This window comes from Dasypus novemcinctus, chromosome 9, assembly GCF_030445035.2.
Source record: "Dasypus novemcinctus isolate mDasNov1 chromosome 9, mDasNov1.1.hap2, whole genome shotgun sequence".
NCBI lineage: Eukaryota > Metazoa > Chordata > Mammalia > Cingulata > Dasypodidae > Dasypus > Dasypus novemcinctus.
Window position 1 is genome coordinate 123,968,677 of NC_080681.1, and position 56,804 is coordinate 124,025,480.

Consider the following 56,804-nt stretch of genomic DNA (forward strand, 5'->3'; position numbering starts at 1 on the left):
CACCCTCCAGGCGGTCCCCGGCACCCGGCTTCAGAGCGGATCCCGGCACAGGGGGCCAGGCCAGCCCAAGCCTGTCGTCCATCCACCCCGGAGGCTGCTGCAGGCTCTGCTAGACGTGCGCCAACTTGGTTGCATGAAACTTTACTGGGGATCTGGAGACAACGGGCAGGGCCGGTGTGAGCTCCCCAAGGCTCCTGCTTATTATTTTACCATAATAACTTGAAGTCAATGTTTAAGCATCGCCAAGGCAACAGCCCAGCTCTGCCTGGCCCTCGGCCTCCGTCCAGCCTCACATGGTGGGGCCGAGGGCAGGAGGGGGAGCGAGGAAAATGAGTCAACCGTTTCCCCCACCACCACCTGGGAAAACAGTGACCCAAAGAGCCAAGCCCGGCTGCCCTTGCACGGCGATTGTTCTTTCTCATTGTCCCGAGGATCAGTGCCATTAACACAAGCGGAACTGAGGCACTCGGACTTGGGCTCTGCTATTCGATTTAACTTTTGCTGCTGTGGTTAGGGTCCACCGGTCTTTCCAACGTTCTGTTGATGTTTAACATACGGAAGAAAGCGCACGTCGTAAGTGTGCAACTCGGTGAGTCTTCACGAGCCGGACACGCCCTGGAAAGCAGTGGACGGGTCCAGAAACAGCTCATGATCCGGCCCCTCGAGTTCTCACTGTACCCCTCCCCGCGTCTGCACTTTCCAGACTAACCACCGTCCCAGCTTCTCCAGCCTGCGTGAGTCTTGCCTGCGTTTGTAGTTTTTGTAAATGGAATCCGACACCGTGTCACATAGAGCTGAGAGCTTTTTTAGATACTCAGGGGCTTTCTCACCTCCAGAAGGAAAGAACGAGGAGTAGCAGGGGCCTTCCCTGCACCCCCAGGCCATGTGGGAGTCAGGCAGAGGAATCAGAAGACAGGGCCTCAGTGCATGTAGAGCAGGGGGTCCTGAAAGGGAGAACAATTCTTCCCTGTAGCCTGGAACAGGTGTTGAGGGAAGGAGCAAGGAGGGGAGCAGGGGAGCTGGCAGCTAGCCCACCCACGGGGTCTCTGGAAACCCCCAAATCCCTCGCTTCTCCCGAGGGGTGCCGGAGGGACCCCGCATCGCCCTGGCTGGCCAGTGAAACTCTCCCCTGCAATCCGTCCCGTTGGCACGCCTTGTTGGAGCAGGGACCCCGGGCTGCTTGTGGCGCTGGGCCGGCCCGCGCCCCCAGGGCTGCAGGGCCTGTGCTGCCGCAGTGATCTCACGCCTCCGTCCCAGGCTGGGTGGGCGGGGTGGGCTCCTTGAGGCTTCGCATCCCTTGGGCGAGAGCGTCTCCATCGCAGTGAAGGGCCAGCACCTAAGATTTCCCAACCCTCGCAGGCTGCGCTTTCGTGAATGACAAGGACAAGGAGATGCTTGAGAAAGCGAAATGGCAAAAGGCCACGGCCACATGGAAAACGAGCTCCGGGGTTTAAGTTATTGTTAGACTCAATAGTCACAAAACTACATTTCAAAAAATATGATCAGGACAAACATCCCAGGCGGGAAGGCACGTGGGAAAGTTTCTAAACGCTTACGCTTGGTGTCTGGACGTGGCCTTTGGGCTCCAGTGACACGGGCGGCGTGCGGGGAGCACCGCCTCGGGCCACGCCCCTGCCCCGCGCTGGCAGAGCCCTGCTGTCGGGGTGCGGTCGTTCGGGTCTGCCTCGCAGCCCCCTCCCCGTCCTTGCCTTCCTCAGCTTCTCTCCTCTTTCTGTACACGGGGTGTCAGCTGCACTATTCTGACTTCAGCAACCTCTGCCCCACCCTGGGGTCCTTTTATAAGACCCCAGCACATCAACCTTGCTCCTTAGTTTCCTAGCGACTGTGGCAGTTCAACACTTCCCTTCTTTGTTGCCTCTTAGATTGGGCCTCAGTTTCCCTCTGGAGCCAGGTAGGAAGACGACACGGGACAGGAAGACAGTGCCATGCTCGGGGTCTCTTCCCCCCGCCCCATGTGGAATCCTGGCACCCCCAGTCTCTCCCACCTCAGGGAGAGGCTGAGGGCAAGGCAAGGGGGTACCCCAAGGTGCTGAGGAGGCCTCTTAGCCCCCTGCTTTCTCCGGAGTCTCCGTTCCTTTTGCGTCTAGGAAGCGTGTGCAAACGCGTAGAGACGGGACGTGGCAGGTTGCCGGGGGTAGGGGGTGGACACGGCGAGAGCTAGTGCCTAACGGGTACAGTTCTGTTTGGGGTGATGGAAAGTTTTGCTCGTGGATGGTGGTGATGGTTGTGCAACGTTGCGATGCCACTGAATTGTGCACGTGAAAGTGGTGACAATGGAACTTTAATGTTGCATCCACGTGACTACAATGAACTTAAAAAAAAGATTAAAATCAAAGAGCCTCAGCCCTGGGGCCTGATGCCGAGCCCGCGAGTCCAGGCTGTGATCCTTGCCGGAAGCCTCTCAGGCCCCTCGGGGGCCCCGGCAGCTCTGGTCAGGCCCAGGTCCCCACCAGGGACCTCCAAGGCCCCCAACGCTCTCCCTATCTCTACAGGAAGCTCATGGTCTTAGCTCCTCTGGCTTAGCGAGGCCACCAGGGCTGCTGCCCCTTCTCCTCCTGCCCCTGCAGCCGGGACACCTCCTCCAGGGCCGCACCGTGCCGGCCTCCCCAGGGGACGCCCACATACGACTCCTCGGGCCCCAAAGACCCCAAAGTCCTCTCACCAGAGTGTCTGAGTCCGTGTGGGATAAAACCTCGGGAAGAGGAAGGTATGGGGGTGCTTCCTACAAGAGATGGTTTCTATTTGGGCTTGTGGAGGGCAGATGGGGCTGGGTGGGGACGACCCCACCCCAATCACAGATACGCTCGGGCCCCGCTGCGATTTACGAGCTGTTCTTGCGCTTATTCGAGCCTTCTTGCTTTCCCCTTTCCTCTCCTCATTCTTCTGCTTTCTTTTTTTTCCTCCTTTTTAATAACCCTGGCTGCATATTTTCTCTAAACCAAACCATCTGTTTACTAGCTTTTCTAAGCAGTAATAAAGTCAGTGAAGACCCAAGGCTCGCTGTCTCCAGGCAGCCCGAGGAAGTCCAGGGCTGCAGGCGGGGGGGCTGGGGGCCGGGGGCTGGGGCCGGCATGTCCACCCAGGGCCCTTCCGTCCCCCCGAAGTTGCCCGTCCAAAGCGGCGTCTCTTTGGAGAGTCTCTGCAAGTGGCCGCGGCGAGAGGTCACCTGCCCGTGGCAAGCCGCCTGCTGGACGAGCACCCGGCGCGGAGGAGCCAGGCAGCCAGGTGGCCGCGTGGATGCCGGCGTCGCAGGTGCCAAGAGGCCGTTCCGAGGGAACGGGCTGCGCCCTGAGAACGGCCGAGCCCAAGAAAACAATTCGACAACAATGCCGAGCGCCTAGGTGACAGCGAAAAAAAAGAGGAGCCTGCTTGGGAACAGATTGCCGCCTCCGGCTTCCAAGGCATTAGTAATTCAAGCAGCCGTGAGCGTAATGGTTAGTTGGGAAACTATGAAAAATCCTAGAACAATGTTCTCTTAACGGCTTTCATCATCGACTTCCTTGGTTCCGAGAGCAGTCTGCCACCTAATCATAAACAGAGTCGCGCTGGGCCATCTGGCAGGCGCTGGCATTCATGGCCCCGGCGTGTGCGAGGCGGCCCCGTCCCTGGGTCGGGGTGTCAGACTCTGGGTCGGGGTGTCAGACTCTGGGTCCCAGGAAGCTGCTGCGGAGGAACCAGAGGTGGCAGCGCCCTCAGGCCAGAGACGAGATGGAATCCTGCTTTTATCTTCTTATTTTTTGGTGGGGGAAGGGTGGGAAGGGAGAGCCAGGGTGAACGCCAAATGGGTTTGCCTGGGACACAGAGGGGTCTGGGAACGCTGGACTTTCAGTGGTAGAGCCGGAAAAGTCCGGAGCAACCAGAGAGAGTCGGTCATTCTAGTGAGAGGATGTCAGAGAGTAAGAAAAAGCAGAGAATTCACGGCCAGCGTTGACGGTACCCCAACTCACTGTTTATCTCTAAGAAAATCAAGCGAACTTCCAGGGCTTGTGTGTAAAGGGGGTGGATGGGGCTGTGGGGGGGCATTCAGGTAACCTGACAGCACGGGGGGCCGGTTTAGGGTGCAGGCGTCCTGGGTGGGCGGGAGGGACCCAGGACAAAGAGGCTCTTCTCTTCTGCCCACCTGTCACGGCCAGGCAGGACACAGGCCCTGGGCTGCCAGACGTCTGCTTTTCCAAAGAATTTTTATGGGAAAGCTCCCCAAACCTTGAAAGGTTAGCTCAAATACGGAGGACACCCTGTGTAGGCCACACAGATGCATCTGCTCGCCACGTGGGCCCCTGAGGTCCACAGCCTCCTGAAGACGTGTTGTCCAAGTGTCCTGTCACTTCTCAAGTTCGGTGATTATACTCCGGGCCGCCGTACCCTCGGTTACCTGCACACTTGTCAGGTGGTTTCCTTTGAGGAAGAGCGAGCACATGGATGGATGTGAAAGGCTGACTTTATGGGTTTAATTCTAAGAAGCAGTTCCTGCAACATGCCCCGGGCCTCTGTCTCTCTCTATTTATTTTGCTGCCCTTGGGCCAGAAAAATGAGATTGCCGCGATGCTGCCACATCGGCTGCAGTGAGGGTGGACCTTGAAAATGTGACACAGAGTCAGAGAAACCAGACCCAAAGGCCACATTTTGTGTGGTTTCAATTGTATTAATTAGTGTCTAGACTAGGCAAATTCACCGCAACAGAAAGTGGATTAGCTGTTGTCAGGGCCAGGGGGCCGGAAAAACGGGAGTGACGGTTTAATGGGTCCGGGGTTTCTTTACGGGATGATGAAACTGTTTTAGAATTCGATAGTGGTGGTGGTTACACTATATTATGGAATCTATTATTCTGTAATACATACATTGTGACTGTATTATGGAATTGGACCCTTTAAATGGTGAAGTTTGTGGTACATGAATTATATCTTGATCAAAAACAATATTGTTAACCTGTCTGTGGGGCTTTGGAGCTATGAACCCCAGAAAAACGTGTTCTTCAACGTGTTCGGTTCCTGTGGGGAAGGACCCATTGTGAGGACGACCTTCAAGATGGACTTCAGTTAAGGTGTGGCCCAAACGGATCAAGCTGGGCCTTCATCCCGCTTCCTGGAATCCTTTATAAACCAGACAAAAAGCCACACAGAGCGAGCATCCAGAAGCCAAAGGTCAACGGAACTTGGAAGAGAAGAGAAACGGGCTGCCGTGTGCACTGCCGAGGGCAGGGGCGCCAAGGACCAAGGCTGGCCGGCAGCCAGCCCCAGCTTGCCAGCCTTCCCGGAGACAGCGTCGCCTTGATGTTGCCTTAATTTGCACTTTCTTTTAGCTTCAGAACCATGAGCCAATAGCTTCCCATTGTTTAAGCTGACTCACTGCAGGTATTTTCTTTGACAGCCAGGAAACTAAAACCATGCCAGTTCTCCCCAAATTGATCTATAGATTTAATGCAATCCCAATCCAAATTCCAGCAGGCTTTTTGGGGTAGAAATTGACAATCTGATTATAAAATTTATAAGGAAATGAATAGGACCTTGAATAGCCAGCAGAACTTTGAAAAAGAGCAGATTTGGAGGACTCACACCATCTGACTTCAAGAATTATTATAAAGCTGCAGTAATGAAGACAGTATGGTATTAGCATCAAAAGAGACAAACAGATCAATGGAACAGAATACAGAGTCCAGAAATAGACCCACACGTATCTGGACAATTTATTTTCACTGAAGGTTCAAAGGCAATTCAATGGAAAAAGGAAAGTCATTTCAACAACTGTTTGGAAATTACTGAATATCCATATGCAAAAATATGAACCTTGATCCATAAGTTGCACCATAGAAAAATATTAACTCAAAATAGACTTGAATATAAAACCTAAGACTACAGAACTTCCAGAAGAAAATTTAGGAGAAAATCTTCGTGAACTTGGGTTCAGCAAATGTTTCTTAGACATGACTCTAAGCATGATCCATCAAAAAAAAATTGACAGATTGGATTTTATCAAAATTTACAACTTCTATTCTCGGAGCGCAGAGCAATTTGGTCGACTGTTGGAGCAGGTTCGCTCTGTGGCTGTGACTCTTCCTTGGAGTAGCAGAAACGGCGCGTCGGTCAGAGCAGCAGCGGAAGACTTCGGCTTTGGGTGGAAGAAAATGGCCCAAACCAAGCAGACTGCTTATAAATCCACTGGTGGGAAAACTCCCCACAAACAACTGGCCACTAAGGCTGCCCGGAAAAGCGCCCCCTCTACTGGCGGGGTGAAGAGACCCCGCTGCTACAGGCTCGGAACCGTTGCCCTTCCAGAGATTCGTCACTGCTGGGCTTCTGATCCGGAAGCTGCCTTTCAGAGGTTGGTGAGGGAGATTGCCCGGGACTTCGAAACTGACTTGAGGTTCAGAGCGTGGCCATTGGCACGCTTCAGGAGGCTAGTGAAGCGTACCTGGTGGGTTTATTTGAAGATACTAATCTCTGTCCCATCCACGCTAAGAGTTACCATCATACACAATACAGGGATACAGGGAGAGAGAGCTTAAGAGAAGGCAGTTTTTATGGTGTTTTGTAGTAAATTCTGTAAAATACTTTGGTTTAATTTGTGACTTTTTTTGGTAAGAAATTGTTTATAATATGTTGCTTTTGTACTTAAGTCATTCCATCGTTCACTCAGGATGAATGCGAAGTGACTGTCCACAGACCTCAGTGATGTGAGGACTGTTTCTCAGGAGTGACAAGTCGCTAATACTATGCAGGAGGGATGGGTGGTCTTTCTTGCTTCTCATGATGCATGTTTCTGTATGTTAATGACTTGGTGGGTAGCTATTAAGGTACTAGAATTGATTAATGTATACAGGGTACTTTTGCAATAAAACTGGTTATGACTTGAAAAAAACAAAAAAACACTTCTGTTCTTGGGAGTGGGTGTAGCTCAGTAGTTGAGTACCTGCTGCCCATGTACGTGGTCCCTCCTAAAAATAAATAAATAAATAAAAGCAAAAAACCCCACTTCTGAAAAGTGGCCATGGTGGCTGCTGGGTGTGGGGAATGGGAGGAAGAGATGAGATGTGGAGGCGTTTTCGGGACTTGGAGTTGTCCTGGGTGGTGCTTCACGGACAATTACGGGACATTGTAGATCCCCCCAGGGCCCACTGGATGGAATGTGGGAGAGTATGGGCTATAATGTGGACCATTGACCATGAGGTGCAGCGATGCCCAGAGATATACTTATCAAATGCAATGGATGTGTCATGATGACGGGAGAGAGTGTTGCTGTGGGGGGAGTGGTGGGGTGGGGGCGGTGGGGTTGAATGGGACCTTATATTTTTTGAATGTAATATTTTTAAAAAATGAATAAAAAAAAAACCCACTTCTGTTCTTTCAAAGATTCTGTTAGGAGAAGGAAAAGACAAACCACGGGCTGGCAGAAAATATTTACAAATTATGTATCTGATGAAAGACTTGTATTCAAAATAAGTAAAAGTTAATAATAAGGGGAAGCGGCTGTAGCTCCATCAGTTGGGCTCCCGTCTACCATATGGGAAGCCCTGGGTTTGCATCCCGGGGCCTCCTTGTGAAGGCGGGCTCGCCTGCATGCTGTGGAGAGCCGCTGGCCGGCAAGCACCGCAGAGAGCCAACTCAGCAAGGTGAAGCAATAAAAAATGGGAGACAAGCAAAAATAAGCAAACGCAAAAGAGAGTGCAGTGAACAGGCACAGAAAGCAGACAGCAAACAAGCCGCAAGGGGCAGGGGATAAATAAAAAAAAATGCAGACGCAGAAGAACGCACAGCAAATGGACACAGAGAGCAGACAGCACACAAAAAGCCACCCAGGGGGAGGGGAGACTAAAATAATGTAAAAAAAGAGTTAATAATAAGGAAACTAACCCATTAAATGTGGGCTAAAGACTTCAACAAACACTTCCTCAAAGAAGACATATGGGATGGGAGTGGCTGTAGCTCAAGCAGTTGGGCACCTGCCTCCCATATGGGAGGTCCTGGGTTTGGTTCCCAGTGTCTTCTAAAGAAGATGAGCAGACACAAAGCACAGACACAAGGAGTTAGGAGCAGATGTGGCTCAAGTAGTTGGGCACCAGACTCCCACATGGGAAGTCCCAGGTTTGGTTTCTGGTGCCTCCTGAAGAAGAGGAGCAGGTAACAAGGGGATACAATGAGCAGACAATGAATGGACACAATGAACAGATGAGCAGACAGAAAAGGAAACCATCTGGGAGGAGGATACTTCTGGACAAAAGAAAAAAGAAGACATATGGGGGAGAGGGTGGTGTATATGGGAATCCCCTATGCTTTTTTCCTTCCTTCCTTCTTTTTTTTTTGAGATACTGGGGCCTGGGATTGAGCCTGGGGCATCATATGTGGGAAGCGGACACTCAGCCATGGGGCCACATTGACTCCCCTGTGTCGGGTTTTTTGTTTGTTTCTTTTAGGAGGCATTGGGAACCAAACCTGGGACCTCCCATGTGGGAGGCGGGCTCTCAACTGCTTGAGCCACATCCACTCCCTTTAGCAGCTTTATTTGTGATAGGCAAAAACTGGAAAGAAGTGTGCCTCAACAGGCGAACAGATGAAGAAGTTCTGGTCTAGCTGTACAATGGACTATGACTCAGCCACAGAAAGTCATGCCACCACATGGATGACTCTCAAAGACATTACGTGGGGGAAAGAAGTCAGACCGAAAAAAAAATACATACTATGAGATTCCATTTGTATAAAACTCTGGAAAATACAAACTAATCTCTAATGACCAAGAGCGGATTAGTGGTTGCTGCGGGAGCTGAGCGATAGGGGCCTGGGGGCAGAAGGGGCAGAAGGAAACTTCCGAGGTTGGCAGATGTGCTCGTTATCTTGATTGCGGTGATGGTTTCATGGGTGTATATATGTTTCATTGTCAAGCGGCACCAGGAAACTGCATCACTTTTTTGTTGCGTCATGTTGCTGCATCAGCTCTCCGCGTGTGCAGCGTCATTCCTGCGGGGGCTGCACTTTCTTTCGCGCTGGGCGGCTCTCCTTGCAGGGCGCACTCCTTGTGCGTGGGGCTCCCCTACACGGGGACACTCCTGCAGGCATGGCACTCCTTGCACATGGCAGCACTGTGCATGGGCCAGCTCACCACATGGGTCAGGAGGCCCTGGGGATCGAACCCCGGACCCTCCATATGGTAGACGGACGCTCTATCAGTTGAGCCACGTCCGCTGCCCTGTAAGTTTCAAACCATATCAAATTGTACCTTTCCGACATGTGCAGCTTACTGTGCATCCATTATTCATGACACCACCATAAAGCTTTTTCTTTCTTTTTAAAGGCTGATTTAGGAGTTCAGTTCTGAAAAGGCATTTCCTCAGTGTCCTGGGCTGGTCCATGTCCAGCTGTCCCCGGCCCACGTCATCCACAAGGACCCGGGCGGCTGAAAGGGTCTCCCTGCCCGCTTGCCTGCTCTCCGGCGGCGCCCCTCATCCGCTGTCCTGAGGCTCACAAAGACCTTCGGGCCACTGACAAGGTCCCAGCTTCTCCCACCCGGGGAGCTGCTCCCTCTGTCTGGAGACCCCCAGTCCCTCGGGCTCTGGGTCTCAGTGAAGTGTTGCTTGCTGTGGTTGAGAGAATTCTAAAAAGGCCCCCCACCCCCCAGTTTTGCATCCTAAACCCCAGGGCCTGCGAAGAGGGCGAGGTGCGGTCCCGGGGCCGCGCTGTGCCTTACGATGGGGCGAGAGGCAGACGCCTGGGTGGCCTGAGCCACCCCCGCCCTTACAAGCTGCGCTGCCCCTGCCCGGTGGCCCACCAGGAGGTCAGGAGGTCAGGAGGTTCCCAGCCGATGAGGGCGCGATGCTCCCCTGCCGCTTCGGAGCCGGAAGGGGCTGCATGAGAAGGCCCTATTGGCTGCCAGGAAGGCGACATGGCCCTCAGCCCGACAGCTGCAAGAGCCTGGATTGTGCCTTGTGCTGACGGCCAGAGCGACGTGATACACCCCCCCCCCATCTCCAGAGGAGGCCGGTCTGGCCCTTGCCCTGATGGGGCTCAGGTGCGGCCTCACCCAGCGCCCCTGCGTGGAAATCAGCCCGCGCAGACTTCAGACCTAAATGTGGGTTCTTGTAAACCCCTGAGCCCGTGGTGACATGCTATGGCAGTACCTGCTCAGACGGGGATTCCTCGGTCCCCCTGTCTGAAGCAGCCCCCTCACCCCCTACCCCCAAATGGGTGAACGATCCTTGAAGACGGGGCATCTGAAGGGCCAAGGAAAGTCGAATTATCTTTGCTTCTTTCTAAGGGATGAAGCAATGTTGTGCTCATTTGAGGTAGAAGACGTCTCAACAAAAGTTAAGACAATCTCCATGTGACGGCCAGGCCCTGCGCCTCAGCAGACTTGCAACTCTTACCCTCTGGTTTATTGGACTTACCCTGGCCAGCTGACAGGGAGGTGAAGAAGGTCACTTACAGGTGCAAGCAGGAGAATTGCATCCATCATCCATGTGGAATCTGAGCCCCCTCTTGATATAGAGGGGGAGTGGACATCACCATCCTAGGGTCCACAGGATGGAGGAATAGAGTGTGGATTAGAGTGAACTTACTGATATTCTACTATGGAACTATTGTGATTAGTAATGGAAGAAATTGTACCATTGATGTGGAGAAAGTAGCCACCATAGCTGCTGAGGGCAGGGAGAGGGAAGAAGAGGTAAGATGTGGGGACATTTTCAGGACTTGGAGTTGTCCTGGGTGGTACTGCAGGGACAGTTACTGGACATTGTATATCCTGCCATGGCCCACAGGGTGGACTGGGGGAGAGTGTAAACTATAGTGTAAACCATTATCCATGTGGCGCAGCAGTGCGCCAAAATGTATTCACCAAATGCCATGAATGTGCCACGATGATGAAGGAGGTTGTTGATGTGGGAGGATTGGGGTGAGAGGGTGTGGGGGGGTATATGGGGACCTCATATTTTTTGCATGTAACATTTTTTTAAAAATAGAGAAAAAAAACCCTGAGGGTTTAAAAAATTATTACCTTTGTCTAACCAAAGCAGCTGGTTAACCAACTCTCCCAGCTAAAATTGAGGTTTTACTCTCAGAATTGTTGAGGCTTTTTCTGGAAAGATCCAGGGATATGCTATTGTTTTGTCAAACTTGACTGACCGATTCTTAGAACTCTTGAGCAATGAGTGGGGGTAGAGCTGTGTGCATTTCAAAGAGGAAGAACTGAGGCTCTGGTGGAAGGAGGGGAGCTGCGTCAGAAATGTCACCCCCTACACCAGTGCCCCGACTTGGACAGCAGACAGCCCCCCCCCAATACTACCACCGAGACTGGAGCTGAGAAAGCTCTTATTTTCTTGTTTCGCGGAACGAAAAATGACGTGTTCAAGCTGGATCACAGGTGTTGTAGTATTTCAAAAACAACCTAAAATTTGGGGTGTCGAGGCTGGAGAGTAAATGCAACCTTCCAATCTTCTCTAATGTGCTCCTGGACTCCTCTGCCACACGGCACGGCACGTGGCGGCGCCGGTGGGTCTCTCCCTTCTCTTCCTGGTTTCGTTGCTTTCCGCTTCTTGCTTCCGTGGTTTCCCTCCCCCCTCCCCCGCCTCCCTCTGTATTCAGCCCGTTTATAAGGGACTCCAGTAAGAGGACCTCCTTCAGGATGGGGGACCCCTTAACTGACAAAGCCCCATCAGAAGACCCTACCTAGAATGGGTTTGCACCCACAGGCCTGGATTAGACGTCAGAATGTGTTTTTCTGGGGGTATAGCTTCAAACCACCACCGAGCCTGTTACCTGAATAAACACGCGTGGTGGGAAGAGAAAATCCCCCTGGAGTGCGGCCACTCTTGCTTACCCAGCTCTGTTTGTGCCCAGAGCGCCCCTTAGCAAAGCCGTCCTGCCACAGGTGTTATCTGCAGGCATCAGACCACCTGGTCCTGCATGGGGTGCTCTGCCTGTGACCTGGAAATGTTAGGCTTAGGTAGCTGAGCTGGAAAAATCCAGAGCTTCCTATAACTTCCTCTGGGTGTCAAGCTGGGGCCCGGGAAGGACAGAATTGATCTCTAGCCTGTCACACACATATTTGCACCTGGCCCAGAAGGCCAGTTGGGGTGTTGGGTGCTTTCCTCTGGCCTGCGCGTCTCCTGCTCCTGGAATAAATGTGTCCCCAGCTGGCCAAACCCTGAACGAGGTCTTCCAAGATTGAACCACGTCCGCTCCCCATGCCTGAGGGGCCACGTGCAGAGTTTCGAAGCTTGGGTTTTGCACCAAGATGGGGAAGATGTCCCAGGACTGGAAAGAGAGGGCCCAGCCCCCTCAGGGATAGACACCCACGCTGGGTGCCCGGGGGTCTTTGCTTGGCTCTCGCCAGAGGGCGCCACACCCCTCGCTTAGCGCTCCCCTGGTTTCCCACATTGTCAGAGCTCAGGAGGGGGGGCGGGCGCTGCAGCGCCACAGAATGCACCGCGGTTTCCTCTCTGGCAGCCTGATGACTTTATCCTTTCTACGAGGGAAAACACAGTTGGCCTGACAATGGTTCTCTGAGACAACGATTTTTGTCTTTAGTGACAACCACAACAGACGACACACCGGAATGCTTTCCTCCTCGGTTTCCATTCTGGTCCCCGCTGTTTTGGCATTTTATGATTCCAAAGTAACTCTCTCCTTTGCCGCGGATGGGTCGATCCCCTGGGGACTGGGTCATGGGATCCAGGAGGAAGAGGATCTGACAAACAGACCGTGGTCTAGTTTTCTTTAAAAAAACCCCAAGTCATTCTAGCTAAACAGCCGCCCTCGTCCTGGTGTGGCTTCTATTTCGAGAGCCTGCACCAGGACGTTTCTCTTTCTTGGTAACTGTTAGTCATTGTGAAGACGGTGACCGAAGTTCTCAGCCAGACGTGTACGGGGCTGCACCCCCTCCCACCCCGTGTGGCAGGGTGGGGGGGCGGCTGAGGTTTCCGGTCATCGCTGCTCTCCCTGTGCACGGGCCTCCTGGGTGAAAGCCACCGGGAAGATGGGTTGGGGTGCACAGCCCGGGAGCCCAGGGGTGGGGAGTGGGGAGAGGTGAAGCCAGGGAAGGCATGGCAGGAGACAGGGCTCCAGCCTCCCCGCTGGCAGGCTGTGCCGCCAGATGGTGTGAGCGTGAGCATGTGTGCATGAGGGCTTGTGGGCATGTGCGCACACCTGTGTGAGTGTAAGTGTGCAATGCGTGAGTATACACGTGTGTGTGCACAAGTATGAGTAATGTGTGAGTGTGAGAGAGTGGGCACATGGCTGCGAGGCAGAGTGCAAACGGGCAGGCCTGTGTGTTTGAGTGTGTCCATGCATGTGGGTGGTGTGTGGGGTTGAGCGTGTGTCAGCATGTGCACAGGTGTGCACAGGTGTATGAGTGCGTGTGTGGTGTGTGTGAGATGTGTAAGTGTGTATGCCTGAGTGTGAGTTTAAAAGTCACAGGGGTGCACAATGAAATTGGTAAAGAACCAAGCAAGAGCCATCTAATGAAATAGCAAGTTATGGTAGACAGAGAGTACGAGACTCGGGTCAGAAGATCTGGTTCAGCTTAGACATCTGCCCCTTAGTTGCTGAGTGTCCTTGGGTAAGGCACTCAACCTCTCTGGGCCTTGGCTTCCTCATCAGCAAAGTGGGGCTGTGGCAGAGGTTGCTGATGCTCACCCACATCCTGGCCTCCCATCCGTAGTGCAGACTGGGAAGGGGCCGCCCGGCCGCCTGCAGCTGAGGAGGCCAGGGAACTTGCTCCCAGCAATGCTTCTGCCCCCTTCCTCTCCTGCCTCCTCCCCTCCATCTCCAAGTCCAGGCGGGTGCCCAGCTGACTTGCCCCTGCCGTGTCTGGAGAGCATCTTGCTGGTCTGGTGGCTCTAGCCCACACTGACTCGTTTGCTCTCTGCCCTTCTCTCTTTACAGAAGTGTAGCCACCTGTCATGGGCTGAAAATGTGGCCTCCCCAATGGCCGTGTCCACGCCCGGGCCCCAGTCCCTGTGAACGTGGCCTTGCAGAGGGACAGAGGTGAGATGAGGGTGAGCCTTAGTCCCCATGCCAGGGGTTTTTATAACAGGAAGGGGTGGGTGACTGAGACACGGAGCAGACGCGCAGGGGGAGGGCCGCAGACTGGAGTCGAGCTGCCACAAGCCAAGGAGCGCTGGCCAGGCAGCGGCCGGAAGCGGCCGGAGGGCCCCTCTCCTGGAGCCTCCGAAAACAGAGCACGGGCCTGCTCACAACTTGGTTTTGGACTTCCGGCCCCTGGAACAGTGAGAGAATGAATTCATGTTGTTCTAAGACCCTCGCTTTGTGGCACTGTGTTAGGGCCGCCCTGGACACCCCCTGACTTAGCAGTCGATGAAATACTGCGATCGTTGCTCTAGGCTGAGTCGCTGCTGCCAACAGGGGCCCTCGTCCTGGCTCGTCCTGGCTCGTCCTCATCCCCCGTCGCGCTTAGGGCAGCCCTGGTACCGACAAAGCCACCAGCTGCTCAGTGATGCTGTGTGTGGAGAAAGTGACTTTCTTCCCTGATGGAACCAGCATTCCTCTTAGAGAACAAAGCATCTTCGTTCAGGAAAATACCCAGCGGAGGGGGAAAAAGGGAGGCCCTCAGGGTTAGGTCAAAAGAGACCAGAAAAGAAAACCCAAACCCAAACCCCATTTAAACTGTGCTGAAAAATAGAAGAACAGGCATTTGAGGGGAGAGAGGAGAACAAGGGAGGGAAAGAAGGCCGAGCCAATCTGGCAGCAATGGCTCATGGATGTGGAAGGACAAGGAAAAGGATAAAATGCACTTTTATATTATTTGCGTCTAACTCACTCCAGCTCTTAAACCTTCAGCAAAGTCTGCTGTAGTCACGCGTGTCTTTTGTGAATAAGGACTTGGATGTCACTCAAAGAGAAAGAAGCAACGTGCGCATCTGGGTTGACGCTGAGGTGGAGATAAAATGACAGCCGCATAATCAGGTCAGAGGTGAGAGCTGAGGCCAGGGGGACTGTGTCCCCCCAAGACGCGTGTTGAAATCCTAATTTCTAGGCCCTCAGAATGTGACTTTATTTGGAAATAGGATCTTTGAAGGTGTGATGAGTTAAGAGGAGGCCAAACTGGACTGGGGGAGGCAGCGTGGCTGCAGACACTGCGCGAGGCCCCTGCAGGCCAAGGAGCACTCGGCACTGCTGGCAATCACCCGAAGCCGGAAGAGGCAGGGGGTTCAGGTTCCCTCCCCCTTGATGGCTGACCCCTGACCTCCAGAACTGTGGGCCAGCGGACCCTGTGCTTTCAGGTCCCCCATTTAGTAAGACAAGCAGGGACCAAGAGAAGCGGGATGTGAAGAAGCCTTGTGGAGGGCTTGGATCTGCCCAAGGGTCCGGGTGGACCTGAGCCCCTCTAAGTCGGTGCCTGCAGTTGCTCCTAGGGTCCGACGAGATTTGTCCTGGATCAGGCGCCTGGGGAAGCCTCTTGAGCTGAGTGCTGCTCTCACCCCTGGACAGGTTGTAGGCCGCCTTGAGACAGAATGGCACGCGGCGAGTATGCTCCTTTGACAAGCATTTATGGAGCGCCGACTGTGTGCCAGGCATGGCACCACAGCCCACAGGGTATGTGAGGAGGGCTCTACCTGCAGACCGATGACTCCTGACGCCCCTTCCCTCCTTAGGAACTTTGCCGGCTGTTCTGGTCTGACGGCCAAGTCCACGGACGTCCACATTCCCGAGCACGGACCACGAGCCTTCATGACCGGGCCCCAGGGTTTCCTCCTCCTCAATCCCTCAGAGCCCCCTTCCTTCCTCTGACCTCATGTCTGATTCCTGGATGTCCCCAGAATGCATGAGCAGGCTGGAAAATCTCTGCACCTCATGCTCTGTGCCCTCGGCCTTGATGCCCTTCTCCCCTGGAATTCTGGTCCATCTGCAAAGCCCGGGGAGCAGGCACTGGTCTCTGACCCCTCCTTCCCCTCTTCCCATGCCCCGCTCCCCCTGCCCAGCAGCCTCGACCCTCTCAGCTGGCAGAGGTGGATGGTATCAGAATTGCTTGTTTCCATGCCGTCTTCCCTTGCAGCAAGGAGAGGGCCGTGCCACCCACCTCAGCACCGCCAGCACCCACCCAGCACCTGGCACTCCACCAGCGCCGGCGGAACGGAACCGTCGGGGCCGTGAGGACGAGAGATATTTTCACCTAAGGATTTGGAGTCCTTTCCCAAGCGTGGGGAGGACAGGACCAGCTCCGGTTGCAGCCTCCCCGCTGGCTAATCTTCATCCAACTCCCAGTATAAATAGCTCCCTTTCCCCATATCAGAAAACATCTGCTCCCGCGGGCTGCCCTGTTGTGTACCAGCGCTATAAATACCCCGACTGTGTCTAGCCTGCCCCGGCACAGCGGCCAAGAGGACTTGGAAGGCGCGGGCGCGCGGGCGGAGGGCGGTGGGAGTCAGGAGCCGCACGGCCCAGCCTCCCGCTCCTGGCGGCTCCGGGCACGGGCCCTCAGCACTTCCCACGCGGGCTCGGAAACCCCCGCAGCGTTCCTGGGAATTCTGCAGAGACAGACAAACGTCCGCTCCCCCGAGTCTGGCGATTCTCAGCACGTGGTCTGGTGCAAAGACCCGGCTCATCTGCCACTGCCCGCGCTGCAGCGCGGAGCTCCGTGGGAGGCAGGCGCCCCCCGGGGCCCTCGGAGGTGGGGGCGTGAGGGAAAGGAGCTGCTTTTTGTGCCATTAAAAAAAGGAACCGTGTTTCCTGCTTTTCATTCTTTAATGAGCCCAAGGCCTACATTCCACTCCTCACTGGGTCCAGACTCTGAGCACATTTGCTAGCAGGGAAAGGGGTTCCGAGTTCAGGAGGGGTTTGGGATAGAGACCTCTGTCAAGGCTGCGGCAGTTTCCGTGCAGCTGGGATTCAGGGAGGCCCAGCTTCTCCCACCCTGCTCGGGCTGCTCGCAGCCAGGGCCTTTGGGACTAGGGGAAGGTGCCTTCTCAAAGCCTCCCCTCTGGCCTCCCCTTTCCCTTCTAACCTCCTCTCCCTCTCGCCGGGGTTGCCTCGGCTCCTTCCTGGCGGGGGCCCCCTGTCCTGGGGCCTTGCTTCCTTTGGTCATGGCCAGCGTTTCAAGTTGGCCTTTCCTCCAGGTCTTTGGTGGGGACTCTGGGGTTCTTCGGAGACGCCTGCAGCTTCCTCGAGTGGGGTGAGGACGGCTTCGTCAGCTGGTGCCTCAGCACCTTTGCGCAGCCCCCGCAGCCCCTTTCTCAGGGTGGCCCTCTCCCACTGGCTCTTTCTCACGGCTCAGATCCGGGCCATGGGAAAACACTCACACATCCTTTGTCCCCAAAGACCATGTACCCCATGCAGCTGCCTCGCCTTGCTCTGACGCTGGGGCTTCTTGCCTTTAAGATTCTCGGGCACGTGGCAGCGCCGAGCCCAGGTGTGTCTGTCAGCTTTGAGGGGCTCCTTGACGTCCTACACCCCAGGCTTCCACAAGGGGAGGAAAATCCCTGCCCTCGTCCCTGGTGGGGGGGCTGGGGAGGGAAGGGCAGAGCATCCAACCACTCTTGCTAAAGGAATCCCCTCTCTAATTCCTTTTATCTCTCTCTCTCTCTATCTATTTTTTAAGATTTTATTTTAATTTCTCTCGCCTCCCCCCGCCCCCATTGCCTGAGCTCTGTGTCTATTTGCTGTGTCTTCTTCTGCGTCTGCTCGCATTATCAGGTGGCACTGGGAATCTTCATCTCTTTTGTTGTGTCATCTTGCCGTATCAGCTTTCCATGTGTGCAGCGTCACTCCCGGGCAGGCTGTGCTTTTTTTTTTTGCATGGGACGGCTCTCCTTGCGGGGCACACTCCTTGCGCATGGGGCACCCCTATGCGGGGATGCCCCTGTGTGGCATGGCACTCCTTGCGCACGGCAGCACTGCACGTGGGCCGGCTTACCACATGGGTCAGGAGGCCCTGGGGATCGAATCCTGGACCTCCATATGGTAGACGGATGCTCTATCAGTTGAGCCACATTCGTTTCCCACCCCTCTCTAATTTCTAACCTCTCCCTCCTGGCCTTGCCACCCTCCATCCCGTGGTTGACTTTGGGGTCCACAGTTTCTCAGAACCCTCTTTGTAGGCCCTTCTGGGCCAGTCTAGCACCTCACTTTGGAACATGGGAGTAGTTGGCACCTACTGGTTTATCCTCAGTCTTCACCAGAACTGACACAAACAGAACCATTTTTTTTACATCGTTCCATTTCATATTCCATTTGTATTAGCCTAGGATAGTTGGCCAGCAGTCAGTTTTAATAGCACAGCTTGTCCTCTTTGGCTTACTGATGTTCCAGGAATTTCTAGTGTCCCTTCAAACATCATAGTACACCCCAGGGGAGAGAAGGTTGGCAGATGGTATAAATTTTGCATGATAGGCTACCAGTGGCTTTGGAATACTGGTTGGTCACCTGGTCATAAATGGCTGCTGCAGGTCCAGGAATCAAGTCCACAGTCACGAAAGGAAGAAGGAGAACGGGCCTCGTCAGTCCCATCTGTTTCGTATGATAGAAAAGCAAAACCTCCTCCTGAGACCTCCAGAAGATGGTCACATACGTGCCTTTTGGGAGAATCGGGCCACATGGATTTTGCTTACCTGGCTTCTCTAGCAGCGATGTGCAAGAGAGGAGTGGGTTGGGATGGCGAAGCGTTAGGCAAGCAGCAGCATCCGCCTCTTTGAGCAGCTCGCCTCAATCAGATGGTGAATGTGCTTCAGCAAACCCTTCCCATCCTCCTCACCATCCTCCTCAGATAATATCAAAGGTCACTTGTGGACGAGACTGTGTAGATACCATGGTCCGTTCTCAAGGGGCGCATCTCCTGCTTCTTTTAGGTCTGCACAGGCGGATGCGTAAACATTATACCCCATACTGCGACTGTTGGTGCTACCGAGGTGAAATTCAGATGTGACAAAGTGATCTGCACATACTGGAATTGACTGAAGACAAGAAAATAGGTGTCAAACCATTTGCACAGAAAGAGGGATATTGTTCACAAAAACTGACAGAAAAATTGAATAGAGCCTTAATATTTGTTTTCCGTCTTTGGAACTTTAATTTAATTGGCGTTGGGTTCTATGTCACCCTTTCTAGAGAGAATTCTTGTACAGACTTTGGGTAGCTGAATTCTGGTCTAAAATTAGTTTTTGAATCAGATTTCTCTAAGGGATCAACAGATTCTGTGAAAGTAGGCTGGCTGCACTTTCAGGCTAGCTCAGTGCTTTAAGGGAAGCTACCATTTCAATCGGCCAACTCTTGTCCCACTGGCCTAAAATAGCTTCAGCGTTATCAGACTCACTGATGGCACATTCCTTGGCACCAGAAAGCAGCAGAATGGAGGAGAGCATTTTAAGGGTATTTGTGATGACATTCTTAGGTTCAGGAGGGCCTCCTCCCCACTTAAATGGAGATAATCAATCAGATGCAGGAGCTGGGCAGGACGGAGCTGGGGACGTTCTGTAAAGCCGTATCTGCAGGATGTGGCTCAGGGCTGCGGCGAGTGGGCTCGTCAGCGCAGCGATCCTGATTTAAACGCGCTGCTTTCCAGTCACTGAGCGCGAAACATCCTGGGGGCTGCGTGGTGGAGAGCAGAGCAGCCTGGGAGAGGAATGGGAGAAAGGAGGAACGGGTGAGAGCAAGAGGGAGAGGCAAAGAGAGCTGCTCTCAGCTCTTTACACAGCAACCTCCGGAGTGAGGACAGATCCCTGCCCCATCTTTAAACCTAAAACGCCTTCGCAAATGTAAACCAGTGTACTGCGCTCTGGTCTGCAACAGAGCAAACTCCGGAACTCTAGATTCGTCTGTTCTTTTTATGGATGTCCCACCACTGACTTATTATCTGCTGTGGGCAAGTCAGATTCCCTCTGTGCCTCAGTTTACTTATTGCAGCAGAAGGAGAATACTAAATATTAAGAGGAGTTGTTCAGTTTAAGTCAAATAATGCTTCTGTGTTATTGTAGGTTTTATGATCGTGCTAGGGATTAATAAATTATGCCACCCCTTTTTATTCTCACGGTCTGCCAACCAGTTCTTTCCCCGTCTTTGTCGTGGGTGTTGTGTCGGGACCAAGGAGCACAGCACCGATGTTCTTCCAGGAAAGGCGTTTGTCCCGCGACTTCGCCTTCCTCCCGTCACATCCCCCTCCAGGCAGCCGCGGGGCCCTCTGTGCTCACCCTGGGGGCAGAGGACGTGGCCAGGTCAGCAGGTCCGCACCCGCCCCTCAGACACAGGGGTATTATTTAGTCTAGAAACTCCCAAAGAAAATATCCGCTTGCACGTGAAAAATCTCTGGAATTTCTCTGTTCCTCTAGGCCCCATGTCCCGTGGCTGCCTTGAAAAGCCTCTGCACACGCTGCTGCTTGATCCCGGGCTCCCGGGCTGGGTCCGACTCCAGGCCTGTCTGCCCCAGCCAGTGTTGCCTGGGGGCTCTCCTGCCCCCCTGAGACCGGCTGTCCTCGGGGCAAAGAGGGAAGAAGAGGAGGTCACGCTGATGGGCAGAGGAGAGAAGTTTTACACAATCGGGGAAATACAGGAACAAATCCCCCCCGGGGGCGCTCACCCTCACCCTCCATCTCTCCCTAGACCCGGAGAGCACAGCCTCTCTGGACCCAGCGGACAACGGAAGCCGTGGGCTCCTTTCCCGACAGCCGTCTCATGCTCCGACTGGACCTTGGATTGCTTCTGCCACGTGCCTCTCTCCTCCCCCGCTCCAGCCTCTCTTCACCCCCTCTCCTCTTGTGAGTGCTCCCCATCCCCCAGAGGCAATTGGTAGTGAATTCATTCATTCAGACCCCCGGGGGCCCTGGCGAGGGAGCATCCGAGGGCCTACGGAGCAGTGTGGGGAGCCTTTGGAAGGCAGCCCACGTCTGCTTTCTCCTCCTCTTCGCCCCCAAGAGAGGGGAACATACCTTTCCACCCCCCACCACCTCGGTCCCCTCATCTCCTGGCACTGTTTCCGGCCGTCTTGTCTCCATCTGAAGCAAAGGAGAAGCCCCACAACTCTCCAGCTCCTTTTATAAATATCTTTCTCTCCAGGCCAGCAGGTTGGGTTAAATCAGACTGACACGGAAAGGGTGGGGGGAGGCGGAAAAGAATCCAAGCGAAGCAGGGTACCCTTTGGAAAACAAGAGCTATTCAAGTGCCAGGTGTGAGCGTTTTAAATAGAAACCTGCTTACACTGCACTTGGAGTAATAACGGTTGACACTTTTAGCTTCCAGTCCCTTTTCAGAAGGCTAACATTTAAGTCCCAGACATGTCCCGGGCCGTCTTACCGTCGAATGAATTCATCGTAGCCAAGGCTGAAGGCTGGAGCGAGCCCCTACCATGTGGTCCGTCCTGCCTGCGCGTCTCAAATTCTGGGTTTAGGAGTTTATTTTTTAAGTTATATGCACATTCCAAAATACACACGGCGACTCTGTTTTTTAAAATGCATTCATACATGGGAATTTCATGACATCGAACCCTTAAAAATGTGGAAACTTTGGTTTCAAAATACTTAATGGGGGAAAGAATAAACCCCTTGATTCGCTGTTTCTTTGTCCTGCTGACGGACCACTTCTGAAACGGCGGCGGGCCCGTGCTGCCCGGGCTGGGAGCATAATCGCGTATTCATATACACCAAGTCTTGGCACTGCAGGCCACTCTCTGATCTGGAAATATTTTCCTTTCAAACAGGAATAGAGAGGTTACTCGAGGGTCACAACCCATCTCACAAAAGACTTTTCAAATGAGACGAAAGGAAAGCAGTTCCGATTTCTTGGGAGATCACCAGTGAGCTTTCGAATGAGAAATATCATCAGGATGAATGACAAAGATTCTCCGAGGCAGGAAGTGGGTGCGCGCCCAAGGCCAGCCGAGCGGGTACCGAAGGCTTACGGTTGGGTGGAGAAGGTGCTGGAGGCCCTTGGCCCCCTCTGGGTGTCCATCACACAGGGTCACCAGGCGGGCTGTTGGCTGAAGGTGGCCGTCCTTGTTCCTATGGCTTGAGCATCAGCTTTCCAGCTCCTTCTGGAAAGTCAGTGGCATGGCCACTTGCCCGCATGAGGCTGCTCACTGAGAGTCCCAGCCACTAGACAGCTTCATCAACAACCAGGGGAGGTGACTGCACTTCACGTGCATTTCTTCCTTGGGAACTCAAAGAATCAGGACGCAATGGCCTCGGTGGATTCCTAAAGCATAGAAGGCTCTGCGTGTCCTCTCAGATGACCCTACTCTGTCACATCTGTTGGAAGAACAGTGAGTAGGGAACCAAAGGGACACAGTATTTGCCCAAATCTCTCTGAGGAATCAGAAAACACAGCGGTTTCACTTACTTCCTCAAAGCAGAGTGAATTCACTGGAGAAGCTTTTGAGAAGCCTCTGGTGCCTAGACTAGCTCCTGGCATGAAGTGGGTGCTCAGTGAATCCTGTGGAGTGCCTGTTCCAGGGGCTGGGGCCTGGCAGTGGACAAAACAGGCAAAGATCCCTGAATGCACGGAGCTGGTGATCTAACGGGGGACACAGACAACAAGATGAGTAACGTGTGCTATTTTAGATGGAGATAAGGCCCGGGGAGGTCCCACAAGGAAGGGGACATGGCTGAAGGTTCTGGGGAAAGGGTGGGTAGGAAAGGCCCAGTGCAGGGGGCCATTCTGAGTAAAGACCTAAAGGAAGAGAGGGAGTGAGCCATGTGGATGACCGGGGAGTGTCCGGGGCAGAGGGACCGGCATGTGCCAAGGCCCTGAGGTGGGGGCCCGGTGTGTTCGAGCATCAGCCCCGCAAACAGTGCGGCTGGAGCCAAGTGAGTGAGGCAATGAGGTCAGAGGGGGTGAAGGAATGGACTTTGTTTAGAGTTCCATCTTCAAAATCTTCTAGAAGCATATTCAAGAGAAAAGGTTATTTTAAAAGATAAAAGATGATAGGATTGTGACAACGTTGGATGAAACAGGCTACAGAAGTGATGGCAAAAAAAATAGGGACTTAACAGGAGTGAGCAGATGGGGACTCTCGAAGCACGGCAGGGACGAGGTCTGCGGTTGCACTTGTGTGGGCTCTTTGGATCTTGCAGGGAAGTGACTCTGAAGCAGGGAGAGAGGTTCAGCGGTCTCCTGTGGAGCTGGTTCAGCCCTTTAAGAGCGAGTGGAGGGAAGCGGACTTGGCCCAGCGGTTAGGGCGTCCGTCTACCACATGGGAGGTCTGCGGTTCAAACCCTGGGCCTCCTTGACCCATGTGGAGCTGGCCCACATGCAGTGCTGATGTACACAAGGAGTGCCGTGCCTCGCTGGGGTGTCCCCCGCATAGGGGAGCCCCACGCGCAAGGAGTGCGCCCCATAAGGAGAGCTGCCCAGCATGAAAGAAAGTGCAACCTGCCTAAGAATGGCGCCGCACACACAGAGAGCTGACACAACAAGACGACGCAACAAAAAGAAACACAGATTCCCATGCCACTGACAACAACAGAAGTGGACAAAGAAGAACATGCAGCAAATAGACACAGAGAACAGACAACTTGGGGGGAAAGAGAAATAAATAAATAAACCTTTAAAAAAAAAAAGAGCCAGTGGAGCCCTCATCCTAGAATGGCAACCTTTTTCCTCCATTGATATTGACTCAGAAACCGGTAACCGAGGAGTCTGATACCAGTGGGCTGAAACCTGGTTGAGTGGACATAACATGGGTGTTTCCATAAGTATGAAGCTGCCACTTTGGTCTGTCACCTCCTTATAGCTGGGTTGTATCTTCTCCACGTTGTTCTATTCTTGTGTCCCCATCTACAGCCACTAGGCTCACCCTTCTCCTGGTAGGAGACCAAAATGTGGGGCTTGGCGATATACTCTGACTTGTCAACGTGGACAAGAGAAAACCTTTCTACTGAACCTGCCTTTGCCTCCAGTTGATAAGCCATCTCCTACTCCGGGTTTTCTTCCCATGGCACTTTTCAGCTTTTGTTAGGCAAAACTGCCACAGCATATCATGCCCATAATTATTCAGGGAACCAAACAAAATCTCTGTCACTTAGTTTCCTACTACCTAGTCAAACTAAGATAAATTGCTGCCCAAGCCGAGATAGAAGATTGCTTCCAACCTTGACCACAAATGTTGACCATCACTGTCCCGCCACAGCAGCCCAGGACCCAACAGGTCAACTGGCTACTGAACAGGTCAATGACATTTAACCTCTGCTGCTTCTAAAGTACCCTGGGGCTAAACTCCAGTCCTTGCCTTGGAGCACAGCCTCTCCTTTCTGCCCTTAACAGTTTTTCCCATAACACTCTTGAGCTTAGAGTACGTCACTCTATAAACGTGTTTTTAAAAATGAGTGTTTTGAATCCTTGTTGTGTCCTTGTATTTGTTTTGAACAGTGTGTGAGCTGGCCAAGAGGACACTCTGGCCTGTGGGAAGTCGTTACCTTTGGAGGTGGCTTCCAAGGTTCTCTGAGTCACTCTCCTACCACCAGAAGGAGACATCCTGGGATAAATAATTTCAAAGCAAAAAAAACAAAAAACAAAAAACAACGATCCTGTTTCCTGGCAGTTCTGAAGCTCATAAGCAGGTGGCTCTGCGGCGAGATGCTGCAATACCCAGAGGGCAGGTGGAAGGAATGAACGGCGGTGCTGTGGGAACTTGGAAATGACCACATGGTGCCAAGGCCACAGCCTGGGCTTGGTCTGCTTCCACGAGGAAGCAAATCAGAGCAGCAAGGAGAACCAGGCCCCAGAAAATGCCAGAGGGGTGGCTAACCTGGGCGAACGGCGGACGTTGCCCTGGAAGTCAGATTTGAGCGGGAACCGTGTCTGCTGCCTGGCAGCTCTGATTGCTTTGCTGAGATCCCAGCTGTGCTGGGAACTGACCTCATTCATGAAGTAAACATTGAATCAGATACCAGCAGGTCTACCCCTCGGTGAGTGGAAATAACACCGACGTTTCCACAATTACGAAGCTGCCAATTGTTTTGGCCAGAGCATCTCTAAATATGTCAATCGGAATGAGTTCATTACTTTGTCTTGCCAATTTAATCAGAAGCCAATTGTCTTCTTGAGGTTGAAATTATTTGTTTTAAAATGCTTTGCTTACGTTTTAATTTTTGTATTCCAAAGAGTGTATTGGAAAGCAGTGTAGTCTAGCAACTGGAAGATAATATTGGGAATCTGTCGACTGGAGCCCAGCCCCAGCCAGGACTGGAGGGCTTCAAACATGCCAGGCAGTGACTGTTCTTGGCCTTGGGAGGCACTGTCATGTGACACAGCCCTGGTCAATCTGGTGTTGGCGTGCTCTGCCTCGGAGTCACAGATGCCCACGTCATTGACTCAGGATCACTCAGCAGCGATCCACGCTCCAGGTCACACACGCCCCGACTCCTCTTTTGGATGCCCCCTCCCTTTCCCCAGTTCCCTCAGGGGCTGGAGGGAGCGGGTTTGTTACTCCATGGTCCTTGAGACCACCATGGGCAAGGCAGTTTCACAGTTCGTGGGGAGCTCGGCTCCGACGCCGTTAGCTCGCCGTCGTTCCTTCCCTGCCCTCGTTTACTCGTGGAGGCAGCTGCGCATTGCCTGTTTGAACCTGAACCATGGGGCCAGGCTGCCTGGGTTCAAACCCCAGCTCTACCCAGACAAGATCGGTGACGCTGGGCAGTGTGGGGGTTTGAAGCTGGATGTACTGCAGGAAAACATGTTCTTGCAGTTAAGGTGGGGTCCGCCTCAATGAGGATGGGTCTTAACCCTCTTCCTGGGTCCTTTGTAAGAGAATGAAATGCAGACCGAGAGAAAGGCATGAAAGTGAGCAACTGAAACCAATGAACCCGGGGACGGAAGGGAGAGACCGGCAGGCACTGCCGTGTGCCTCGCCCCGAGACAGGAGCCGAGGACTGCCGGCAGCCGGGCTTCAAGGAGAAACAAGATAATCTTGTTGGATTCTGATGTTGAAGCAACTCAGAGAAAGATTCCATAACATATTATCCTTTCACTTGAAGATGGACCTACTGTTGCTTTCTTTATTACGCCAGGAGCTGAGGAGAAAGATGCTGAAGCAGAGGGTGCTCTATGCTGGGCTAGAGACTTGAGCGGTCGGTGTTTTTCCTTCTCGCAAAGACCTTTTCCCGCTAAACCAAGCCATTCCGCCTGTTTCCTCTCCATGCTGCTCCAGCTAAGTATTACTCCTCCTTGCTGTACCCTAGACTACCACTCCAGGCTGTGAGGAGAGGAGGCACTCCCAGGGATCTTCTCCACGATGGAAGGAGCCCTGAGTCAAGGCTACTGAACCAGGGAGGCTCGGCAGGGAATGCCAAGCACTGCCCACACACCACAGGGCTTTGGGGAATCATGAGAATCGAGGAAAATGTCCTCATTTTAAAAAATGATGAACTGGGGAAATGGAAGGCCAAAGAGCTTTGCGCCGACCCTGGGCAAAATTCTGAAGGAGATAATCAGATAAATGGTTGACAAGCATTTAGAAAGGGGGGCGATCAAAAGGGTCAGCCTTAATTCACCAAGGAATTAACTAGATTGGCAAAGCAGGTGAATGCATCACTATACCACAATGACAATGATTTGATGGTTTCTCGTGAAAGCCTTATGGACAAAGCAATCACAAAAAGGCTGCTAGAGGAGTGGTTGTAGCTCAGTGGAGCGCCTGCTTCACATGTACGAGGTCCTGGGTTCAATCCTTGTACCTCCTTAAAAAAAATCTGCTGGAGAAGGAAGGGAGATTAGATGATTCTATGGTCCATCACTCTGGAAGGTTATGCCACTTGCACAAGGGCACACAGCTCGTTAGTTCCAGGGCTGGAATCCGTGCCCAGGTCCTGTGTCCCAGGTAAAGGACTGTTGGGCCCCACCCGGCCCCAGAGCTTGGAGAGGTGGGATTGTAACTAGCAGATGGAAGAGGGACATCCTCGAGGCATTCTCTCGTGGCATGCCAAACAGCTCTGTCCTTGGCCCCAACCCCTTTAACATTCTATCATCAACTTGGATGAAGCCAAAGATAACCGCTTATCAACTGTGCAAATAACACAAGACTGGGAGGCAAGGCCAATATGTTGGAATTACAGAATCAGAATCCAAAATTATCTCACCAGGAAGGAATGGTAGCTTCAATCCAACAAGATAAAATTTAACTGGAATACACGTAAGGTCCTGCATTGGCTCCAAAACTCGATTGCAAAAGTATAGGATGGGGTTGAAAAACATGTCCAACCTCACCCATAATCAAAGAAATGCCAGTTAAAACAACCATGAGATAATCATTTTCCCCTATCAGACAGGGAGAGATTAAAAGAATGAAAATTCCCCACATCGGTGGCTAGGGTGTGGGGAAATTCAGGCTTGCCTGTAAACTGCTTGTGGGCGTATCAACAAAATCACCCTTTCTGGAGGATGATCTGGAAACAGACAGCTAAAGCTATAAAGTGCACCATTTGTGCCAACAGTTTTATTTGCAGAAATGCATCTGAAGACAAGTATGCAAATATTTATATACAAGGAAATTCATTAAAGCACTGTTAAGGAGAAAAAAAAACTCTTTTGGGGGGCAGGGTAGGTGTTCGGTTTGGAGATCAGAAGACTCGGAGGCCTCAGGAGGGTGGCGTACAGCTGCTGTTAAACACTGGACGCTGTACAGAGGAGGAACCGGAAGCTGGGAAGCTCCTGAGGGCCAGACCAGGGCCGCTGGGAGGCCACACCAAGCTCCAGGTCCCGCACTGACCTCCAGGGATGGTGCGAGGAGCACTCCTGCCGCCTGATAGCCCTCTTCCTGAGAGTCTGGGGTGAGGACCCCCTTCTCCCCAAATCATTTAGGAGTACCTGCTGCGTATCAGCTCCTAAAAGTAAATCAAAGAGAAGCTTTTCTAAAGAAAAGAAATAGGAGAGGAGCGCTCTTTCTCGAGGAATCCTCTCCGCGTCATTTCAGCTTGCAGAAGACAGCGCAGGGCTCAGCGTTTGCCCAGCGACGCCTTTCCTCCTTGGCATCAGCCTTGTTGAGAAGTTTAAGTTTTAAGCAGCAATCACATCTTTCTAAACTACGTAATCCCCAGCACCCCTCAAATACGGAGTATTTTGTACTTTTGGATGCTTATCCTTAGCGTGCTCTTATGCTTGTTAATCACTTAAGTTTCCTAAGCCCTTTCCCAGCTCTATTTCATTCAATCCTCACAACGACCATGTCAGGCGGGATTATTAAAATACTGAGTCGGGAAGTAGATTTGGCTCAATGGATAGAGCGTCCACCTACCACATGGGAGGTCCACGGTTCAAACCCAGGGCCTCCTGACCCATGTGGTGAGTTGGCCCACAAGCAGTGCTGATGTGCGCAAGGAGTGCCGTGCCATACAGGGGTGTCCCCCACGTAGGGGAGCCCCACGCGCAAGGAGTGCACCCTGTAAGGAGAGCCGCCCAGCGCGAAAGAAAGTGCAGCCTGCCCAGGAATGGCGCCACACACACGGAGAGCTGACACAACAAGATGACGCAACAAAGAGACACAGATTCCTGGTGTCACTGACAAGAATACAAGCGGACACAGAAGAACACACAGCGAATGGACACAGAGAGTAGACAAGGGGGAGGGAGGGGAGAGAAATTAAAATAAATAAATAAAATAAAATAAAATACTGAGTCAACCCTTTACCAAGAGGGTGACACTACCCATTATATCATGTCATCTTCACTGTCACAGGAACTCTGGAGCCAGGGCTAGCCTCTCTCTGATCCACCTGTGGCTGAGTAATCTTTTTATGAAACAGCTCTTTTCCCATCAACCCCTCTCCCCCACAATAGCCCTAAATGGCCTCCAAGGCCCTCCAGGATATCTCCTACCTCAATCCCCTCACTCTCAGAGCTCCAGCCACCTGTCCCTCTCATTTCCTCTAACACGCGGCACCCCTTTCAGCCACAGAATTTTTGCACGTAACTTCCTTCTGTTGGAAGTTTCCCCTTCTCGTCTGTCTTCTTTCTACATAGCCTTTGGATCTTAATTACAGCCCCTCTCCACACTCCCCTTAAGCCTTCTGCTTTTCCTTCATCACACTCACCACAGTCTATGAATATTCATGTATTGGGATGACGGTGTGGCTATTGTCGGTACCCCTTCCCACAGTGTATGGGCTCCAGGGGGCCGAGGAAACATGTGCATTTAGGGTTCCCCTTTTGTCTCCAGCAACTAGAACGGCACTGGTCCTAGAGGAAGGTGTTCAATATTGCAGAATGAAGGACTGAGGTACAGTTTCAATCACATTACAAATGAAGAAATTGAGGCTCAGGTTAAATAAACTTCCAAAGACCACAAAGCAGGTAAGCGGCAAAGGGGGACTGGACCCCAAACCCCTAAAGCTTGGGCTCTGCTTCTTAATCCTCCAATTTTGAAATGCATCCACTCTCCCAACAGTTACTTACAGAGCACCTATCATGTGCCACACACTGTTCAGGTCCTGACGGTATAGCAAAGACAAAATAGACAAAGATCCCTGCCCTCGCGGTATGCAGAGAAGGATGTCAAATAGGATAAAGAAGTGAATTTATGGGAAACAGACTTGGCCCAGTGGTTAGGGTGTCCGTCTACCACATGGGAGGTCCGCGGTTCAAACCCCGGGCCTCCTTGACCCGTGTGGAGCTGGCCCATGCGCAGTGCTGATGCACGCAAGGAGTGCCCTGCCACGCAGGGGTGTCCCCGCGTAGGGGAGCCCCACGCACAAGGAGTGCACCCATAAGGAGAGCCGCCCAGCGCAAAAGAAAGTGCAGCCTGCCCAGGAATGGCGCCGCCCACACTTCCCGTGCCGCTGACGACAACAGAAGCGGACAAAGAAACAAGACGCAGCAAAAAGACACAGAGAACAGACAACCGGGGGAGGGGAATTAAATAAATAAATAAATCTTAAAAAAAAAAAAAAAAAAGAAGTGAATTTATGGCACATTAGAAGGTGCTGGATGCCATGGAGCAAAAGGGAAAGGCATGGGCACGTAGGGTTGGAGGAGTCAGAACTGCAATTTTAAAATAGGGAGATTAGACACAGCCTCATTGAGTAAGAACATTCAAGCCAAGCCTCAGAGGAGGTGTGAAAATGCAAAAGCAAGTTCAGTGGCCCAGAGGCAGTAAGGAGCCTGGCAAAATGGCCAGTGTGGCTGCAGAGAGGTAAGCAAGGGAGTCAAGAATGGGAGAAGGTTCCCGGAGGCTCCCAGGAGCCTCAACCCACAGGACCTGGCTGGCCATGGCAAAACTCTGACTTTTGCTCCAGCGAGATGGGAGCCTTTGGAAAGTTTTTGCCCAGAGGAACCACATGAAGTGACTTTTGTATTAAAAGAATTGTTTTAAAGGCTGTTATGTGAGCATAGACTGAGGGGGGGAAGGGTAAGGGTGAAAACAGAGAGACCCGTTAGGAAGCAATTACAATAATCCAGGTGAGGGATGATGGGGCTGTGGTCCAAGATGGTATGCATAGAGGTTGGATTCTGGATATATTTGAAAGAAAAAGCCAACAGGACTTGCTGACAGATTGGATGTGGGATGAAGGTAAGGGGCCTGAGCGGCTGGAAGGACAGGGGGTTGCCATTGTCTGCAAAGGGAAGAAGCTCAGGAGTTCAGTTGTGGATGGGTGGGGTTGGGGTGCCTCCTAGGCTTCCACACGTTTTGAATGACATTTGGTGGAGAGGTCCAGATGAGATCATCAGCATATAGCTGGTCTTCAAAGTCATGAGGCTGGATGAGGTCATCAGAGGATTAAGTGGAAAGAGAGTGAAGTACAAGGAGCCAGTCTCAGGGCCTCTCTACATTTCAAGGTTAGAGGAATGAGGAGGAACCAGCAAATGACACGGAGGAGGACGGGCGCGGGACGTGGGAAGAAAACCAAGAGAGTGTGCTGTTCCACAAGCCGAGTGAAGAAAGGGTTTCAGGGAGGAGCGGGTGATGAACCGTGTCAAACACTGCTGACAGAAAAAGTATGATGACTGAGAAGAGCCTTCGAGTACGCCTGGAGAAGGCTGAACGAAGAGTGGGAGGAGAGAGCTAGAGATAGACACCCTTCCGAGGAGTGTCAGCGTTCAGGAAAAGAGGGGTAAGGTGGGGACTGGAGGAAGAAACGACGTCACGAAAGGGGTTTCTTAAGAAGGGAGAAATTATTTATGTTTTGATGGGAAAGATCCCACAGGGAGGAAAACGAGGCCCCAAAAGCTTAGGCGATTTGCGCACGGTTATCCCCTGGTATCAGGTCTCCTGGCTCGGGACTCTTCCACCCACTTCGCCAGTGCTGACGCGATCGAGTCGAGCCTCTGTGGGGTCTCCTGCCTCCTGCTGGACCCTATCTGGGGCAGCGTGAAGGTTCCCTTTGCTCGGACCACAGGCGCATCCGATGTTTACTACCTTAAGCCTCGACGCCCCTCAGAGTGATTTTGGGCACTAACCCCGGCTCTGAGGCTTCCTGGGAAGAGCCCATCCCGGCAGCCCGAGGGCGTCCGGGTTGCCAGGGGAACGGGCGCCCGGCGAGGACTCTCCCCCGGCCTCCTGCGAGCCTTGGAAACCTCCCCACGTCAGCTGACGAGCTCTTCTCCAATCCCGTCTCGGGGGCGGGGCTCGGCGCCCCATCTCCCAGCAACGCCTCCGCCATTCGGAGCTCAGGGCTTCGCGACCGCGCGCGACGCTCTCCGATGACGTCAACGGCCCGGCGGCGCGTACTGCGTGACGTAATTCTGCCTGGGCAGGGCGGGCTCGGCAGTCCCGCAGGTGTTAAAGGGGAGCGGGACCTCGGACACTGCGCGTGGGTCAGCTCTGGTCAGCGCCGGGGCAGCCCTTAGACTCCAAGCCGCGAGCAAGCAGTTGGGCTGCCGGCCCTGGCGGCCGTGCCCCTGAACTCAGCCGGGGAAGGCGTCGGAGATGCTGTCGTTTCGATCTGGCTACCTCGCACCTAGGCTGGGGACAGAGATCCGGGAGTCAGACCGTTCATGGGTCCTTGTCCTCCGCTCTTAGCTCTCCTGGCGCATGCATCATTTCACCCACAGTGCCACCAAAAATCTGACAGTGCTGGTTGAACTCCCAAATTGCTGTTGTCAGCCAGCTTCCTTTTTAATAGATCATCTCCTTTCTAAACGGATGATTCTAACTGTGCCCTGGGAAGATCATCAACCATACCTTTTAGAGCTGGCTGTAAAGTTAGGGTAGTCAGACTTCTGCTGAAGGTCCGTGAAGTTCTGTTATGGTCTAGTACCTGAACTTTAAATGCTGGGACGGGTGACTTCTGTTTACTGTGGTTCTTTCTACCTCTTTTCAGATTTTTAACCAGGATCCAAAGAGTTGACCTTGCTAAAGAAGTGGCCTTCAGATAAATGGAAGTGTAACTCTTCTAAAACTTTGAATCCCTTTGCTCAATTATTATTATTATTTTTTTGTTCATACTCAGACATTTACTAAAGTCCCACTCGGTGCTGGGCACGGGTCTGAGCCCTGGGGGTACAGTGATGATGACATAGTCCCTGCTGTCAAAGATGACACATTTTGTTGATTAATTCAAGAAAATTCATTGAATGCCAGCTGTGTATTAGGCACAGTTTAAACTATTAGTATTCATGGAAAGAATGAAGAGTGATCTTCTAGGATTTACCATGTGGCTAGGATTCAAGATTTGAATTTGAACTTGGCCCTCCTGTATGATCTTCAGTGAGGCCTCATCTCATCACAGGGCTTGTGTGCACCTCAATTTTATGATTCAAGAAGGTAGACATAATTATAATAACACCTACTTCATAAGGGCGATATGAGACTTCATGCTATGGTTTTGGGAGCCCTTTCCACTTTCTTGTATTTCTTCCTTCAAAGAAAATGGAGGAAAAAAAAAAAAAAAGAAACCCAAACATCCTCTCTTTCTAACCCCCTACACAGAGGACGATGTACTAGTGGGAAAACAGTCCCTCTGGCCAGCCCATGGCCTCGGCGGTCATCCACAGATCCTCTCAAATTGTTTTAAAAACAACTTTTATCCAGACACTGCTTTTTGTGGGTCTGTGTTGAGGCCAAGTTATATTTAAGTAAAGCACCCTGCCCCCCACCCCATCTCCAAACAAGCTCCACTAAAACCACCCAAATCCAAAAGGAAAGGAAATCCCTTCTTCAATCGCGTGGTGAATTGCGGCAAAACCTGGGCAGAATGTTGGAGGGTGGCCCGAGGGGTGGGGTCAGCTGCTGGGGAACTGAGCAGGACCGAGTGGCTGTTAGGTTGGGGAGACGGTGTCTGGCTCCCTTGTCACCACAAGGCCTGTGGTTTCCAACCATGTCTGCATCCACGTCCCACTGAACAACAGTGGGAGAGCAAACAGCCGTGCACACAGGAACACACACACACACAGCCGGCCTTGCACAGCCTGCAGAGGACGTGCAGCACCAGATGTTCTGGGTTTCCTGTGCGATGCTTCCACAGCTGGTCGAGTCTGTGGTTGTGGTTTGTCTGTCTCAGGCTCATGTGAGAGACAGAAGCTGGGCTGACGGGAAGGCCCCCCTCTGTGGCACCGTCCCCTCCCCAGCTCTGACTGATTGGCTACACAGAAATCTGGCAGGTCAGAAATTTCCTGAAACCCCAAGAGTTGGGATTCTCCCAGAAGGACATTGCATTCCCCTATCCCCAGGGGGTGGACCCCGTGTGATGGATGGCCCTCACAGAACTTGGGGACAACAGAAAGCTCACCAAATATACTATTCAGAACCACCTCTATCCCTGCTGCAGAGAGAAGCTGAGACCTGGCTGCCACAGCCTCTAACCTGGGCTCTGAGACAGAGCAGCCACTCAGAAACATTTGCCCCGTGGAGGACTGGATGAGGATCAGGGAACTTCACCCCTGGGGGGCGGAGCTAAGGTCCCCAGCTGAGCACCTTTTCTCATAAGTGGCTTTGGAGTCACAGACAAGGGTTTGCAGCTGCACTGGGCTGCTGATTTGCTGTGTGATTTTTTTTTTTTATTCGCTGTGTGATTTTAAGCAAGCACTTTCACCTCTCTGGGCCTTGTTTCCTCATCTGTAAAATGGAGACAATAAAATCCACTTTTCAGGATTGTGAGGACTCAGTGAGACACCGTGTCTGGATTTGCTTGACTCGGAGTCTTGCCATAGTAACTGCTCAGTAAATTCTGGCTTCCTTTTCTCCTTGCAACTCTGTGGTTTACTTAAGGGCTAGCACTGAAAAGCAAATGAAATAAGACAAATAACCAGATGGATAATCCCAGGATAACTGCGGGATAGACCGTGAAACAAGACTGCTGGTATTCGTGGGGGTTCCCATTGAGGGGGGAGGAATTGGGGGAAGGGGCTGGGGCCATCCCAGGGCTTCTGGGTCTGGGAGGCAGCGCCCACTGCCCTCCTCTGGGTGTGGATGGGATTAGTGTCTTGGTGGTGGGGGGAGAACAATGCTCCCTCACCACTTAGGTCAGTCGTGATAATTATTAGAGTGACTGTTGAGTTTGCATTTGGACTTAGACCAGAACCTGCAATGAGATGAGACCTCTGTTAGAGCTGATGGAGTCAGACAGCCTGGGTTCAAATGTTAGCTCTGACACTAATTGTGCAACTCTAGGCAAGTTACTTCACCTCTCTGTGCTTCCATTTCCTCATTTATAAAATGGATAAAATAATAATCACATCATAGGGTAATTGAGACAATGAAATGAGTAAATATACGTCCAGCACCTAGAACAACTGCTGGCACATGATAAGTATTAATACATGCTAACTATTATATGCATGGCTGCATTTGACTCTTACAGCAACTCTATAGGGTAAGTTCTGTGAGTCCCGTTTTACAGATAAGACACTGAGGCACAGAGAGGTGAAGTAACTTTTGCAAGGCCCTGCAGGTAGTAATGTGGCAAGGCTGGGATTTTACTCCTATGTGTCTGTTTCTAGCTCATGAGATTTTAACCACCTCCCCCAGTGGCCTTTCTCTCTCCTCTGCAATGTCACCCATTCCTGTCCCCCCTGCACCTGCTCAGCCCCTTCCTGCCTCTGGCATTTTACCCCATGCAGTCCCCAGCTGGATTCACTGTTTCAGATCAAGGTCTTGATTCTTGGCTCCCTCATCTGTTTGCTCATTGTTTTTGCTCATTGTCTGTTGGTTGTTTTTTGCTTGTTGTCTGCTTGTTTCTTCTTTAAGAGGCACTGGGAGCTGAATAAAGACCTCCCGTGTGGGAGGCAGGTGGCCAACTGCTCGAGCCACATCTGTTCCCCACTCAGTTTTGTTGTTGTTGTTGCTGCTGTTATTGTTTTTGCTCACTGTCTACTTGTTTGTTCATTGTCTGCTTGTTGTTTTTGCTCATTGTTTGTCTTCTTTAGGAAGTGCTAGGAACTGAACCTGGAACCTCCCATGTGGAAGGCAGGCGCTCAACTTCCTCATCCACTTCCCCCCAAGTCATTTAATTAGTTGTGTGACCTTGGACAGGATACTTAATCCTTCCTAGCTTCAATGCTCTCATCCTTAAACAGAAACTGAGCCTGTCCTAGCCTCCTCTTGGGGGACCAAAAGTGAAAATGCTTTGTGCCCTGGTAAATGCCTTGGAATGTGAAAGATGACCATTTTTCACACTAGTGCTTCACCAAGTTCTGTAGAGCTATACAAAAGAGGCAGAGACGCAGGCCCAAACCTCAGAGAGGCTCCTTAAGTCTTTGGTGAGGTAAGATAGACCATGATTGAGCGAGAGAAGGGTGTCTTGGAGCCCCTGAATGTAAGCAAGCTCATAAGTGCTCCTTTGGATGAAGGCTCCTGGCCAGAAGGAAAGGCAGTCCTGTTCTCCACTGCTCGGAGGCTGGTCCCAGCAAACAACTCGACAAAGCATACCAGAGTGTGCCAGGGACTTGAACCAGTCAGGGTGTACCAGGCAATGCTACAGTAACAAAAACCCCTGGAGCTCTGCGGTTGAACACAACAAAAGTTTATTTCTTGCTCATGCCATACATCCCCACAGATCAGCAGGAAGTTCCACTCCACAGAGCCACTCGGGGACCCAGGCTGACAGAAGCTCCACCATCTTGTAGCTGCATCATTGGGAACACACAGCCTCTGTGGTCTCAGAGGCCAGGAAAAAGAGACAAGAATATGGGGTGTGGCCCTTTTCCTGTCTCAGCCTGGAAGTGAGTCACATCACTTCTGCGCAATATCATTGGCTAGAACTAGTCACATGATAGCACAACTGGGAAATGTAGGGGCGCAAAGGGCACGTTTGGTTGTAGTGTTGTTTCTCCCATGGATATTTCCAAAAGTAGGGAGACCTGAGAGCTCTTGGCTCAGCCTTCCACTTGAGCACAAAGGCTGATGACTCTCATGGAAAGAAGGAAGGCCCCTCTGTTGAGTTTGCTCCTGCGTCCTACATTCTGAGAGGCTCAGGATGGTCCCAGAAGGCTTTCCTGCCGGGTGGAGTAGACTTTTGTTTTTTGTTTGTTTGAGAATTTTTTCCCTTCTTATGATCTTCTACTCTCAAAACAGGATGAAAAGCAGTCTGCCTCCCAAGGTTGACATTCTGGCCCAGGGCGCCTAGAATGAAGCGGAGCCATTTCCCAGCAGGCCCAGAAATGCCCCAGGAGCTCCCAGGGTTGTGTGGGCCCTGGGATAGGAGGCTGGCACAGCCACGGCCAGCGTCTGGCTGAGCAGAGGCCCCACCTGTGTGTCTGGGGGCCCTCACCGCCCACACCACCGTCAGTGCTAGTGTTCCGTGCAGAGAGCAGCTGAGAACGTCCCCAGTGTCTTCTGAAATGAAGAACACTGCACTGGAACCCAGCAATTTGGAGGAGCAATTGTTCTGGAGCACACAGCTTGGGAATTTGCCTTTAAAACTTTTTCATTCCTAGAGTGTTGGTGGGTGAATGGCACTTATTTGTTTAACCTCAAATCAAGCCACAGCCCCCATTTCTGGGCTGCTCTGAGAGGGTTGTTTTAAAAATAGCTGAACAAGCTGAAAAGCATGGGTCTAGGTTGCTGGAATGGCTTTGCAGAAAGCGGTGGGCTCAGGAAGTTCTTTAATTTTCCATGGAATGTGATCAGCAGTGGCAGAGGGGAGGTGGGGGTGGGGAGGAGCAAAGCCTGGGGCCTTTCTCCTGGAAGACAGCATAAGGGTTCTACCCTGGCCGTCAGTGTCCCCATGCAAAAATAATACAAAGCCCACATGGAGAACAAAACCATACAGGGAATTCCAACATAACCCCCACCTGGATTCTCAGATCCACCAACTTTGAACATTTTGCCACATTTGCTGTAATGTTCTATCTATCCATCCATCTATAGACCTGTCCATCTATTTATATCTATATCATTTATATCTATCTATATCTATCCATTCAGCCACCTTCATCGTCTGAACATTTGAGAACAGGTTTTATACATCATGTTCCTTTAACAGGAAGGTTCCTTTCTAGATCCACTCTGGGCATCTGTGCATTTAGTAGAGTGGGGGTCCTCTGTTATTTCTATTTGGACAGCCTCCCATCCCCCTCTTTTTCTGGTAACAGAATGGCTCTTCCCTCAGGAGAATCTATGTCCCTGGTTTAGGGAGGGCTGACTCAGTGGAGGGCATAAGTGTTTAACCGGCAGCTGTTGGGAAGGGGACTTGGCCCAGTGGTTAGGGCGTCCGTCTACCACATGGGAGGTCCACAGTTCAAACCCCGGGCCTCCCGACCCGTGTGGAGCTAGCCCATGCACAGTGCTGATGCGCGCAAGGAGTGCCATGGCACACAAGGTGTCCCCCGTATAGGGGAGCCCCACGCGCAAGGAGTGTGCCCCGTAGGGAGAGCCGCCCAGCGTGAAAGAAAGTGCAGCCTGCCAAGGAATGGCACTGCACACACGGAGAGTGGACACAACAAGACGATGCAACAAAAAGAAACACAGATTCCCGTGCCACTGACAACAACAGAAGTGGACAAAGAAGAACACGCAGCAAATAGACACAGAGAACAGACAACTGGGGCTGAGGGGGAAGGGGAGAGAAATAAATAAATCTTAAAAAACAAAACAAAACAAAACAAAAAACAGGCAGCTGTGTGTGTGAGGGGGAGGGTGGAGTGGGGAAGCCCTGATTTGTAGCATTTCCATGCCCAATTTCAAGACCTAGAGATGGTTTCACTGAGACATCACTGAACATGGAGCTGGGAACATGGAGCACCCACAGCCACATCACTGGTGCTGATTCTACCCCATCTGGGGATAGACATAGATAGGACCCAAAGAGGGACTACCAGATTTCTTTGGGACTATCAGAGAAGACTGTTAACCCTTCCCCACTTAGGAATGCTAAATAGATGGGATATTAGTCTGGGGCTGCCAGCAGCTATCTTGTCTTGCCAGCTACAGAGAGAGAATTAGTTTGAGATGGGGAGAAAGAGTTCTCATGATCTTAGCCGAGTCCCTGGATCCAGACCTGCCTGAAATCTGTATGTTCTGGGACTTTCCAGTCACACAAATAAACATTCCCTCTTCTTTGCATGGGTGGTATGAGTTCAGTTCCTGTCACTTGCCAATAATAATGTCATGAATGATACAAATGGGTGACCCTTCTGAAAACCAATAAAATAATGCCTTGGTTATGTCATCCCACTGCCTTCTCGCCTCCATGGTTTCTGATGAGAAATCAACATTTCATCTTATTGAGGCTCCTTTGTACATAATGTGCTGCTTCTTTTAGCTTTTGGGATTCTCTGTCTTTACCATTTGGCAATTTGATTACAGTGTGTATGGGTGTAGATCTCTTTGAGTTTATCCTGCTTGGTATTCATTGAAGCTCTGGGATGTGTATATTCATATCTTTTGTTAAATCTGGGGAAGTTTTCAGCCACTATTTCTTCAACTATTCTTTCTGGTCCTTTCTCTCTTCTTATTCTGGAACTCGGTATTAATCAGGCTTCTCCAGGGAAACAAAATCACCACCACCACCAGCACACACACACACACACATAATGTAAATATCATAAGAATATTATGGGAATTGACTTATGTGACTGTGGGGATGGGCAAGTCCCAATTCCATTGGACAGGACACAAGCTGAGAAGTCTGATGAAGGTTTTCAATGAATTTCCAAGGAGAAGCTGGCTGGTTGGAGTAGAAAGAAATTCTGACTGATGAAATCATCACTTCTCCTTTTAAGACCTTCAAATGATTGGATGAGACTTCTCTCATTGTTGAAGGTGATCTCCTCAGTTGATTGAAGATGTAATCAGTTATAGATGCAATCAATTTACTGATGACTTAAATCCAGGAATAGGGAAATGGATGTGGCTCAACCAATTGGGCTCCCATCTACCATATAGGAGGTCCAGGGTTAGATGCCCAGGGCCTGCAGGTGAAGGCAAGCTGGCTTACATGGCGAGTTGGCCCATGCAGAGTGCCAGCCCACGCGGGAATGACATCCCACGCAGGCGTGCTGGCTGACACAGAGAGATGGTGCAGCAAGATGATGCAACAAGACACAGAGGAGAGAAAATAAGAAGACACAGCAGAATAGGGAGTTGAGGTGGTGTAAGAGAGCAGTCAGCTGTCTCCCACTCTGGAAGGTCCCAGGATCAGTTCCTGGAGCCACCTAATAAGAATACAAGCAGTCACAGAAGAACACACAGCAAATGGACACAGAGAGCAGACAACAGGGGGAACAGGGCGGGGAAGAGGAGAAATAAATTTTAAAAATCTTAAAAAAAAAAAATCCATGAATATCCTCACAGTAACTATCAGGCCAGTGCTTGCTTGACCAAACAACTGGACATTGTAACTTAACCAACTTGACACATGAACTTAACCATCACTGTCCACCCCTTGTCAACTTGGCACCCATCACCACACTTAATCCCTGAACAAAATCTACAACAGTCACATTTTCACTACTGTCCTTTTTACAACCGGAAATGCACTAACTCTTTCCTCAGAAAAGGATGCAAGTCCTTGAGTAATATTCACTCTTAAACTTGATATCCTATAATTTAAATACTATAACATAAAGTTAACACAATTTATGTTATATGATAAGGGGAGGAGAGGAAGAAAACAAAGATATTTGCTTTGTGTATTGTGATGGTTTGAAGCCGTATGTACCCTAGAAAAGTATGTTCTTAAAATTAATCTATTCCTGTGGGTGTGGATCCATTGTAAGTAGGATCTCTTGGTGAGTAGGATCTTAAATTAAGATGTGATCCACTTCATTTAAGGTGAGTCTTAATCCTCTTACTGGAGTCCTTTATAAGAGAATGAAATTCAGATACAAAGAAAACCATGGGAGTAAGAAGCTGAAAGCAAGCAAACCTGGAAGAGAAGGGAGAGAACAGCAGATGCCACCATGTGCGTTCCTGACAGAGGAGCCCAGGATTGTTGGCAACTGGTCTTCAGGAAGAAAGTATCCTTTTTAAAAAAGTTTAATTAATTAAGTTTTTAATTGTAGTTTTTTTAAGATACATAGATCACAAAAAAAATGTTACTTTAAAAAATATTAGAGGTTCCCATATATCCCACCCCCCATCCCCTTGAAAGCATCATCTTGATTTGGACATTTTCATGGCTTCAAATCTGTAAGCTAATAAATTCCAATTATTAAAACCAATGCATTTTATGATATCTACTTTCAGCATCTTAGCAAACTAGAACATATATATACAAACATATCCATACCAAAACAAGGAATAAATATTCATAACATACAATTCTTATTTCTATAACTGGTCACATGTTTGTAGCTCGTATTTAAAACTACCTTCTTCCACTACCCATTCCATACTCCCTTTACCCTCAGCAAGCACCTCAGCTGGCTATGGCTCTTTACCTGGATTGAGTTGTTGCAGTTTTCCATTGATTTTAATCACAGGGCATGATAGTGCTAAGAGATGGCCAAAGGGATTGCCTATATACCAGGCTTCCAGGCAGACTTTTCTTTACCTCCATTGTGTAGTTGCAGTCCTATTTTCCGCTGATAGTCAGGATCAATCACCCAGTCAGTACAGTAGTTCTCTTCTTTGCCTGTTGATTCAGAGGCATGAGGAGCCCAAAGTAACCATGTGGCAGTCTTAACTTCCACTTCAATGGAATCATTGTTGTGTCTCCTGGTGAAAGTACTCCTTCTTTTGGAATTGAGACCTGTAGACCAGCAGAGCTTAAGGTTGCAAGATCAGGAAGCAAAAAATTTCTCTAGTGGGTCACTAGGGATAATAGCAAGTGGTACCATTCTCATTTTCACCCCTTGATTCCTAGACCTGTGAATCCTGGCTAAGGAAGAAGCAGAGTGGCTGCTGAATTAGACCCCCAGCCCTGCGAGGTATTGCCACCCAGTTGGTACCATAATTGAGTTTTCAAAAGGCCAGTCCACCATCCTACCACTCCAGCTGCTTCAGGATGATGAACATGGTAAGATCAGTGAATTCCATGGGCAGGTGGCTCTTCCCACACTTCATTTGCTGTGAAGTGGCCTCCTTGATCAGAAGCAATGCTGTGTGGAATACAGTAAAACATTAATGATAATTCTGTAAGTCCACGGATGGTTGTTTTGGCAGAAGCATTGCATATAGCAAAGGCAAACCCGTATCCAGAGTATGTATTTGTTCCAATTAGAACAAATGCTGCCCCTTCCATGATAGAAGTGGTCCCATATAAGCAACTTGCCACCAGGTAGCTGGCTGATCACCTAGGGGAATGATGTCACATCAGGGGCTAAATGTGGGTTTCTGCTGCTGGTGGTTTGGGCACTCAGCAGTGGCTGTAGCCAAGTTGGCCTTGGTGAGGGGAAGTATATATTGCTGAGCCCATGCATAACCTCATCCCTACCACCGAGGTCACTTTGAGCAATGACAGGAGTGGCTGGGGAAAGAGGCTGAGCTTTAGCCACAGAGTGGGTCATCTTATCCATTTGAATATTAAAAACTTCCTCTACTGTAGTCACCCTCTGGTGAACATTCACACAGGACACAAATATCTTCATGTGTTTTGCCCACTCAGAAAGGTCTATCCACACGCCTCTTCCCTAGACCCTAGACCTCTTTGTCACCAATTTTCCCATCACGTTCCTCCCAACTCCCTGATCATCTGGCCAAACCATTGGCAACAACCCACGCACCAGTGAATAAATACATGACCAACAATTTATCCTTACAAGAAAAATGAACAACGAGATGCACTGCTTGAAGTTCTGCCCACTGGGAGGATTTCCCTTCACCACTGTCCTTCAGGGATGTCCCAGTAAGGTTGTAGGGCTGCAGCTGACCAATTCCAGGTAGTACCTGCATTTTCTGCAAAACCATGAGTAAACCTGCCCCAAGTTTTCTCTTCCTCAGTCAAATGATAGTAGGGAAATCCCCCAAGAGGCCATATCTGTGGGCTGGGGAGGAGAAGGTAATGTGGCAGGAGTGGAGGCAACAGGCATTTGGGTACTTTGTCATGTAACTTGCTTGTGTCTTCAGCCCTAACTAGTTTACTACACTTCCATTTTATGTGGAATGCTGTGTGCATGCTCAACTTTATTGCTTGGCAGGTCAGACAACCCCCAGCTCATGAGAGGCGACTCAGGTCTCATGGTAACTTGGTGGCCAATAGCTAAGCATTCAGTCTCTACTAAGGCCCGGTAGCAGACCAAAAACTTTATCTCAAAAGGAGAGTAGTTATCTGCAGAGGATGGCAAGGCTTTGCTCCAAAATCTTAAGGGTCTGTGCTGTGATTCTCCTATAGGGGCCTGCTAAAGGCTCCAGAGAGCATCTTTATTTGCCATTGACACTTCCACCACCATTGAACTTGCTGGATCATATGGCCCAAGTGACAGAGAAGCTTACACAGCAGCCTGGACCTGTTGCAGAGACTCCTCTTTTTCCACTCCCAATCAAAACTAACTGCTTTTCAGGTCACTCAGTAAATGAGCCAGAGCAGCACACCCAAATGAGGAATATATTGTCTCCAAAATCCAAAGAGGCCAACTAGATTTTGTGCCTCTTTTTTGGTCATAGAAGGGGCCAGATGCAAAATCTTATACTTCACTTTAGAAGGGATATCTTGACATACCCCGCACCACTGGATATCTAGAAATTTCACTGAGGTAGAAGGCCCCTGATTTTTTTTTTTCTCCTACTCCATGACACACAAATGCCTTACTGATAAGTCTAAAGTAGCTGCTACTTCTTGCTCACTAGGTTCCATCAATGTAATATCAACAATGTAATGGACCAGTGTCTTATGGGAGGGAGAGATTCTCAAGGTCCCTCCAGATTAAATTATGACAAAGGATTGGAGAGTTGATATAAACCTGAGGTAAGGCAGTGAAGGTATATTGCTGCCCTTGCCAGCTGGAAGCAAACTGTTTCTGGCAGCCTTTACTAAAAGGAATTGAGAAAAAAACACAAAAACATTTGCCAGATCAATAGCTGCATACCAGCTACCAGATGTATTGATTTTCTCAAGAACAATACCACATCTGGAACAGAAGCTGCAATTGGAGACACCATCTGGTCAATTTTACAATAATCTACTGTCGTCCTCCACTGTCTATCTGTTTACTGCATAGGCCAAATTGGGGAGTTGAACAGGGATGTGGCAGGAATCACCACCCCTAAATCCTTCAAGTCCTTGATGGTGGCACTAATCTCTGCAATCCCTCCAGGAAGGTGATACTGCTTTTGATTTACTATTTTACTAGGTAAAGGCAGTTCTAGTGGCTTCCACTTGGCCTTTCCTACCATAACAGCCCTCATTCCACAAGTCAGTTGTGCATTCTGGAACCAGGGAAATAACCACTGTGAGTTGGGCCTGAGCTCAAACGCCATAGATCTCCTGCCCTCCATATGCACCTATTTTGACTAGTGAACCACTGTGATATTTTGGTTTCCTGGAATTAATGTCACTACCAAGCCAGTGTCTAATAACCTTCAAAATATCTCCAGTGTGCAGTTATCCTGGTAAAGGGCTATAAGGCCTTTGGGGAAGGCTGGTAGGAAGATTAACAGTATAAATTTTTGGCAGTGTAGCAGGGTCCTTCCCAAAGGGGACCTAACCTTCACTCAAGGTGTTCTGAGTCTATAAATGGTTTCAGGTCTGGGAATTGATTGAGGGGCTATAACTCTCTGTTTTTGTGATTCAGGATAGACTTTTGTTCACTTGACCTAGACTCTTCTGCTTATACAGATCAAGTATGAATTTAGTAGATTGCCCATTTATTTTACTTCTAGTTACCCCACTCTCGGTACCAAGTCTGTAATAGTCAGGGTTCTCCAGGGAAACAGAACTGACATATATATTCACATATATACATATGACATATATATAACATAATGCAAATAAATTACGAGATTTATTATAATTAACTTATTACCTGTGGGTCTGGGCAAGTCCAAATTCCACAGGGCAGGCCATAAGCTGGGAACTCCAATGAAGGTTTTCAGTGAATTCCCAAGGAGAAACTGGCTGGCTGAAATAGAAATGGAAATTCTTTCTTCTGCCTGCTGAAAATCATCACTTCTCCTTTTGAGGCCTTGAACTGATTGGGTGAGACTTCTCTCATTGTTGAAAGCAATCTCCTCAGTTGATTGAAGATGTTATCAGTCATAGATGCAATAAAGTTACTGATGGTTTAAATGCATGAATAGTCTCACAGTAACAATCAGGCCAGTGTTTGCTTGACCAAACAACTGGACACCATAACCTAGCCAAGTTAACCATCACAGACTCCTATAATGCATATAATGGTATGCTTGATGGTGTCCCATAGGTTTCTTAGGCTTTGTTCACTTTTCTTCATTCATTTTTCTTTCTGGTCCTCAGACTGAACAATTTCAATTGTCTTATCTTCCAGTTCACTAATTGTTTCTTCTGCCAATCCTCTAGGGTATGTATTATTTCAGGTATTGTGGTCTTCTGCTCTTTTTATAATTCCTATCTCTTTATTGAAAATATCAGTTTGTTCATATGTTGTTTTCCTGATATCCCTTAGCTCTTTGCTGGTGTTTTTCTTTAGCTCTTTGAGCACACTTAAGACCATTTTTTAAACATCTTTGTCTGGTATGACTAAAACATGGTTTTCATCATTGATGGTTTTTTAAATGTCTTTGGTGTGACTAAAGCATCGTTTTCTTCATTGACAGTTTCTTTTTTTTTATTTTATTGATTTTGTAAAAATATTACATTAAAAAAATATGAGGTTCCATTCAACCTTACCACCCCCACCCCACCACTCCCCACCCAGCAACCCTCACTCCCATCATCATGACTCATCCATTGCACCTGGTAAGTACATCTCTGGGCATCTCTGCACCCCATGGTCAATGGTCTACATCATGGCCCATACTCTCCCACCATTGACAGTTTCTGATGTTTTATCTTGCTCCTTTGACAGTTTCTGATGTTTTATCTTGCTCCTTTGGATGAGCCATTTTTTCCTATATCTCTGTATGCTTGTAATGTATACACTGTACATTTTAATATTTTAATGTACTCTGGAATTTAGTCACTGAGGTGACTGTTCTTAAAGTTTATATCTAGCTTGTGACATGACAGTGATTTCCTTGAATGCTAGGACCTAACAAAAACACATAAACCAAAACACCTTTCAAAGTATTGCAGACTGGCTGTGGTTTGGCTGGTGCTGTCCTTTAGAGCAGTCAGAGGCAAAAGCACAAAGTCCTCCTCTGTCTTTCCTAAGCATGCATCTTGTCCTGGGTTTGTGCTCATGGCCTTAGGAATTACCCCATTTACATGGATGCGACTACTTCCCTCTTCTATGAAATAGTCTTTCTTCCTGGTCCAGGGTAATCTATGGTATGTCTTAAAGCTGGTAATCCTTTTCCCCAGCCTGCTGCAATTTGGTTGTTCTTATGCTGATTTAGCTGTCTTCAAGCAGTTTCTGCATGCAAAGCAAGTTATGGAACAGCAAGCTAGAGAAGAGCGTCCTTGTTCAATCATTCCGGCTGCCACTGATAGATTGGCACAGGCATACATGAACCCCACTATACACATGGGGGTTACTTTGCTTCTTCTAGAATGAGGCCAAGGACCTGCACTGAGAGCACAGGCTGGCTCCACACTGAACCGGGGAAGTGGTGGGGGAAGGACCAGCAAGGGTGCCACGAGGTTTCCCTAAGTTTTTTTGTTTTGTTTTTAGGAGGTCCTGAGTATCGAACCCGGGACCTTGTACATGTGAAGCAGTCGCTCAACCTCTTAGTTAACCTGCCCCCCTATCTACAGTTTTTAAAAAAAGATTTATTTATCTATTTATTCCCCCCATCCCCCCAGTTGTGTGTTTTTCTGTGTCTGCTTGTATTCTCATTAGGTAGCTCCAGGAACCAATCCTGGGACCTTCCTGAGCCACATCCATTTCCCTTCCTACAGATTTTTTTTTTTCCCCTAGGGCTAACTTTTATTTTATTTATTTATTTTTTTCCTTGGGTTTCTGCTTTATTTTATTTTCTTTTTTTTAATATATTTTTATTACAGAAATTGTGAACCTACAAAACAATCATTCACATATGTAGAATTCCCGTACAACAACCCTCACCAACACACCACATGGTTGTGGAATATTTGTTACAGATTATGAGATAACATCATCAAACTATTACCACTAACTATGGTCCATAGCATACATTTGGCCTATATTTCCCATACCCCCCTATTATTAACACAGTACATCTTTGGCATGGTGCAGGAATATTGCAGTATTGCTGTTAACTATAGTCCATAAGTTACATTAATTGTTTTTTTCCCATGCTTCTCCACATTCCCACTACCCTGCAATAGGGATATACATTGTTCTAGTTCATAAAAGGACTTTCTTGCATTCGTATTATTAACCACAAGTCTCATCCAGCTCTGGGCTCACTATGTTATTCAGTCCCTAGATTATTCTCTGGCTGTCTTTCAGTTGACATTTACATCCCTTGACTACCCTTTTCAGCCACAATCCCATTTATTTTATTTTATTTTTTAATTGACTTTGTAATAATATTACATTAAAAAAATATATATATGAGGTCCCATTCAACCCCACCACCCCCACCCCACCTCTCCCCCCCCAGCAACACTCATTCCCATCATCATGACACATCCATTGCATTTGGTAAGTACATCTTTGGGCACCTCTGCACCTCATGGTCAATGGTCCACATCATGGCCCATACTCTCCCCCATTCCATCCAGTGGGCCCTGTGAGGATTTACAGTGTCCGGTGATTGCCCCTGGAGCACCATCCAGGGTAGTTCCATGTCCCAAAGACGCCTCCACCTCTCATCTCTTCCTGCCTTTCCCCATACCCATCAGCCACCATGTCCACTTTTCCCAATCCAATGCCACCTTTTCTATGTGGACATTGGATTGGTTGTGTCCATTGCACCTCTATGTCAAGAGGAGGCTCAGATTCCACATGGATGCTGGATGCAATCCTCCCACTTTCAGTTGTAATCACTCTAGGCTCCATGGTGTGGTGGTTGTCCTTCTTCAACTCCATCTTAGCTGAGTGTGATGAGTCCAATAAATCAGATTGTAGGTGCTGGAGTCTGTTGAGGCTCAGGATCTGGCTATCACATTGTCAGTCCAGAGATTCAAATCCCCTAAATATATCTTAAACCCCAACACTAACTGCAACTCCAGCACATTAGCATGAAAGTCTTATGAAGAGAGATCCCATCTGAGTCCAGATTCATCACACATAAACACCAGTTCCAAAGAGGGGCCATCTGACCTGGTAGTTAACCCCATCTGCCATGACCATAACTCCCATGGGTCTCTTTAGCCCTCATAGGAACCAATACCTGGGGGTTGTATCTGCTTTATCTGTCTCTCAGACTCTGCTCAGTTGTGCATAAGGGCAATCCTTCTGACAGCCTCCAGACTCTTTTTTAGAGACTCATAGCCATATAAACTCATTTCTCCTTTCCATTTCCCCCTTACATTAGGTTAAACAGCATTTTAAAGTCATGTTATTTTATGTAGACAGGGATATTCTGCTGATCCGCATTGAACCTTCCATATAAGGTCATTTTCCAGTTGCATCATCAGTTGGTAGTTGATAGTGGTCCCTTGGTGCCAGGGAGGCTCATCCCCGGGTGTCATGTCCCACGCTGGGGGGAAGGCATTGCATTTACATGCTGAGTTTGGCTTCGAGACTGGCCACATTTGAGTAACATGAAGGCTGACAGGAGGAAATTCCCAGGCACAATGTTGCTCTAGGCCTTGTTCTTATTTTAGGCTTATCAGCTCACAAGCATAGTCATTAGCGTTAGGGGCTCACTGTTGAACCCTCACTCCCTCCCGGTCCCTGCCGCTGCACCTGGGAGACTGTCACTGCTCCCCTAGGGACCACGACAGAGCACCACTGGCCAGGAACCCAGTACCCCCCCTGCTGTGGTTTTTAATTGTTGCCACTATGAGTATATCCAAACATTACCATGCACCTTGGACACCTACAGTTTTTAAGTAGCCTTTTTTTTTTTGTTCCCCTTCAAAATACTTTTTATTTACCATAGCTTTAACTGAGAGATGAAACATACAAAAGCAAGAAACATGTACAGGTAGAAATAGTGTGCATTCACCAATCCAAAATGCAACATTAATTGAAGAGAAAACTAAAGCAATGCTTTGTAGTTGCCTAGATTTCCCTAGGGGACAGCAAATCAATGCTTATCAGCCTTCCTCAGAAGAGACAATTTTTGATTAATATCAAACGCTTCTGACTCAGTCTATTAAACCTTGAAGGAAGATATTCTTCAGATACAAAAGATAAACCTTTGATTAATAATTCTACCATATTGCCATTCCAAGCATTAATATCTATGTGGCACCTCTAGAGAGAGAGTTTTTGAATTCCAGGAAGACATATTTACTAAAATACCCAGCTTCCATTTTTGCAACCACTTCTCCTCAGCTTTCCCCCTTTCTGGGAAGGAACCCAAAATGCAAAGGTGTCCCCACTGGAGAAGCAAAACACTAGTTGCATGATTTATTACACTGTCTGCAGATAGAGGGTCAATCGCTTGTGACATAATTCCTGCTTAATGATGAGAGAGTAATAAAGTTGACAAAAGTCTGAGTTTAGAGGGAGCAATGGGCACTGCCCTACCTGCTGATTGGCCCCCTAGACCTGACACACAGGGGAAGACCACAGGCATCTGAGCACAGTTGTCTACTGATGGGTTCCACGATGCACATAAGAGGAAGTGGCTTAGTCTGCCACAGAGAGCTTCTGGGCACCGTAGAGCCGATGTGGGGTTGTTTCATGGGGTGTGAGGAGGGGGTCTGCAGGTGGAGACTCCTTTGCATTTCAGCTTTTTATTTTCAAACTCCTGCCCAATGGGTACTGCTTTTCTCACATTGCTGCACGGCATTCCTCCTGCCATATTCTCTGTAGTCCACCGGTTTTGCGCCCAGTACAGAGGCCTTAGTTCAAGACTCATCTTTGTAGGCTTCCAGTTTGACTGTGATCCTGAATGTGAGAGATCGAAAGTTGGCATTCTGGGAAAGTTCCTCAACTGCTTACTCATGCTTCTCTTTTAATTCCCCAAGAGAAGCGGTGTTTTGTCTGAGGATAGCTTCTGCAGACTCCTGGAAAGATGTCACCCACTGATTCCCTTGAAAATCTGCAATATTTACTGACAGGATCATGCGTTACCTGAAATTGGGAAATTCACTGTCACTCGTCTCCCAGTGGTATAACCCATTCTGCTGATGGATCACTTTCTCATTGCAGTCCTGAGCTGGGGCAGGCCTGGCGCACACAATTCTCTTTGCAAAGACACACCACTGTCACCACACAGCTGAAACAGTCTGCCTTGTCACCCTGACCCAGATTCTCTAATTTAACCTCAAATAAGGTTTTCCAGTTGGTGTTGCCCCTTCTACTCCTCCACTCTTTAGATCAGAGAACAAAACACCATTAAAAGCTCATCCTTCGGAGGGAACCATCCAGAAGCTGCTCAGAGAGCTCCATCTCCGAATATCAGAAACCTTGGCTCCTCTGATAGCCATCATAGGCTATCTAGAACCATCAAATCTATCAGCATCTTCTCCCCACAGAGTAGCACCTTCCCTGACATGCCCATCATATAGATATTTCTCTTAGAAACTTCTCTGTTGTTAGAGTTCACTGTGATTTTAGTGGCATCTTCATTAAGTCCTGCAGATTGCAATTATGTCTACAAGCAAGTCTTTAGACTTGTTCTTCAGGTCACCAATCCCAGGGAAATCAAAGTGAACTGTAGGAAAGCAGGCTTGGCCCAATGGATAGGGCATCCGCCTACCACATGGGAGGTCCGCAGTTCAAACCCCAGGCCTTCTTGAACCGTGTGGAGCTGGCCCATGAGCAGTGCTGATGCGCACAAGGAGTGCCCTGCCATGCAGGGGTGTCCCCTGTGTAGGGGAGCCCCACGTGCAAGGAGTGTGCCCCATAAGAGAGCCGCCCAGCGTGAAAGAAAGTGCAGCCCACACGGAGAGCTGACATAACAAAGATGACACTACAACAAAAAAAGGAAACACAGATTCCCAGTGCCGCTGATAAGGATAGAAGTGGTCATGGAAGAGCACACAGCGAATGGACACAGAGAGCAGACAACTGGGGGTGGGGGGAAGGAGAGAGAAATAAATAAAAATAAATCTTTAGAAAAAAAGTGAACTGTAGGTACATGAGGACCATCTTCACAGAGCAAGGCAGACATCTCATATTGAAGGTCATCTCAAGGTCATTTTTAACACCTGTGAATTGTTTGCTCACAATCTTTAGGGTGCCTTTCTAGAAATAGTAGACCTTATTCACTTCAATAAGGGGAAAGAACTTGTCTACTTGCTTATTGAAAGCAGTGACTCGGATTACACCACTTTCATCAACCAGTTCTAAGAAGAAAATCTTTCCTTCTCCCTGGGAATTGCTCCAGGTATGGACCTGACTTTAACTGGTAATACGAGCACAAATAGTCCACTCGGAGTGGCAAGGGGTAAGGCTGGCAATGGTTACCACTCTGGACTGTTTTCCCTGGGAGTCCTTATCAGGCCAGTATTTCCAGCGTTTCTAAATGTCTTTGAAACACCAAAAGCCTTAGACACGGTGGAACCCATTCCTGAGCTCCCATTCTGTTGCTGGGCCTAACTGGCTGGTGGACTGGTGGCTGGGCCTGGAGCAGGAACAACTAGCTGCTGCCCATGTCCTTTGTTATAGGGCGCTGGATCGCGAATCTGTTATCCAACTGTTTCTACTGATTTCAAAACTTCTAGTTCCATCAGCACAACGACCCTCCTTCCATCTTTCAGAGTGTTAGCACTCATCGGTTCATCTGTAGATACATGGCTGGACAATTGTTTTCTGCCAACCAGAGGGCTCACCTGAGCTGCCAGCATGGAAGAGGCTCGAGAGCTCAGTCCATCACTCATAAGCCATCGACAGCAGGTGGACTGTTCCCTGTGGTAACGGAACAGTTAGTGACCTGGAGGATGGGTTTATGGACGTGCAGCCCCGTTGCGTTAGAGCCGCCTTGGCGCCCTCCCTGGGCTGGCCCGCCAGGGGTTCCCCGCCCCCGCTGCCTTTTTCTTGATTCTGCATTCTTGCAGTTACTTTAACCCTTTAACTGTTTTCTGAAGCTCTGAGAGATGTGCTTCTCAACAGTGTTGCTGCTTCTTTGTAGATTCTGTGAGGGGACGGAGATCTGGAGCATCAGCATTCACCATCTTGGGGATGTCATTTCCTGAAAGTCAATAAAACAGATGTGGTGTCATGTGTCTTGATTGTGGAGGTGGCTCACAGGTGTATCCATCTGTTAAAACTCATTGAATCATACAATGTAAGTGGGTGTAGCTTATTGTAAGTAAATTGTACATCAAGTAAGATGTTAAAAATAAAAAACAATAAAAAGATCAGGGAGGTGGGTGTTGGGGGGGGGCAGATTTTTCCATAACTAATTCTGCCAGGCAAAGGCTCAGGTAAGGGAGTAAAATGAAAAGTGTCAACCAGGACCTGCTTCAACCCATGCCAAGATTTTTATCCACTTACCCTCTTAACCACCTGGGCTTCTTGGAGAAAAAAAGAAGGAAGGGAGGAAGGGAGGGAGGGAGGGTGGGAGGAAGTGGGAGAAGCAGAATCCTCTGAAGCTGCGGTTGGGTGTCATCTCCCTTGATGGCCCTGGAAACTGTGCTGGTCACCATTACTCAGACAAGGCTTGTAGAGGAACAGTCCTAAGAAAGCTAGGCTTTTGTGGCCGGTGCCCCTTTGAGAAGGCAGTGAGACACCTGCTCTAACCCCCTCTCCCTTTCTGTCTTTGGGGTCTGTGTGCAGGGCAGGCTCCAGGTTGCAAAGGAAGGGAGAGGCCTCTGCAGGCCTGACCTTCAGGGCCGACATGCTGGCGTAGGGCTCGGAGGCCTCTGGCCTGCTCCCTCTCCACCTCCCTGCTTGTTTAGGGGGCACGCCTGGGTGCTTGGGAAAACACTTCATTCCTTGTGCTGTCTACTAGGTCCCCAAGGGAGTCGTGAAGGACCGACAACAGCAGCTACTGCTCCGTCTCTTCCCGTCAGATCGTTTGAGTGTTCGCCTTGTGCCTGGCTGGACAGGCATGAGTGCATTTAGTTTCCATAATCCTGGAGGTAAATTCTCTGAGAACAGATGAGTAAGCTGAGGCTCAGAGAGGGTAAGTAACCTACCCAGGGCCACAAAGCTATGACAGGGCAGAACTGGGCCTCAAACTTAGGTCTATCAGGTCCCAAACTTGGCTCCCAGACATGGTGCAGAGCAGACAGAAATGCATTTCTCTTTCTCACCTGGTGGCACCGAATTCATAATAATCAGACCCAAGAGAGTGACCCACCTTTGGTAAGCTGAATTTCAAATGCCCATGGCTAGTATAGGAGTGCACTGAGCAGCTCCCCACCTCCACACCCCGCCCCCCGAAGACCCCAGGGAGAGGGCTGGGGGCAGAGCCGGGTGGCCTGGCCACTGGGGACCAGTCCAGTAGGTCCCGTACACTGCTCTGAGGGAAAGGCACGTGCCCCACACCCACTTCTCAAATGACTGCCTGGTCCCCAAGCGAGGGGCTTCAAAGCCATTAGGGTCCTACAGCGCCTAACTCTCCTGACAGGTGGACAAGGAGATGTGGGCTCCTGGCGTCCAGGTCAGCCTGGTGATGGCCGGTTCTGGAGTCTTGGGACTCTGGCCTTCCCCCGAAATCACCCCCAGCCCCTCCCCTCCGCAGCCCTTGTCTGCTGTGACAGCTCCAAGGAAAGGGCCCTCTGTGGCGGACAGTGCAGCTGGATTCCGGAGAGGCCGATTCGGTCTGACCGGGTGACCTGGATGGCTGGACTGGAGAAGGGTCATAGGTAGAGGCCCTGGAGACACCAGGGGCCAGCGAGGGGAGGGTCCTTCCAGATGTGCAAGGGAGGAGGAGGAGGTGAGCAGGAGGAGGGGATGGCTGCGGGGGCGCCATGTGGTCCAGGGGCCGGGAGCCAAGAGCAGAGGGCGGAGCAGAAAGGGGCTGTGAGGCTAGAAAGAGGGGAGGCCGGCCTGGGGGCGGCGGCGGGTGGGCTGTGGTCGGGGCGGATGCTGAAGGAGGGAGGGGGCGCCAGGGGAGTTAGAGCAAAGGAAAGGAGGCGGAGGGGAGTGATCCCCGTGCCCTCGCCTGGTTAGAGACCAGCCCCGGGCCAGGACGAGGCTCTCTGGACTGGGGATGGGGCAGGGGGGGAGGAGGCTGCCCGCCGGCTTCGTGTCTGCTTTCGGGCGCCTGCGCTGCCGCCGCAGGGGTGTGTCTGTGTCTGGCAGGAAGCGTGAGCGGGGCCGCGGCTGGGTTGGCCCTGCCTGCGGGACACAGAGACCAGCCATGGGTGACCCGAGTCCCCGAAGCTGCCCCGGTGGGTGGTGGGGTTGGGGCAGGAGCAGGGGTGACAGCTAGTTGTGTCAGGGACCTTTTCTTGGGAAATGGAACTGTGCTACTGGGGATTTTCTGGAACAAGAATCAACTCTGGGAGGCTTTGCTCAGGGGCACGGTGGCTAGACGCCGAGGGACTCGGGTAATGATGGTATTTAAGCTCTTCCAATTATCGAGCACCGACCCTGTCTGCGGCGGGCTCAGCACTTGGCAGGCAGCAGCTCGCAGTGTCACCCCAGAACTCCCGCGACGGAGGCCCTGCTCTTGGAGAGGAGGCAGCTGGGGCGCCCAGGCCCGTCCCGTGTGAGTCAGCAAGTGCTGGAGCGGGGGTCTGGCCCAGGTCCCCTGCACGGCCTTGTCCTTAGGCAGTCCCCCACCGTCTCGGGGGGCAGCCACCGGGCGCAGCGGGCCCCCCCTCCAGCGAGGCCCTGCGGCCTCTGGCCCCCGGGGGACTCTCCTTCCACTGCCCTCTGGGAGGGTCACCGAGGGAGGCGCAGTGCTGACCTGCTGTGTGTGACGAAGCAGGGAGCCAGCGTGGCTGAGTGTGCACGCAGGCATGTGACCGCTAGCGTGAGTGTGCATGGGGTGCATGTGAGTGAGCGTATGTGGGCATGTGAGAGTGTGTGAATGTGCAACCACGTGCAACTGTGTGTGTGTAAGTGTGAGCATGTGCGTGCATGTGACCATGTGTAAGCATGTGCGTGCATAAGAGGGTGAGTGAGCATGTGTGAGCGTGTGAATGTGCAACCATGTGCACGTGTGAACGTGTGTGACCATGTGTACGCATATGTGTAAGAGGGTGAGCGTGTGTGAGCATGTGAATATGCGGCCACGTGCACGTGCAAGAGTGTGAGCATGCGTGTGTGTGCCCATGTGTACGCATATGTGTAAGAGGGTGAGTGAGCATGTGTGAGCGTGCGAATGTGCAACCATGTGCATGTGTGAGCATGTGTGTGGCCATGTGTACACATATGTGTAAGAGGGTGAGTGAGCGTGTGAGCGTGTAAATGTGTGACCACGTGCATGTGCAAGAGTGTGAGCATGCGTGTGTGACCATGTGTATGCATGTGTGTGTTAGAGGGTGAATGAACGCGTGTGAGCATGTGAATGTGTGACCATGTGCACATGTGTGTAAGAGTGTGAGCACGTGTGTGCATGTGACCATGTATAAGCATGTGTATAAGAGGATGAGTGTGAGTGTGCGACCATGTGCAAGTGTGCTAGTGTGAGCATGTGACCATGTGTACGCATATGTGTGTGTCAGAGGGTGAGTGAGCGCGGGAGTGCATGTGAGCGTGGGAGCGTGCCCGCCCCTGGCCGGCTGCCATCTGTCCTGGGGTCTCACCAACCGGGAGACCCTGGGAGACACTGGTCCCCACGGGGTCTGGCTGTCCTGACAGGAAGCCGCTCAGCCTCAGCGTCCAGGCGGTCTCGCTGGGCGAACCGGGGCGGGTGGGGAAGGGTGGGGGTGGGAGAGAAGTGGGGGTGGGAGAGCGGTGTGGAGGAGTGGGGGCTGGGACAAGACCACATCGCCTCCAGAGGGGAAGAAGCTCCGGCAGGGCCCCGAGACCCTACAATACGGGGCGGCTTTATCCCACGCCCCTCTTGGACCTCCCGGGTTCCTCTGGATGGGCCCTAACTGCCAACCCAGGACCCCCGTGCCCGCTGGGGGCCCGCAGAAGCCCCGCCCGTGTGCAGGCAGCTGCTCTCGGCTTCCCGCCCCTGGGACAAGGCCCCTCGCTGCGCCCCGGAGGCCCTGGCAGGTGTGAGCCGCCCGGGGCTTCCACTGCAGGCATTGTCCCGCCAGGCACAGCCCTCGGCTGCCCAGCTAGACGGGGGTGTCCTTCGGTCCCCTTCACCCTCCACAGCACCCCGTCCTGTCCCCTGGGGAGCCTCATTCGCTTTTTTCTTTCACTGATGTTTGGCAGGATTAAGTTCAGGGCTCAGGAATTTCTAACGGATTCACGTTCACGCCGATGCAGCGGGGCAGCCTGTCGCGTTGTAATCTCACCTCTGGAAATCAGAGAATTTGATTTAAGATGACAATCTCCAAACAAGAAAGTCTTTTACACAGGAAGATGTTTGCAACAGTGCTATTGAAAATGGTGAGAAACTGGCCAACTACCTAGAGATCTTAAAGGGGAGCGGTCAAATGAACAACCGTCTATCTCCTGGAAAAATGTTAGATAGACATTTTTAAAAGGTGATTACTCGGTATTAACAGAAACATTTCGTAATAATGTGAAATTTGGCATGATTGTAGCTATGTTAAAAAAACCACACACACACACACACACATACACACACACACCAAACTTGCATCCAAAATGCCTGCGTAGGAAAAAACAGCAAAAGAAAACACAGCAAAATGCTAATGGTTTATGTGACCTTGGGTGACTTCTAATTTCTTCTTTCCACTTCTCTAAAACAAGCATGAATAACTTATACTATGATTAGTTACACTTTAAAAATACCTTTTTCCTTATAAGTCATATTTACTTTTTTTTGTAAAACAACACGAGAAAGGAAAAGAAGAAAATAAAAATGTTAACATTTTGTGTATTTCCTTCCAGTCCTTTTTCCATGCATATTTCCACATCTATATATAGATAGTCTTTTGACTAGGGTAGAAAAATCCCGAGGAATTTTGGAGGCATGCTCTGCCCCACTGCAGCCCCTGGCAGGGGTCGCGCCCTGCTGGGGTCTCGGCCCAGGGTGAACCCACCACTCTCAGACCAGGATGCTGCCCATCGGGCCCAACTCCCCCCACTGCAGCCTCCGGGCTCCGGTCCTGCCTCTTCTGGGCCTTTCCAGGGACCTCTAGGCAACCAATTTGCTAGTTCATCCTGACATTTCCAAAGCCTACAGTCTCTGTAACCAGTGGGAGACTTTCCTCTTTCAAGTGGTTTTGGCAGTTATTGGCCACGCTTCGGGGATTTTCCATCTCGGTTCTGCAGGTTAGCCAAACAGCGGGCGTATTTGGCCCCTGAGGTTTGGGGGGGCCGCTGGATTCTGCCCTGCCTCGCCGTGCAGGTGGGGACACTTGCTGCAGGGCTCTGCCAAGGCCGGGTGGC

General features: G+C 50.6%; 2 long non-coding RNA genes and 1 pseudogene across 5 annotated transcripts; 1 reads left to right on the forward strand and 2 right to left on the reverse strand.

Annotated features, from left to right (window-relative positions):
- The first annotated feature begins 258 nt into the window (after positions 1 to 258).
- LOC111767094 (uncharacterized) lies at positions 259 to 16,684 on the forward strand. The gene is made up of 3 exons (XR_002798989.3): positions 259 to 734; positions 13,890 to 13,991; positions 16,021 to 16,684. It is a non-coding gene; the product is annotated as an uncharacterized lncRNA (long non-coding RNA).
- A 15-nt stretch (positions 16,685 to 16,699) lies between these two features.
- LOC131279846 (uncharacterized) lies at positions 16,700 to 31,419 on the reverse strand. Of its 4 annotated transcripts, none has more exons than XR_009187335.1 (5): positions 31,294 to 31,419; positions 22,287 to 22,460; positions 21,246 to 22,195; positions 19,273 to 20,460; positions 16,700 to 18,913 (listed from the first exon to the last, which is right to left on the reverse strand). It is a non-coding gene; the product is annotated as an uncharacterized lncRNA (long non-coding RNA). The 4 variants fall into 4 exon arrangements; XR_011649762.1 differs by lacking the exon at positions 16,700 to 18,913 and having other exon boundaries at positions 19,006 to 19,571; positions 20,147 to 20,460; XR_009187337.2 differs by lacking the exon at positions 16,700 to 18,913 and having other exon boundaries at positions 19,006 to 20,460; positions 22,287 to 22,409.
- Positions 31,420 to 31,583: 164 nt separating this feature from the next.
- On the reverse strand, positions 31,584 to 51,422 carry LOC101443316 (replication protein A 70 kDa DNA-binding subunit-like; annotated as a pseudogene).
- Positions 51,423 to 56,804: the final 5,382 nt, after the last annotated feature.